Source organism: Plodia interpunctella, chromosome 14 (assembly GCF_027563975.2).
Source record: "Plodia interpunctella isolate USDA-ARS_2022_Savannah chromosome 14, ilPloInte3.2, whole genome shotgun sequence".
Classification (NCBI taxonomy): domain Eukaryota; kingdom Metazoa; phylum Arthropoda; class Insecta; order Lepidoptera; family Pyralidae; genus Plodia; species Plodia interpunctella.
This window is the reverse complement of record NC_071307.1, coordinates 3,764,874-3,832,388: the sequence shown is the minus strand read 5'-3', so window position 1 is coordinate 3,832,388 and position 67,515 is coordinate 3,764,874. Positions and strand designations below refer to the sequence as shown.

Genomic DNA, 67,515 nt, shown 5'->3' with positions numbered 1-67,515 from the left:
GTACTCAATTGAAGCTAGAAGAAGGAAAGGAAAGCCAACAAGGGCATTAATAGATAAAATATAATAGGTAAAATCTATGGCAGAGAACAGACTAGAATGGAAAATATTCCATCGACAAGAACCTCATTCTTAAATTTATTGACATTGATACGTATTATTATTGATATGTACTATTTGGCATTGGGCTAATACATTTTTTTTTCGTTTAGAACCGAAATCAGGAATCAAATCAAATTATCATGCTGACTAAAAAACTATAAAATCTTTGCAATTAATAGGAATTTCAAAACAGTTCATTGAAATAAATGTGATGAAAATAATGCTGCAATACGTTGTATAACGAACTCCGCAGACACCCTTCAAGCTCAACATCCGACTTCGAACTGTCAAAATTGGCGCGCTAACTTCCCGTACGACGCATGCGCGACACCCAAAGACGTAAGGTCTTCTCTCTCACTCCTTACGTCTGCGGGTCGCGGCTAACCCGCGGCGCGAGGTTTGCGGCGGGAAAAATGTGTGTTTCGGTGTGCCGTAGCGGAGCGCCGCAGCCCCGCCCAGCGCCGCGCCGCACCGCGCCCGCTAACGCGTCTTCAGCCACTTAGTCGATAAGACGACGCGCACACTGATGTATGGTGTTGTTTTCAGCGATTTCAAATTTTGATCGTTCCAGGTTCTAATATTCTGTTCTCGTTCATGGATCGAATCGAATTGAAATGTTATTAAGATAAGGGAATCTCTTCGATGGAATTTGCAGCATATTATTTTGATTTTCTTTAGTTTAATAAATTGACTGGGCAACAATTATAAGAACGAATTATAATGAAATTATTTCAGATATCAATCTATCATGTTTCTAAATTAGGAAAAGATAGATTCTTATGTATCTACCTATTCTAAATGTGTCATATTATTGCTGTATATTTTTTCGTAAGATAAAAGTTCATGCTACTTGACTGCGTAAGTGAAGAGCAGAATTCTTATATAAAAGATTAATTGAAAACTTAAGAATCAGTCTGTGAACACCGTCTTACCTTCCGGCCAGATATGGAGCCGCGAGCTGTCAAAATGGAGTGGGAAAAAAGGCGGGAATGTGGCCCGCTTTATGTGAAGCTCGTCATTGCGTTAGAGCGAGAAGGCGTGATGCCTTATCACACGTGGGAGTGGGACGTCGAACACAACGTGGTTTATAAGAAAACCCAAGACGTTGGGCGTGTTTGGCGGGTGGGCGTGTGGGTTTTGGTTTAGTAGTGGTGTGTGAGGTTGTGTGCGTGTGGTGGTCACGTGGCTATGCGGTTGCAGGTGTGTGTGTGCGGGTGTGGGCAGAGGTCGGAGTCTGGAGTACTCATCCTTTTGTCAACGATACGGCGCTATATCGGCTTGAGGCCTTACTTATTAAAGTACGCAGTTAAATTTTATGATGATATAAAATTTCAATTGTCGGGCGGCTCAAGGGTTTGAGGTCCTTATGCGAGTATTCTTGGCAATACTCGAGTTCTTATACTCTGACTCATTATGAATGTTTTACATGATTTTCTTTATTATTTGTTGACAACACTTCAGTTTTTTTATTCAGTTTCAAATTTTAAAATTTAAATTAAAGGTATAAATAATAAATAAGGATGCTTTAACTTTAACCCAGCAGTGGATAAAACCTCTTCTATATAAAATTACACACACAAATTTGGCTTACAATACTGAATTTGTATGTGAATAATCACATACAAATTCAGTCACTGCAATATAAAATATTTAAAAATAAGAAAAAAATTACGTACCTACGTTTTTTTAAATTGGTAATATTCGGTGAGTTTCTCACTTCTCAAACTCATCGCATTTCCTTCACAGAATTCTCAACGGAGCAATTTTCCCCAGCTTCTGACCGCAAGCGTCTGTGGCGACGACGACGTCCCAATTCTAAACTAACTTTTGAATTAAGAATTTATTTATGAATTTTAATTAATTCAATTTGTTTTTTGAAATCTTTACTCCTTTTTTTAAACTTTTCGTTCGTATTATTGAATGATTCTTGTCTTCTAGGTAAAAAAGTGGTGCTTATTTATTGAAACTGCTACAATATTTTGGCTTTTATCCAATTTTAGGTAGAAAATGGATATTTTTTTGTTAACTACTATTAACAGTATATGCGAAAGAATGTATGTTGGTTTGTTACCGCTTCATGCTTTATCTATTATAGTCATGAAATCTTCTTAAAATTTTGCAGTACGGAGAAGGATATAGAGTTTAATCCCGAAAAAATAAATGTTCCCGTAGGAAATTTCAAACAATTAAATATTTTATCTCTCTTTCTTTAATCCGTAGTACTGTTCTGAAACGACATTTGGTCTAAATGAGAGAAGATGATGTGAAACTCAATATGAAGGATAAGATCAAAAACGTTTTTATCGAGCGAGGTAATAAATACCGTGCTTGCAGTCATTGATACCGGTGTTAATTTATTATTATTATATTATATTATTATTTCCGAAGAAAAATTAGACATAAATAAGATCATAATATTGACTACGAACATAAATAATAATTTATTTATTCCTTATTTTTAAATTTAGTTTTGAAACTCAAAGCAGCTGAATTTACATTATTTGAAGAAGCCTTATATAAAGTTAGAAAGTGATCAGTTGGAAAAATAGCATACAAAAAGCATTTATATAATTTAATTTGCAAAATATTTATGAAAGTTAAACACCCTTTTAAAACTTTTTGAATTGACCTTTTAATTAACTTAGATAAAACTATATATTATTATATAATTAACTGTTTGTTATTATTTAAGTACACAAATTTATCTGAGTAATTATAATGTGCTTTACTGCCCAAATAAAAAAAAAATCCTCCAGAGGATTTTCATATTATCTTCAATATTATGAAATGTAGCGCTCCCTGAAGCTTTTTGAACTAAGAAATGATTGTGCGACATACGTATGGATGAGCGAGTATTCGCGACTTTTCCGTCACCAACTATCTCTTTTAATACTTATTCGTGTCGCGCACACACACAGCGACCTCTGCCCCCTGTGTCGTATCGTTGCAGCGTGTCCCTGTGTGGGTGAACTTCTTTCGGCGCGGCTGTGTGCGGGGAATTTCTTTCGAGACGTAATAAGGGGACCGTTTCTTTCCCGCTAAGGTTTTAATGTCGACCACGTTTCGGTGGCGGACGCGCGCCTTTCGCGGTTACTTGCAAACTTTTTTTTGTGTCGACTTTGTGTTTTAGTGTTGTGGATTTTTTTTTTGAGGTTAGTTTAAAAAGTTTCAAAGATTGATTGTTACAAGTGATTAATTGTATGACGAGGGAAGGTTGGAAATTGATTAGTTGAAAGTTCGTGTAAGTCCGCGAGTTGAGTGGGAAGGCGGTCGGGTCGGGTGTTGTTTTCCCGAAAACCGCAGGCTCATTAGCCCGCGCGCACACTGCCGCCGCGATTAAACTCAGAGATAACGCGCGTTTACTTTGATAACATCGGTTGGGACTTGTCACGTTGTAAGCCGCTTTATTTGTTACCAAGTAGTTCTGAACTTTCGGGTTGTAAATAGCTTGAGAGGTGACAAAATGTCAAATTACACTTTATATTTTTGATGAGTTATCCTACTATTAACAATCAATTATTCTGTTCCTTCAGCTTATAGTTAGATATAATTAAATAATGTATGAAAACAAAAAGGTTCAGTGCAATTATTACACGGTGAATTTTGCAGTATAAAGTTTTTATTTATTTCTTTCTTAATTTATGCACTAGATTTTCCTAACTATGCAAAATAAAAAACAACAACGGTGTTGGGTAACATCGAAACATAAATTAAAGTCGCTTAGCAGTAACGTTTGATATCTTATAAGAAATAAAAAATAGGTATAGCCAATATCTTTAAGTTTCCAAAAGTTAATACACATGATGAAAAGACTAGATAATAGTTAACAAGAAACGGAAACCGTTTATCCGCTAAACCCGTGTGCACATTAAAGCACACTCAAGAGAAACCTTGGCAACTCGTTAAAAAGTAGGCGCGAACTGCCATTAGTGGATGTGCCTTTACCCTCACCTGTAATTGTGTCGTGCGTGCGTACACCGTCTAATGTTCCTACCGATACTTGTAATTACGGCTGGGAAAGGACGGACGAAAAAGAAGTTATTCAACAATTTAATTAGAACATGATTATAACACATGTATTAATTGATCAAATCACAGACTTATAATGGGTTAAATACTGTTGCAGGCAATTTCTTTTAGATGCTTTTATAACTTAGACATCAAAAAACAGATCAGTTGATGTAAGATTATTTTATCGATTTGATATCCAATAGGTAACTACTATAACGTAGATTTTATTCAATTTCATAAAATAAATGACTAGTATATTTATGTTCGTTCACAATATACATAGGTATAGTACATTTTCAAGTCTGTATGCGTGATAATCCTTTGCTAGGAAAACTACATAAATCAAATGGGGAACGAAACACATTGTTCACGCGGTTTCATGCGTTTGAAATTCGAAGCATAGACTGTTCGAACTGTTACGAGCCGCGTGTCTTAAAGTGTAAATAATAAAAAAAAACAATATGAATACAGATATATACAGTATCATATCTAATCCTTTACGGGGTATACAGAGCCAAATATAGCGAAATTATATATAGCCATATGACTGGCTTATTAAAGGTGCATGCGCTTATGCATCGCTTATGATAAAAATGTGTGGAAAAAAGTAAATAAACATATAACTCTGCATGTTTAATAATATAATATTATAATATTATATTTATGGCGTTTATTATATATTAAAGAACAAGAATTCTACAAGAATAGTAATATTATATATTAAAGAACTTAATAAGAATCACAAATAGGTGAACTTAAGAGAATTTGTTTGATTAAAATGTTTCTTGTTTCATTGTACCTACCTACGTTTTTATATTGTAAAATTAAAATTAGTTGTGTACTATTAAGTACATAACTAACTTTTATTTTAGAATATAAAAATGTAGGTACAGCATACACTTTTATAATTATAAAAAATATATAAATGAAAAAAAAAACATCAGGCAATAACATACTCTGATTTTGTTTCGTCTATCGAGCGTCGGGTTTTTAATAAATGACGTGATGTAGGGCTGGAATTCCCGCCATCCTTATTTAACTGCTTGATTGTGCCCGATGTTGTTTATTGTCACCAATATTGCGAGGGACGACCCTCCCGCACTACGAATGTGTGCTTAGATTTTTTACTAAGTGAAAAATATATATTTTTCAAGCCATTTGAACCCCTACATTGATGCAATTAGCTGTCACAATATTAGAATTTTAGAGTTTATGTATCGTATTCGAAATTTTATGGCTCGAAATTGCTTGCACTAATAGAATAGAATTTTAAATGATGCTGTAACCTAAAGTGCCTCGCCAGCTGATATTCAACAGTAACATTCTCAAAGAGGGTTGACTGCTTATAAAATCACAGGCGAATCTACAACATTTTATAGTTTATTATTTACGTCGATTCCGAGTTTCGCGGTGTCAGAGCCCCGAATGCCTAAGAATACGTGAAGACGAGTGAGACATATATTTGTGAAGGAGAAGGAAGAATATAACTTATACAATATGAAGAACTATTTTATTTTTTATTATTTTTTATTAACGACTAGCCCAAAAAGATGTACCAAATAGTACTCAGACAGAATAAGCTACAGCGATGCTTATTAACCCCCGACCTGAGGGGTGTTATAATTATAAGGTTGACGGAGTCTGTGTATTAAAGTATATATATGTCTCTCTGTAGACACTCTACTCTCTCTCTCTCTCTACTGAATATACTACAGGAAATACTATGGCTTAGGCTTAGATACTGCAGCTTCAGGTGTTTTAATTATTTTCATTTGACAGTTATTTAATACTATCAAAACAATTCAATTATTTTTTTTTTCCATTGCAGAATATAGATTACAATTACAAACGTGAGGTTAATATATGAATTTATGGTTACAATAGGTAATATAACATGCTGAATTTTCAGATGCGAACTACTTCCATGATGTTTGGTTTATGAATAGAGCAATAAATACTGCACATGACTGTCCAGTCTAAAGACTGACATTAGCATGAAATTTGAAAGGACTTATCCGGACGGACTCCACAATCAGGGACGTCGGAATCCTTCGCCTTACTTTGAATTTGAATATCCAAGGTCCGACAAGGCGGATATTACATTTGCTAACCCATTTGTACCCGTCGGTAGCCGTGCGATCATTATCCGTGTCCGTGTCTCCAGGGACAGCCCTCAGGAATTTGTGTCCCTCGATATCGATTCCCGACGCGTTCGTTTAAAATTGGGATAATAGTTCCGGAGGTTTTGTCTATCGTGCGCGAATAATATAGAATTAAATTGCTATACATTTGAATAATTATACTAAGTATATTTGTCAATAAAACCATATTTTATTATTGTATGTATTTTCAAATATCAATATATTTCATGAAAAATATTAGTGTTTTCAGGAAATTAACCCGTACGTGATGGGTAGATATGAAATATGCTGCTCCCAAATTCCCGTATTCGTAGAACATTCTCTCTAAACTGATAATGTTCCGGGAACGAGAATTGCACATTACGAAGTATATAAATTATAATTATAAATTTCTGTTTATGAACAAAATATCATTCAATTACAAAATCAATTGAAGTGTAAAGATTTTATTGAAACAAAACGTCAGAATGCGAAAGGGCATGTATCTTTTACCCCATTTGGGTTCCTTTGTGGAAGGGTGCAGAGTAACGATTACCCACTTGTACGGAACCCCTACACGACCGTACATGCTTTATTATTTACGACCTTTATTATTTTATGACCTTTGCCCTTTATGTATGTTTTAAGCTAAGATTTTATTGCCATCGTATTCATGAGTTGAATCAGACGCGATCCCGGCCGGCTTCAGATGGTAATATTCCGTTTAATCGACTAAGCAGAGATTTCTTCCTTTTGAACCCTTGAGGTAAAACAGGGATGACAAAAGACAGGAGACCAATTATGTCGAAATTTTTAAAAAAAGCTTAGTTATTTGTTTCTATAACTGATTTAAATAATAAGAATTAATCAATTTCTATTTTTATTTATTAGGTAAGTACCTAATATTTTAACCTTATTTTGTAATGACTTTCTCCATTTCGAATTTATTATTATTAGAATGATATATGTTTTAGTTGTGTATCCTAAACCCCTTTTTACTCACAAATTGAAATTATTTAAGGCGTAGTGACGCGTGGAATCAAAGCAAACAGCAAAAGACATGTCGCCCCTTCGCGAATTAACCTAACATCAAATCGACATGTATCGAATGACGTTATTTGCAGGGGATCTTGTGATACAAAAGGGTATCGCTTTTACGGATGACGTGTATTCCCCGTAAGACAGTCATTTGTTAGCTGAAATAGACTGATAAGAAAAAATGAGTAATAAAAAACTGCTTGCTCTCATCAGCAAGAAAAGAACTGGCGGTTTCCGTGTGGAACTAACACCTGATTAAATGTAATTCAAATAACATAAAAACTATATCAAAATAGGTCCAGTCATTTGGGCGCTATTATGACACGGACAAACAAATACAGATGCACACGTTAAACTTTTAGCTCTCTTTCTGTATTCGGGAATTAAAAAGAATATGGCGTTCTGTATTTGTATTGTAGTATGTATTTACTATTATCGTATTCTATAAAACTAACTTTTCGATAGCATAACAGAACGCTTTTTCATACAGACACAGGCGTTTCCTGTAGCCCTTTATTGTGCTGAATATTATAACATATTGAAATTGACAGGCGCAAACCTAGACCAAACTGAATAGAAATATATTAGGTATATCAAGTATTAAAAAAAGCGTCTTTAAAAGGCGTATCTTCAAAGTAAAATTTCTCAAAAGAGTGCGTTGTGTAGTGGCAGAGTTCTGGGGAAGATCAAAGGTTGCCAGTAGACAGTGGGTGGCGTGCAACCAACCGTGCTTGGCGCGACTGGGTCGTCAACAGAACTACACACTTCATAATCGTAGTGAAAAATGACGTGTTAAACTATATTTTTTTTAATGTTCGAGTGTAATAGGAAAATTGTTATTTCGTAAACATATAATATAAATAATGTTATGTGTTAAATGATGAAAAAAGCTAACTGGAGATTGTAAGATAAAAAGATTGTAAAAAAAACAACCCCGCAAATTTTCTATGGGAATAGTTATTTTTCTGGGTTAAAAAGTACCTTATATCTTTCTCCATACTATAAACTACATCTATGCAAAATTTCAAGAAGATTGGTCCAGTAGATAGAGCGTGAAGAGGTAATAAACAAACTTACTTTCGCATTTATAATATTAGTTAGGATATTAACCGAAAAGTTTGACAATTTTTCACATCAAAAAGCGTAGTTGTATCAAAATAGTAAATAATATAAATATATTATTTACTATTTTGATAAACTTTCAACTGATCAATTTCTATCTTTGCCGCAGGAATAAGTATATTATAATAAGTCTTTTATTAATTAGCAAGTATTGTAAAGACTTTGAATATACATTATCACGAACAACTCCCAGTTACCAACAACGATGACGTCACTATTATCAGCGAGTCGAAGCATACAAGAATTACACTACATAGACGCAAGTTTACTTGACATAGTTATGTGACGGATATTATGAAGTGTTATTAGAGTGATAAAATACGATGCATCTATCGAGTGAAGTGAGTTCTACGACAAACGGCCTGGGCCACGAGGCTCCGTCGTCGAGTTATGGGCTGCCGAGTCAGCCCCTGACTGCTGAGCTACTCGCTGAAAGGACCCTGGAGGGGTTGCTGGCTGATCATCCTGGGGAACTGGTGAAGACTGGAAGTCCCCATGTTGTGAGTATCTGTTCAAATACAACAGTATGGCTGTGTTGTATCTTCCCATTGTAAATAATGAAGTGTATAAAAAAGCGCCTATATTTCTGAAATTCATGTCTGTCAAATGTATCTAAAATAGTCACTTATTTAAACTTAAGCTTAAGGCCTGGTTATTAGACCATGTGTTTTACAATTTGGATGAATACTATGAGTAGATATAACACTCGTACCTTACGAGAGTAAATAGGTATGTATTCCATAAATAATTATATCGTGTGCAGACAAATTACATATACGTTGATCAAAAAGTTTAATTTGTATGTAAGTACTGTACGTATCCATATATAGAACATAGTATGTATTATAAGTGTAACTTAATGCATGCCTTTTGAAACTATTAAAGGTACTGTATCTATACCTTGTACTACACAGTTACTGCGATAAAGATATTTGAGTTGGTATTAATTAGAAATCGAAGGTTGGAGAAGATTTCTGTTATGCGATTAGTCAACTTTCTTTTTTAAAAAGATTGTTTCGGATAGATATAAAACAAAAAGGAACTAATAATATACGTAGGTAGTTTCATAGTCCTCTTCATCGTCCTGTTTCGTTTATAACTACACTAACAAATATGGCGTCTGATATATGTTTTCTTTCAGGTATGTACAGTGCTGCCACCGCACTGGCGGTCGAACAAGACACTGCCGGTGGCGTTCAAAGTGGTGGCGCTGGGAGAAGTCGGGGACGGCACACTAGTCACCGTCAGAGCCGGCAATGATGAGAACTGCTCCGCTGAACTGAGGAACTGCACTGCTGTTATGAAGAACCAGGTGGCCAAGTTCAATGACCTTAGGTTCGTCGGGAGAAGTGGGAGAGGTAAGTAGAGTAGTGTTAATAAAATTTCATTTAAAAAAATACTTTATCTCATCTGAGAATGTTCCTGGTTAAATTCCTGGCTGTTATACCTCGAAGCTTTGTTTGAAGATTTTGTGGGCTGTATTACGTGAACCTCTTTGGGAATATTCTTGTTATAGTACTTGATCTACCACTGCAAGGTTTTGTATCTCTTATTTGCCTCGCACGATATACACGGAAAGACATGGAGTGGTCCTATTCTAGGGTGGGAACCATATGCCACATTTAAAAATAAGAAGCAATTCCATTAGACCCCGTCTCGTCCTTTTAAAAACAAGAGGATTTATTTTTGCACTTGAAAATACATATATGAAAAACATTCTGCCTTATTTATTTCAACTTAAAATATTAGTTTCGGACCAAAAAATACATACATATTTTTCTTTTCTTTTACTAAAAGTAAAAGAAAAACGAATTTTATAATTAATGTTAATACTTAATCAATAATTAGGTATATTATTATAATAGTATATTAAATTTGAATATTATATTTATAGATTCCAGTCATAATTGTAACAAGAGTATATAAAAGCATATTCGCCTCAATAATTTTAAATACCTCTGTTCTTGTACAGAAAGTCTCAGCTTTTGAAATATTTATCTCATGTATATCTTCCATCGGGCCTCAACAGATCAATTACCTCCATTGACTTAATATTCCGACAAAGAGAAAACCCTGTTGAAATATTCACAAGGCGAGACTTGGGCTTTGTTTTTGAGTGCTCGGGGGGTGATTTTTTATGATCTGATTTCTACATTATCGTAAACATATTCGCTGCTAAATTTGGCTCGATTTCTCGAATCTTAATGCGTATTTTGTGTATATGACTAAAATATAAATTGAAGAGCAACTTTTCTATTTACACTTAGATATAAATTTTAATTAGCTTCTTAACTTATTAACATTTTCTTAAATTTTACAATGAAAATACAGAAATTAGGGTTCACTATAGCTAACATATTAACTTAGTCGGTAGTCTGTGTACGATTACTATAAATTTTATGTAGTGTCTCAAAAACACTAGTCTCTCTTTCAAGACAAATAATGGCGTTCTCTTCGATGACAATCGTATCTGGTTCTCAGAGCGTTTCAACCGCTGGGGCCGCCTTCATTTCAATTTTTCACAAAGAGAATAATTAGTTTTACTAGGTATTTGTCTTTTAAATAATTATTCTTTACTGTGGTAATGTCAATATCATGAATGATTTTGGAAATGATTATTTCTTCAAGAAAATTGACGGATCGTAATAACAGCGCGGCCGCAGGTGTCTAACCGCTCTGAGAACCACCCATCTAAGTGATAACATCTCGCAATATTATTTGACATCTACAACAAGGCAGGATAAGCTACTTATCGGTCGATCGGTATTCCAAACGGTCAACTCCCTTTCACCGACGACTCGCCGCCGCCGGCACTTGAGGCGATTCTCTATAATCGCGATTAGTGGTAGTAGCAGTTATATCCATAAGGTCCATCCATCCATATACTGAACATTCTATTGTAGCATAGTAAACTAGAAGGTGTGATATTGGCCAATGAATTAGTTTTTTTATTTTAATGAATATAATATTTTTTCTATCTTACGTACAACATCTCTATGTTTCAGTTCAGAAAAATACAAAGTACGCCATTTTGTTTGAACGTAAGCACAGGTTAAAGTCAACTTTAAAGTTTACTGGTGCAAATTCACCCTTAGCTATAGCTATCACTTGACAATAAAGTACCACAAATTTTGTAGCAATTGCTGCTAAACCGAAACTAAGTAGAGCGGTCAGTCGGACGCACTTAAGGGGTTGCAGATCATATTCTGCAACCGATATGACCTAAGGGCATATCGTTTGCAGGGTTAAAACCCTTGTCGACTTCTTACACTTATAGTGGCGCCTCGATAGATTGTTGCACAAATGTTATACAAATGTAGAAGAATAAATAAGGCAAACCAATCCATACAATCATGGCTTTTTGTAATTTATTGAATAATGATTTCTGGCTTTTTGTATTCCAAAATTTTAGTCTTGGCATACAAAAAAATTAAAACATAATCATAAGGTAATTGCACTAACAAATTATATCAGTCAAAAATGAGTGTCACAAAATATCTCAGCTATTAGTTTCCACGCAACTTCGTCTCAAACATTGTTAAGGATAGGTTAAACGTTCAGCTACCGTGTTTGTTTGTCTGTATCGATCGAGAGCAACTTAAAGTTTAGGGTCGCAAACATCGGAAGAGCATCGGAACTGTAAACTTGCTCGCATCTCATATTCAAATAGTGCAGGGGCGAACTAACGAACCGATGGGAACTTTACTGTTGTGTTCCCTTTGCCACCTATTCCGGACAAGTATTATATATACATGCTATATTATCAGAAATAATAAACCGCATTATGCTAGTTGGAAATGGAAATGGTAAATTGTTTTACCATTTTCTATTCGCCATCATCTTTTCGTCGGATGTGGCAAAATGAGTCAAATAAATAAATAAAATAATTTTTCATAATTTGTTTTCGCCTTAAAAAAGGTTATGCAGACGCAGTGCTACGGTTGCTGACAACAACAATGAGGCCAATCTGTTACTGTTAGTTCGTCAAATTGTCGGGGGGCTTGTTATGCGGCGCAGACTGTACATGAAGGTTTTCTCTATATCTCAACACAATAAACAGCAGTGTGACACCTCTGGTGTTGCAAACGTGCATAGGAAATCTTTTCATTATGTGGGCCGAATGCCTATTTCCTATTAGTTGTAAAAATAGAAAGAATATCTTTAATTGAAAATGAACATATCGTAGGTGGTAAGTGGAGCATCGTGTAGTAAGTAGTAGTAAGAAAACTCGGGGGAGGGCGCCACTGTGTCACGCCGGTGGCTGTTGTTTACGCGGGCACGTGCCATGCTTCATGTAGCTTCATGTCATCTGAATATTAATAGACATATTTTGTGCTAGCACGTAGGGAAAATGTTAGGTTCATGGAATTAGGTAGTAGGTACTCCGTAGTACCTATAAAATCTATGGTTAGGGTCCATGTATAGCATTGCAGGTCAATAGTTAATAGTCCACTTTTCCTAGAGCAACGAAACTTACTATGTCTTAGTGGTCTTAAAGGACACCAAAAAATTATTCCTATATCAATGAAAAATGAAATTCAGACGAGTACTTAGAAGTACTTCATCCTCCGCAAATCCAAAGTTATATATTGAGTAATACATTGAGACAAAAACGTCGTTTAGACTCGCTCCCGCAAACAGAAGCGACCCTCATTAAAATTTCCTTAAACAAACAAAGGCTAGCGTGTACATGAAAAAAACCAATACCGCCCGAAGCGGCAGGAAGTGGAAAAGAAGTTAAGAGGTGTCTATTTGTCACGTTTCTTCCTGAATAACGCTCTGCTTTCCAATTAAGGGTAAGCGCTCTCTTTGTTTATCTTAAATTGCGAGAAAATCTCACTCAAATTATCGAGCTAAAAGACAAAGGGGAGATCGGGGCCGCACGGAACATAACTTTTCGTTCCAGATAAAAAGTTGCCTATCTAATGCGGAGGGACCGGCGGGAATTTTTAATAAGCGAAAAATTTAATGAGAGAACGACCACTTTTTTCTTTAGCCTCGTCAGCTAGAACGGATACCTATCACTTTGATTTTCAAAGAAAATCGCTGTTTTAGCAACCTATTTTTGAGTAAATTTAGTATGTAAGTTTTATATATACCTATTTCGTGACAGGTTTTTATTTTGGTTTTAATACTTTTGTCATAAAAGTATTAAACAATTGTATAAGTAATACTGAACTCCTTCGGCCGCGTAGGTAACTGATGGTTCGTAACCAGTTACGAACAGTACATAAATTATCTTTGAACGATACCAATTACGTAGGATATTATAAGGATCACAAATGTTTTCAGAAAAGCGCATCTTAGTTAAAAAATAACTATAAAATTAAGGCAACTATGTAAGCAAAGTAAAAATAAATAAGCCACTCTGAAATATTTTAAAATACGCCTTTAACTAGGAGCGATCTATCGTACCTTATTATACCCCTGAGCTGGTGTAAGAGGCCAATTTACCGCATCAGTAGTCAAGGAGCGACATCTGCTAATCGATTGATTGACCCCACCTTACATTCGATAAAAAATACTCCCTCGATCGTTTGTCCCCGACGTCCCCTGTACTATATTGGAAAGGTATTTATTTTCACTTGCCAATTTAATTAAAGAATGAAGTAGGTAATTGTTGGACTTGTAATAATAGTTTATAATGGTACTTTTCATATAAAATTGCGTTTTGTTCAATTTTTTATTTTTATCATGGTATGGGAAAGAAAAACAAATAAGCTAACAGCTTTTCCCGCGTAGATTAAAAGTTACCTAATGATGGAAATGGGTATAACCTGCAGATTCTACTTATAGACAATAGGCTACCAACCTTTTACTACAAAAGTAAAGTGGGCTTCTGTGGGGTATGTATATACGTCCTTAGAGTTACACAATTTAACTTCTTCAAATAAGTATTTTGAACTTCTATATAACACAAAAAATTTTTGAGACTGTGAGGTATCAGGTTTTTTTTATTATTATAACAATAGGAATAGGCTTGCGGCCCACCATCATTGTAAGTGGTCACCGTAGCCTATGATGGTTCTTTCATAAGATCTAAGTTATCACTAATTGTCATTAAAATTGGATCACATACGAACGAAGTACGATAACGAATAACGGATAACGAAGTACACAGTATAAAAATACGATACGTCAATGTCTAAATGGATTTAATATACATGTCACACATGCTTTTTAACTTATTTTTGAAAATAATAATGATATAAAAAAATTCTGGAATGGAGCGGATAGTTAATATCTACTTACATGCTATTTTGGTAGAACTCACCTACCCTTACGAGTATAAACCAACAAACAGGCAACACCGAGTCTATTTGTAGACAATTTGGTGCAGTGAAGTGCCACGGCTCGCAAAACAAAGCGGCTTCAGACGGCTGTAGTCAAACAGTCAGTGGAACAGACAATACGCCCTTCTGATGGTTCACCCGTTTCTGAATACAATACAGAGAATTCTAACTTAGCATTTTCGTAGAAAATATATGGCCGCTTTTTCCCGTGGCTTCGCCCGCGCTAATTACGGGAACATTTACTTTTCTCCGATGAAAGGTACCCAGTCTTTCTCCGTAGTACAAACTACGTATATGGAAATTTTCAGGAAGATTGGTGGAGCAGATAAAACGTGTAGAGGTAACAAACAAACTTTTGCATTTATAATATTAGTTAGGACAAAAATATGACACAAATGTTTGACTGTAAGAAATTGCTTACAGCAAGAAATTGAAAGTCATTATATTGTGATACAGTTTGTACTCATGTATACTATGTAACTAATTTGTGCAAAAAAGTATTATTATATTGACTAACTTTGTCCACGGCTTGGCCAGGGATTCATCTTATTTTAGAGGTTTCTCTCTATCCCCGTATCCGTAGGGCGGAATATAATCTCTTATGCTGTAGGATATTTTGTGGAGCATAAAATAGGCGATTAAATATTAGTAGCAGTATATCGATATTTTAACTATACATTCTGACAGTTCATATTTCAAATAAAAAAAAATACGCTGAGCTCTGTGTCACTTCTGTATTTCCTTTTATTTAACTTCGAAGGTGGAAAATTATTATTTTTGTATAGCTGGGGCGGAAAAGATACCGGTTTTACCTTTTCTTTATTAACTGCAGTCTCCCCTTTGATGTTGCGCGCTACCTTTAGCTAATTTTAGACTTAGGTATGTATTTTATTACTGAAAAAAGTGATCGTGCGTTACATATCAACATACTTAAAAATTGACAGAAAGTAATCAATCTGTAAAATAGTTCAAAAGTTAATGATTATTTACTGTTCAATTTATCATCTCACAGACAGACTGAACTACGAAAGTTAGTCAACAACAAAAGTATTTTTTGTGTTATTATTTATTATTATTAAACTCAAGTGTTATTTACAATCCAAACATTTTAATATCGACAAAAATTTTTAACAAGTCATATTTACGTAATAACTAACAATACCGCGGCCGCGGCTCGAGGCGGCATCCATTTGTATTTTTATTAATTTAAAGGAGAACTTGCCGGTCGGTGCAAAAAATTCATAAGCGAAATTGAAATGAGTGCTCGAGAGGAATGCAAGCATGCGGCTCGTAGATCAGAGAGGGAGATAGAGATATTGTCTTCACGGCCTCGCCCGTCTTTTTCAAGTTGTTCTCTTTTCCGTTTTTAATTATTGAACCACTCATTCCTAATTATTGTTATTAGCGCTGGGGAGAGTGGTGAAAATTGAGGGTCTCGCAGTAATATTGACCGTTCGGCTTGAGGTGCGTCTCGAGGGACGTTTTTAATTGTGCCCGCTTTGACTTTGCTCTTGTTCTTTTGAGACGCTTCAATAAACTTGGATTTTACGGTGTCTCGCTTGTATTAGGTACGTTTTATTGTTGAGGGGACGCGCTTATTGGCGTCAAATTTTTGCGCTACTTCTTTTGGAGAAAGCGTAAAAGGCCACTCGTTAAATGACGTTTACTATGGATGTTATAGGGTTGCGGGAGAGGGTGGATTGTAGGTACTCACGCATTCAATCCGCTAATGTCCCTAATGCGTATCGGCCGGCATAAGGTATTTTATATCCAAATTGCCGCTGTCGAGCTCAAATCCCCAGTAAGCCATGAAACCGAGATCAAAGGCAGCCATTACGATTGTGGCTCATTTTTTATTTAACCCGGAGAGGAGAGAACTCTTATCTTAACGCGACTCCCTGCTTTATGAGGTTATAAAGCTGATTTTTAATCTGACGTGTCGAGAATTGCCGGGAACGACTTGGCGTTACCTAACGCATTTTTTTTTCAATGCGTCGAAGTCTGAAAACTTATTAGTAATAAATTAAGTCTAGTGTGAGATGCAAAACTTTCACGAATTGCGTAATACGAAATGTTTAATTATTACTTTACAAAACTTCGTAACAAAGCGATATCATGTTCTTATCTAAAGATATACTACTAAATGACTTTGACATTTACGAAATACCATTGGATTTCGAACTGAAGATATCACAAATTTATTTATTTTCTTAGATAGCTATATTGATGTGTTTTCTTGTAGGTAGTGCTAATATTTGCGATTATCGGAAAAAAAGTACTTCTCTATATGTAACTCCACTACAAATACATATTACTACAGCTATGGAAATCGGTTTAGTAGTTCCGAAGATGCTCAAACTTTCCAAAGTTCTTCTATATTGTAAAAGTGTAGATTACTGTGGACGTATCTTGGACATGTCTAGAGCGAGATTATTTTTGTTTTTTGTAAACAAACGTGAATATAATAAGGCGAGTAAACAATACCATTTGCAATAAAAACCTCATTGGTATTCCACCTAACTACAAAACAATTGTGTACAGAATTTGCAATCGGCTCAAAAATTATATCATGTACTAGCTAATGTCCACAACTTTGTATATATGCTCTTCTATATTGTCCTAGGAACTTACACACCAAATTTCAGCTTTCTACGCCCAGTACTTTCGGTTGTGCGTTGTCTGTCAGTCAGTCACTCAGTAACGTAAGAGTTTTATATATTGATTGTAAAATTGTATTATATTTTGTTTTAGTTGGCGATAAAACTGTTATGTCAACTAACATCCACAATAACAATTTTATTGTAAAAAAATATGTGTGTCAGGTATCAGACGCGCTTTTTTATATTTTTCTGTTATCTTACTATATCTATAAACGCGAAAGTTTAAAATTTGTTGAGATCAAGATAGTCTTCTGCACCCTCGTCATTTGGATCCACCTCCCCATGTTTTGCAGCATATTTTTATGAACAATCAGTGCAGGATCGATATCAGTTTATGAAGTATGTCGCACGCGGCGCGCTCCTGTTGCAATATGTTCCCACTTGGGGCGCTTTTTATGAATAACTTAATGATTTATGAAGTGTGTGTTGAATGACTCTTTTCTTTGGGGCTCGAGTTGACGTGTTTTTGAGAGGTTTAGTTGTGGTGATTCTTTGAGTGTTTTATTTTGTTATGTTTTTTTTTAATGTAAGATGGCCAAAAGATGTCGGTAGGTATGTAGTCGTAAAAGTTATGCAATATGCATTTAGGCGACTGAATTATAACTGAAACTAGTATTGCAATAACATACTCTGAAAGATAGAAGAGTGTAAGATCAGATCAAATATTTGCAGAAATAACGACATGGAGTACTGATTTTCTTGTTATTCAATGATTCAATTACAGAAAATTAGTAATGGTGAATCACAAATAATTCAGTTGTTCCAAACAATTGACGATTCACAATATGAAACAAAAAGATTGTCGCATTTCTTTATATGGCAAACGTTGTTCATTTGGCTCTGGAAAACAATTTCTCGGTCTCTCGTAAGTCGGCGGCTTTATGCGGGTTTTATGAAAATAAGCGGGAGGCCGCTCATTTCGGGTCGCGGGGCGGGGGGTGTTTATGTCGTTTTCATGGCTCGAAGGACCACCGAGTTTTGGCGGGAAGCCAGACGCAATGGTGGCCTTTTGTTTCCCGACGGAGTGTTATCTCGGTTCCTTTCAGCTCCAGTCGTTATTCACACTGGAGCTGAAACTTTGAATTTTGAATAAAAATGTTGATACCTACATTAAGGTGGAAATTTACATGTTGCCATTAGTGTATGTACAACTACTCATTATGTGTATGTACTAATGGCATTCCACACGGGGGCTGCAGAAGAGCACATACGGCCCGGGATCGTCTGCAAGTTTAGCTTGCAAATGTATACGCACCATACCGTTCTACTTGCATGTGCATTTTCTTTAATATTGAAAATGTTATTCCAAACATAAATTTTAGCAATATCTTTGTAACTTCAAAAATTTGGTGCACGCAAGTTTTTCTACGCATTCCGTATGCGCTACGAAATGTGCTACGAGCTCAACGACTACTACGAATTTGCTACACTATGTAACAAAAATATTTATTACAATCCGTCTCAATTAATAACAGCTACTTGGTAATAACCCCGATATATCTGAATATAACCCTCATCCATTATAGAAGTAAATATGTGCAGTGCATATGCATGTTACAATAAAACACTTATCATCCATTCATTTGGCATTTGAAATTATTTGATAACTAAAGGCTAGTAACGCCGGAATGCCATAGCAACACAACGACCACATAGTGGCCGCAAACGCGGTGGCTAAAGATTAGGGTCACTGCACACTATAGCGATTTAGGTATTTTTAATACACAGGGAAAGTGTGAAGAGATAATTTAAATCAGAATTTAATAAAAACAATATTTATTACATTCTAAGTTGTCAATTTTAAACGCTGGATAATATAAACGCTAGAAAGTTTTAGAATAGGGTCGTGAGTTCAGATAGGTACAAGCTCCAGTATACTCAGAAGGAAGCACTGACGCCGCCCAAATCATTAAATATTATCTTCAGGGCGGCCCGTGACGAAGGGAATAGATGGCACGACACAACAACACACAACACACGAAACATTAATTGATAATACTGATTTATCATAAAAAAGTTACAGTTTTGTATTTCATTAAAAAACATATTTATTTGAAAATCGTTTGTCCATTTCTCGATGATAATTTTTAGAGATATATAAATTATGACGTCACTAAGAGTCATGTGTGCATGGCTCCTAAATAACGAGGTATCCACTGCGTTCGACACGAGACGCATACCGCGAATGCAATGCAAATTTCACAGGTCAGCCCTATTGGCATTATATACTCGAACCCTAGTTTATGACGACACTATATTACGTGAATGTTTTGATGCCAGTTAAATGTGTAACAATGTTTGTTACTCAGTTACGCAAATTTTCTTTTATTTATTTTTGATGAAAATTAGTACATGGATTATTTTTAGAATAGCTGTTAAAGTACTTTTTATACAAAATTTCTCACGAGAGTGAAGGTAGTTTCTACATAAAAATACATTGATACAATGCTTTTGGTTCTTTCTCGTTGTTTTAAAACACCTATATTAATTCCTCATATTGTTAGCTAGGTATGTTTTGATTACGAGATGGGTTTAGAATGGTTACAAATAACTCCGTTATCAGAACTGGTTACAAACAATGATGATAAAGTCTTCGATTTTATCTGGTTATGAAAAATAATTTCGAAGGAGGCTATATTACAACGAACTCAAAGTTGTTAGTATTTTTATTCAATACATATTATATCTTAAACTTTTCTTTGTAATATACGGTCGACGCGTCCCGGCTTCGCTCGGATAAAAACATAATAAATTATACACCTAATGCTTCCTCCAGAATGACATTAATATTAATCGTTTTTGAGTTTATCGGCCGACCTGCGTCTGTCTGTCTATACCGAATATAGACACAGCAGAGGACTTTGTCTTATAATACTTAAGGATACGGATGTCTATTAATTTTTGAACCGTGAACCGTGAACATGTAACAATGTATATCAACATTATTTCGTCGATTCTTGCTGTAACCAGAGAATAGAAAGGTGAAAAATAAACTCAAAATAACGGTTATATTTTAGCAAATGAAAATACAGAATAGGGTTAGCGTCGTGAAGGCACGCAGCGACCGAGATGCCACAAATCAGCCTTGCCGCGACGATTCGGGTATTCCCCACATTCCCAGCATTCCTCCATGCCCCGTCTCCGTGCTAGATGATGTTGAGACGTGCTCCGACGGTGTAGTGTAGTGTAGTATATTCTGTGAGTATATCAAGGAATACAAAATTTATAAAAAGTTGCCGATTTTTTTTTAATTTCAAATCAAGATCAAAATAGTTTCAAAATATAGGTTCAGAAAATAGGCAATGGTTAACGTCGAGATGGCTTGCGGCGACTGAGATGCCACAAATCAGCCTTGCCGCGATGATTCGGGAATTCCCGGCATTTCCAGCATTCCACCATGCTCCGTCTCCGTGTTAGATGTCGTTGAGACGTGTTCCGTCGCGTGTCGGCGCAGTTTTATCTCTCTCTCTCTCTCTCATCTCCGCGTTTTCTCAGTTGCGTTCGGGGTTAGCGTTAAAAACAACCTTAAAGTTTTAAAGATTCGGCTGATTGGACAATCCGCCACCTGCCTGACATTTACCCTCTCAGGGAATGCTATCGATGCCTATCAGTTTTTAAGGCTATTGTGTCTTTTAGTCGCCTCGTAGGATATCCACGGTGTGGTCCTATTCTTGGGTGGGACCACACGCCACATGAGGGTTACGGGAGAATGATGTTATTCTAGGGTTATGATTTGAGTATGTTAATTCAAATTAACAAATACCAAATTTTATATTTAAACAGATACATTAATTTTGTTAAACACAACATTTTACAATATACAAAAAATATATGAAAGTATTAATTTTTGTTTACCAGGTAAATCCTTCACGCTGACCATAATGCTGGCGACGTCCCCCCCTCAAGTGGCGACGTACCAGAAGGCGATCAAAGTCACAGTGGACGGCCCCCGGGAGCCAAGGTCGAAGACCCGCCACCACGGCTTCCATCCTTTCCACTTTGGACCCAGATTCGCACCTGACCCTCTCATGGGGTCATTGCCGTTTAAATTATCAGGTAATCTATTCATTCATTTATTTATTTAACAGTTTATATACACAGATATACAAGAAAGAGACAGATAGTATATTAGATAGTAGGTATAGGTAAGTAAGTACAAATGGACTGCTTTTTTCACATTTTGTTTTATAGTAATACTACTAGATGTATTGTATAATCTGTGTTTATAATATATTTCAATACAAATATAGTAAACAACTTTTGTAACATTTATTTCAACGCTATTGTAAGCTATCCCGGCTCTGTCCGCGGTTGTAGACGTGTCGGGTCACTAAACTATCTGTATCAAATTTCATCAAAAAGCCGTGAAAGCGGGACAGCCAGACAGACAGACTTCTGCATTTATAATATTATATCTATATCTAACATTATATCTAACATTTACATGCATGAATAAAAGTTTAGAAAACATGGATCTTTTGAAGTAGGTCCCTGTCGAAGTTTCCAGTGGCGCCCCCACGCGCCGCGCCGACGTTTCTATCCAGCAGATATTAAATTGTCAAGGACCGTTGTCACCGAGCGTCCGACACCTCCGAAGTGGATTTAATTTGGCCCAGAAGTTTGCCGAAACAATTAATTATCTCAGCCTCACCCTCTTTTTGATACCTGTAAAGAATATGCTACAAAATATTGTACGGAAAAATAGTTTTTGTTTACATACAAACGTAACTACATCTATTATATAGATTTGTTAAATACTTAGATAGACAAAATATAGTTTATTGGCGAATGTGTATTGTGTATGATGTTACATTTAATTCCACTTGCAAGTATTATTATTTTAAGCTATGAGCGGAAAACGTAGACACACCATGTGGGAAATACTTGGAAAATTTATATTATTCGTAGGGATGTACTTTTAACTCAAAATAATATAAAACATTGGCTACTAACACACTCAGATAGAAAAAATAAAGACACAAAACTTCGAATTTCGAATACACTCTTGGCAATTTCACCAGCATTATTGAGTTGAGAAGTCACACCTGGGGGCCCGTCGCGTCGCAACGCGTCGCTAGGCTGCGTCCCCTCTCGCCTAATAATACGACCATCATTCCAACCTAAAATCTTTGGGATAAAATTGCATTGGGTTATAATTTGAAAAGTTTTTCACTGGCAAGCTTGTTATAACTCAGGATATTGAGGTTGTTAAATGTATATGAAGAATAGTTACTGTCAAAGACTCTGGTGAAAACAAATATTATTTACCGAATTCAACTTCCGCATTTGTAATTATGACCTATTTCAATGATAGAATTTGGAATTTTATGGGGCGGAATTTTTTACTACTTACAATTACATGATTAATTTCAATATTCAAAATTAAATTAATTCTATATTTTACTGGAAATTAGTTATAAGATAAAAACATTTACACGACGATGATGATTACAACAGTCAGTTTTATTTTTAAACTGCTATATTTTTAAACTAAATAAAGTAAGAACTGTTAGTTAAAGATTTATGTATTCACATCAAAATAATTTAGGGTTGTCCCTTTGTATCGGAAGTTCAACTAGAGCTAAGTGTGAGGTGTACGCAAGTGGCACAAACCTCGTTAAGGCAGGCGTCAAAGGGCTGGCACTGTAACTCAATTACACACCTCTCGCTCTTGATTTAATGCATGTAGTTCAGCTTCTTGGGCGGGTTTGTTTAAAGGGAAAATTAAAGTGTAATAATAATACGTCACAATAATACGAAAGTTTTCCAGATCATTAAGTCATTACTCTGACATCGTATGTCAAAAGGAACATCCAACATTTTTTCAAAAAAGTACTTGTTCCATATCAGTGTACCAACTTATAAGTATTTTTATTTTGAATTAAAAATGATAGATGCTCCCCTCTTGCTTATGACGGCAGTACTGTCCATTTCTAGTCAGCATTTGGGAATAAGACATATTTTAGTAAACTATTCTCAGCACAGTTTACAAGATATGGGATATGTTTGTAAACACGACATTATGCGTTTCCCCAGATGATGGCAAAAAGTAAGATATTGCGTGAACATCCCCAGATTCCGTTATGTCTAGACTCTAACGCGGTTTTTAATTATGATGATCCTGCTGACACTAGAAATGGTGCTAAAATTAAAATAAGTAATATGAAAGTCGTATAAACTACTAGCCCATAACGCTTACATTTAAACAGTCGGCAACCTAATTCCAGGGATGTTCTCATTAGGAGGAATGCTCACACGATTGCGAAGTCTAAAGAAAGGCTCGGATTCGCTTTGTTCCGCTGAGAAACAATTTACAGCCACTTCAATATGTAAATTCCGCGAGTTGGCTGACGCATAAATAAGGATATTACAGAAGTTTTGTCGCTTGATTATGTACACAAAAGTCCATAATAGACCCATTTAATTCAAACCCGCACTTATTTATGATTTAACTTGAAGACAGCCTTTTCTTTAGACAAAAATATTGATCAATTTACTATGAAAAATGTTTGCGGTAATAAAAAAACATACAATGTACGTGGATTAACGTCGGAATCTGTCTGAGTGTAGCCGGCATAAAGTTTTATACCTTTGTTAATTTGTAGCTGGCTCGTCTCTGCTGCCCTCTCAGCCGGAGTACCAATAACCCTTGGAAATCATGATAAATTATCCACACTCACGTTTTGCTCACGCACGTGGGAATATTGTGGACGTGACGTTCGTGATAATAAATATATTCATGAAATTGAATGTACATCTTTGATCCATACTTACTAATATTAGAAATGCAAACGTCTGTATTTCTGTCATGCTTTCACGGCTAAACCACTGACCGATTTTGATTAAAGTTGAAATAGATATAGTTAATAACCCGGAGTAAAACATAGGCTACCTCGGGCAGAGCTGCGGGCAGCAGCTAGTTTAAAGTATGTCGAGACAAATTACATGATTGAGTTAACTTCAAAGTGAGTTTTAACTCTTGTGTTATGGGATACTAACTTAACGATATTACCTATATTTTATATTACAGATAATTTTTAACATGTTGCTCTCAAATACAGGATCGATATTGCAGTCTAGTATGATATTATTCATTTTTTATATCATAAAAATATTTTGTTTGTTTTATTTCTCTTTCCTGGTGAAAAGTGTAGGTATTTGATGCAGTTGCATCATTTAAAATTCTATATACTGGAAAAAACAATTGTAATCATAAAGAGTTTTAATAAAATTTTACTTTTAACAAAGACAAGACAATCCATCAATATCCAACCCTACATGTTTAGCACATCGCGGCTCTCGGCGCTCTACTTCGCTACTTAAAGTCGCAACCTTCGCATTATTAATGAGAGAGCCTTAGAGAAAATTAAATATAGCATTAGGGCCGGAAGCCTCGAATCGCGGGAGGAGAAAAGGGGGGTTTACAACCCTTTCGCGCGACAATGCGGGCGCATAATTACGCATTTGTAAATTTTAAATGTCCCACCCGACTCATATAATCTTTGTATGGCGTGATTCGCGCTTTTACATCGACTTTAAACGATCAGACGTGTTATGGGATGACGCAGTGCGAACGACTCTTAATAGTGACGATTTTCATAACTCTTTATTGTGTGGAAATTTGATACAAGGGGAAGCTTTATGATATTATTATTTCCGATTGCTCTAATTTCACTAAACATATTAATATTAATTCAGTAAATAGCGTAGGTAAATATTTTTTAAGTTTTGTGTCAAATTATAGCAAAATATTGAGGTTCTCATCTTAGTAATAATATTATGCTTTTTGAAATATAGCAGATTAAGCTAGCAGTAACTAATATATTTTTTTTCTAAATAACTTATTACTTTTTTTTAATTACTTGTAGTTCATGCTTCATTAGTAATTTTTAACATGTTTTTGTTAGTTTTTTCTCCTCAATAGGTATGTAACCTCAACTAGTATAAGTGTTTACCTGCATTGTATACACCTGGTTCAGTGTAGGAGAGGCTGGTAATCTGTCATACAGGTTTTCCTAGTACAGACACCAGTCTCTCACATAGATCATTATTTTGTAACTGCATGGTTCACCTTATTTCTCATTTATAAACTGTGTATTTCTATGTGAGAGAAGAAATAAAGATTTTTTTTTTTTATTTATTTATTTTTTATTTTACTTTACGCAATATTATTTTGTAAAAATCAAAGTACTAGGCAAGTACGAATTCCAGACAAAGAATGTCTAGAAAATATCTTCTTTATTTAGACATCTAAAACACAACAAAAAACCGGGTAAACATTTTCCTTTAACCTTCAACTGTCAGCTCCCTCTTGTCACAGCTACTTTTCTACACCAAAAGGTTAATTAAGCAAAACAAAAAGGGGTTAAACAAAATCAATAGACGCAAATTCATTAAGCGCTAAGCAGATTGAAATCCAACATGGCGGCCAAAGATGGCGGCGGGTTAAGGCGCGTTGACAAAGCGGCATCGTTAGTTTCAAGCCCTCTTATTAACCTTATGATGTATGGAGGGCATCAGTCTTGCTAACTCTGAGGTAAGAACCCTTGCAACTATCTACAAAATGTAGGACGAACGCAAATTGCGAACTTTCACTAGTTCAAATTGTTTCGAATAATTTTCATTTTGATATTTTACTCGTACCTGCGACAATCATCGAAGTTTTTTTAAGCGTTACATTATGAAATTCGACTTGAGTACTTTAAGGAAATCTGTCTTATTTAAAAAAAAACTATTCAGACATTAAGTCTGTACAGATAAACAAAAAGCTTTATGAAAGTCGCTACAGAATGCATATGAAAATGGAGTTTTATTCTACGTGAACTTTTTATCGTATATATTTTCAGTCACCAGTTTTGTGACAATAAGCATAAAGTTGGTGTCACTCTAGACGCCAAACACGAACGTATGAAAATTAATTTAACTTGGAAGAGCCGTGTATAACTAATTAAACGAACTTTCGTAACGAACTACTATCAACACACTATAGTTGTTTGTTGACGGGATACAGCAAATATGTGTCTGTATTTGTTTACGTTAGGTTTGTTTGTTTTGTATGTTGCTAGACTGATAAAACTAATCTGGGTTATCGTTTATGAGAAAACACGTATTATTATGGCGTTTCCATGAAATAAATTTCATATCCTTGATTGTAATGTAAATAAGATGAGACTTATTTAAAAAGCTACCTAATTATAAGTTCATATTTTCTTTAAATGAAATGTTTTCAATTGTTGACTGGTATCAGGCCCTAGAATAAGGTTTATGGAATTCATTTTATGAAATTTTTTGATTAAACAATAGATTACTATCATGGGTAGGCATGATTTAAACGATTATTCCAATTTCCCCTGTTGATTGATTCACAAAGTCACTTGCATCTGTGCTTGATATATTCTAGCATACAAAGAGGGGAGACCTCACACACGACCTAGCATTCAAACCAAAACAAAAGAAGGGTACAACGAAGTAGCATTCAAACAGAAGAAACGTTAAATAATTACTGCAAAGTGCTTTCACCAACCCTTTCGAACCTAATCGTCGAGGGTTCACAAAAAACCTAATCCCTCGACATTGAAATCACACTAAAAATGTAAAGACTTTTATCCGAGTAATCTGGATCGTCTTCGCGGATTAGCGATGTTCGGAGGAAGGAAAAATGCAAGACGCAATCTAGCAAATGGCATTAAAACGTTGGGTTCAACCCTCTCGCTGCGGCGCGATTTTTCAAAGTCGAAGAAAAAACCCCTTTCGTCCGGGGCAATGTAGCGGACTGGCACGTCTTCAGATGCGGCCAATCCGGCTCGCATACTACGACTACATTTCTTGATACTGCGATCATTTCTTTTTCCATTTGTTTTTTGATAAAACCTATAGTTTTAATTAACATTCAACTATATTATCCAATAGATTATTTATAATTTTAAAATCAAAAGGATAAAGGTGTCACGAAATTAATGTACTTTTGTAACTTTAGTGCTAAATTTATTGTTTAACTTATTTTCTATAAGTAAAACTTGTGTAACAATTAAAATGTGTATATTTAAATGCAAAAACCAGCGATAGTTTTACAAAATTAGAATTACTCAGTATCAAGAGTATGAGGTCATACTATATGGCGATTACACATAGTGCACACAACACAAAGAATTCCAACATTTTTAACGAATGCAAATCGTCTGAAGTTGCCCTTTCTTTTGTTACTTTCAACGCGGAATACAAAATGAAACAATACCCTTACATTTTTTATGACATTGATAAACGTACCAGCTTTTATTATGTGTTTTTGTTTACACAAGATTTTTGCTATTGCACAATTGTCTTTCCTTTTTCTAGACTAGGATTCAGACCTTATTCATGAGATTAAAATGAGTCCTATTTTGGTAATTTGATCTGTATATTTTCAAAACGTTTGAAGTAGGTACACGTATAGTGCATACAGGGTGGCTTTTTAAACACTAATACATTTTTAAAGCAGTATTTGGATGAGGGCATAGAAGGTAATCCAAGGATATCTACAGCACAAAACCAAACATATCGTTAAAATTTGGTTGGCGTTTAAAAGTGCATAGAAGAATATAAGTTAAATCAATACAAACATTTTATCCAGGATAAAACTATAAATAAATGTCTTGTGCACTTATTCTACGCATTAGTCTTTCAAGTAATTTCAGTGCAGTGTTTTCAATAAAATTTGAAGAAAACATTAACCCATCCATCACGAATCCAATATTTCAAATCGTAATCGTAAAGCTGGCTCTTGGAGCAGGATTAAACTGGTTCTAATCCTAAAAAGCAGCAATTCTCTAATTGCTGCAACTCATAAAGCACTACACCTATAAACGCTAAGCGGTCGGATTCAGAATAATGTGTTTAACATTTTCACAGCGACGGTATCTACGACATAAAACGGCCTGTAATTTATTCTATTGCTGAAAGGGTTGGGTAGCTCGGGGTGGGAATTACCCAAGGTGGGTGCTAAAGGGTTAAGCCGAACATACGGGGTCGCGCCGGCAAACTTTGTTAATTTATGCGCTTAAAAATGTCAACTGGAAATTATGACGCCAAAACACATTTCCTATATATTTTATTAATGGCATTGTAATATTTGTAAGTCATTTTTTTAGGTAAATAGGAAGTAGAGAAAATATACATTTTATCTTTTCCAGAATAATTTAATAAGTAGGTATTAATTTTTTTAAGAAGTGGTCAACTAAATATTCACGTAGGAATTATGATTTCTCTTTTGTTATCAAGTATATTTTTTACAATGAATTAAATTCCTCATATTTCAGAGTTCATAACAGAAGTTTCTCAGAAGGAGACAAGTAAATCAATGATCAAAACTACATTAAAATTTATTAATACCACCAAAATAATTATTTAAGTTTCTGTGATAATTGACCCCTACTGTCTGTTGACGCACTTAAAATCCATTTTACGGGCCTGTTGGTGACAGCGCTCTTACCTACATCGCACCTATAGAATCACTTAAGCCTTGAGAAGAGCCATCAAAACTCAATCAACAAAACAAAGGCAGATTTATCTCGCGGGCGCCCCACTACGCTAACTGGATGCTTAGCGCAGTCATTGGAATATTTAAATAATGAAACACCTCCCTTCTTTGGTGTGTGCCCATTGCGACCCATGTGAAGCAAAGAAATGTACATATTTTTACTCATTGTTTCAGTAATCCCGATAAGTATGCAAGATATTAGGGGTTTATTGTAGGGGTTGATCATCTAGTCTACACTTGATGATAGTGATGATGATAGGTGTTTTTTTTTTGAAATAATACCACCGTAGTTGAACTTTAAAATTGTTCTGTTTGTTTATTGAATTTGATTTGAGTAAAGTAAGTAATGAATGAAATGCTAAGTCGTCATTAATCTGACCTACATTCGTATAATACTGTTCGATAGATTGAACAACCTTGATTAGCGTATTCCTGCATAGAATAATCACATAAAATAATTCATTATGCTTGTATTTATTGTTACAAAAACGACATAACATTTTTATGTAGTATGTTTTAATATTATAAGATATATTTGACCAATAACAATATAATCATCGAATAGAACATGCGTGTTTTATAAAAAAAATAAAAACTTTTGAATATAGAAAAGGCTACACATAGTCAAAGGGTTTAAAACGAGAGCCAATGGGAAGCCACCGTCATCGTAGGCCTGTTTGCGCGTTATCTACGCCGTAGCACTCACAGCTACAGATCCGTAGGAGATGGGCGCCGGAGCGAAATGGTACACGAACACTCTTGATATATTTGTCAGGCATACAATTACTCATTATAGACTTTTCTATACACCGCGATGATGAATTATTATTATTTAGTAGCAATGTCGGTATTAAATATTTATATATAAGTCAAGGCATGGTATTTAGTTACGCAATTTAAGTGAAAGTTTAAGATCTTTTACTTTAAAGGGACCGCCCTTTAGATGACTCAAAAGGAAACCTTAATCACTACATAATCATTATAAAACACAGTCGCTCTGCTGTTACTAAGTTTCTTTTAAGCCATGCAACGGATTCTGATGCAGTTTTCACTATTATTTAGACAATTTACTTCTAGAGGTTTATACATACATAAATGATGTGAAGCCGGGCCAGGTCGTAGGAATAATATAATTACTAGTTATTGTGGTTTTAGCACATAACTATGACAACATAATTACATTTTTTATCGATTTGACAATAACTCCTAATTACCTATATGTATAAAAAAAATCCTTGTTATAGGAATAGCACATCAATTAGCAGGCCTTCCGGGTGGAGAATGGGGGGCCCTGGCGCGGCACTACCCCCCGCCATTGCTGCCCTCACATGCGCACTTCACGCCGCATGTCCTGCCGCCTGCGCATACGCATCCTACGCACGCCCCTTCTCTAACGCAGCAAGAGCCGGGTACATACAATCCTTATTTGAAAATTTTGAAGATTTTTATTAGATAGAAAAAAATCCGAATTCATAGTATCATTTTACATATGTCAATTTTGAAAGTAATAGAATATTGACGACAGGTTTTGTTTTATTTATCTATTATATTATAATTAATACTAACAAGCTAATATCAAAATTGGCCTTTTAAAATCAATATGCGCTATGCGCGCGTGTAGTTTTTCATGTGCCTTTATTTAAACACCACAAAATTCAAAATTGTTTAGCCATTCGTAAACAGATAATATAAGAAAAAAATCATAAATAATTTTCTTACAGACACTGCACCAGAAACCCCAACAACGATGCACGCGCACAGCACCACGAGTCCGGCGAACTCGCGGCCAAGCTCCCCTCAAGATGACGATATCTCCGTCACCGCTTCCACCAGCCCACCACCTGATGATCGCCCAGGAGCGTTCACCTCCGTTGCCAGAACGCGAAAACCTCTACAACCTTTACCAGCACCGTCCAGCTTATTCCACAGCGCTTTAGCAGCCCAATTATTCCTCAACTCCCCCCTTTTACCAACACCGCCAGCGTGGCTATACTCCCAATTATACGGAGGCTATGATTGGTGGTTGAGACCGCCTCCACCACAAGAAGACTCCAGCTCAAGTCCAGATAGAGAAGAGGAAGGCTCAACGACTTCTGGAACGGGAAAAAAGAGGTCTGCGTCTCCGGAATGGACCGACCCGATCAGAACACGTAGTAAATCCCTCATCACGGAGAAGAGACCCGTCGATGTATGGCGTCCGTATTAATCAGAACTAAAATGTGAGAATACAGGTTATTTTGTAAATAAGTGTTCGTCTCGATCCCCGTCCACAGTGAATACAGACTATTGTGAATGGACGTTTTACAATTAGCATTGTGTACAGCTAGGTCCACATAGCTTTGGTTGATTTTATGTACAACTTCTATTCTATTCCAGATTGCCTCGTGATTGAAAAGATAATAATATTTTAAATAAAAAGCATGACATTTTCAAATAAAATAACTTTGCATGGCCTTGGTCCTTGGCCTTATATGTTTTAAAACCTAAATGCCCCTAAAATTTGGTTCAAAAAATAAATATGGAGCTAAGTGGACTACGCTTTAGGTTCAATACGAATTCGGTAATTAGGTATAATTGTCGATGTTTTTACGTTAGATAAATAAATGTGGATCTCAAATTGTAATGTTTAACGAAATTGTTGACTGTATTATAAGATAATGCAAAGTGTAAATAAAGTTATCGAATTTTTATTTATTTTTATTATTGTATGCAAATTTTAGCGATATCCATAGGTGAGCGACAAGCGTGATTCAGTGTGTTAAACAAATGTATGGATGGTTGTATTGTAGCCTATGTAAGCTTATACGTATATTATGCCACACTAAATAATTTTTATAGAATTTCATAGTCACAACTCATAGTTGACTGAATGGAAAACTGTGGCCACATTGAAATCTTAGTCGATTGTGACCACATTGTTTTATAGAAAGGGACAAAGAGACTTAAGTAACGATTTATAGTAAAATTGTAACAAGAAAAACAAAGGGTAGGTAATAATTCATCCACCCATCGCGCCATATTATAGCGGAACATGCCGCAGCCACGCGCCGCGCCGCCCTGCCTTACGTTAATATATACCTAAAACGAGTAGATATCACTCCAAGAATTATATATTTAATAAATATTATAATAATGTAATTATCCTACTCATTTCATGCGATTAAAAAACTAGATGGTTTGAAATTAATACACCCACATTTTATTCAACATTTTGGCGAGTTGCCGCGCGTCGTTTGTTTAAATAATGTCCCTGTGTAATTTGCCTTTATTTGCGTACTTAAATGAAAAACGTGTGAGAGGAAAAAAATGTTTTATATTTTAAACAAAACATGATTGCGCCAAGTAGAATAATTCAAACATTTGAAATTAAATTAGTTTCAAAAATATATTATCAAGTTGTTTCGAAAATACAATATATTTGATTGTTAATGAATTAAATTTGATCTTGCTTTAGAATTTAATTCATAAGTACGGCATTTGATTTCCACAATTTGGAATTTTACTTATGTAGTACAAATCGAGCTACCGTACATATGATTATTCACAAAAAATGTAAAAATTCTATAAAATCCGCATTAGATTTAGAAAGTCAACCTATCCGTATTGATTAATATATTATTATAGATTGTCGGATTGCCGCAATATATTTATAAATAAATTTAATAATCGCAAATAGGTTTAAACGTAAAAAATCATTATCATTTAGGAGTGGGACACGAACAAGAAGACGACTGTGTGCTTCTCGACCGCGTATCTACAAACTCCATAAGTTTCAGAACGCCGCTCAGGACCTCAACTGCTGTGGCGACGATTTCTTCTTTGGGGAGTAGGAAGCGGTGTTTCTTGCCACGCAGCTCGATCATGTAGGAGTAGGGGATGTTGGCAACCGCGTAGCTCCAGTCTGTGCTGGTGCCCGCTGCGAAATACATCAGGTCTTTGGTGCTGCCCACTTTGTACGTGTGCCCGCTGGTCGCGTAGATTGCCTGCGCAAGAAAAATATTTTACGCCACGTATTTATGTGACCTACTGAACAATAAAGAGTTCATTAATATATTGTTTTACCTCTGAGTAGAAATGTTTACACGAAAAAATGTCTTATACGCTAATAATAGACTAAATATGTTTAATACGCTATTAAATACAATATTTACTTATTTGTAGCTGGACTGTAAATAAATAAATATATATTAGGACAAATCACACAGATTGAGCTAGCCCCAAAGTAAGTTCGAGACTTGTGTTATGGGATACTAACTCAACGATACTATATTTTATAACAAATACATATATAGATAAACATCCAAGACCCGGGCCAATCAGAAAAAGATCATTTTCCATCATGACTCGACCGGGGATCGAACCCGGGACCTCTCGGTTCAGTGGCAAGAACTTTACCACTTCGCCACCGAGGTCGTCAAATTTATGAATAATCTGTTCAGATTAAAATATCTGATCAGATGATGGTCTACAGGTTCCCGGGCCGCAAGAAAAAGTGAAGAAGTCTTAACATGATTTTTTTTCTTGAGACTCACCTTAGCCATAGCAGTGCCACCTTCGAGCAACTCCACATAATCCGGACAAGGGTCCCCGGTGTATCCCCAGGGGAAGATGATCACCTCGCCGTAGCTGTGGAACGACAGGAACACCTTGAACGTCGTGCCAGAGTCCACAATTGCTTTCTGTAATAATAAAAAATATAAATTCTAATAATTACAAGCTTTGACTCCAATAATAAGGTTTACCGGTATCATATCACGCCTTTTTTAGTACACGCCATTGCTTCCTATTCCATTTTTCTTTTGCGGAAAGAAATTTTATTATAAATAAGATGTACACCCTACTTTAGAGTTTGCTATTTGTATTTACACTGTTGTGTACACATAAGTAAAAAAAATAAAAATAGAAAAATCCCGACATTTAATCATGACTAAAAGTTAAGTCACTTTATAAACAGAAAAAATCTGTTACAGATCAAAATAGGCCCAAATAAAATGGTTTATTGTGGTAACACAGGTAAAAAATGGTCGTTTTCGATGCTTATAATACCTGCGGATACACAAACACCATCAAATCTATAAATCCTTTCCTTTTGCGTCGGCGTGTGATGTGCTAAGGCCAATGTGTGTGCACATAACTGATCACTTTGGGGGTATGATGGCTTTGATATTAAAAACATTAAAAAGTGAGTTATGTAAATACATACTCTAACTGCAACTGTTTCAGGTTCCGAAAAAGGTTCGGGTCCTCTGAAAAATATATTTCCAGGGTCTTCAGATGAACCTTCTTCTCCTTTTTCTCCCCAACCATAGCTGAAATGATAGAAAAGCTTATTAATTTATTTACTTCTGACAAAAGGAATTAGGCATCGCACGGGACAATGGATGGATTTCTGCGGTGATGCAACTTTTTATCATCGACAGAGATAGGTGGAAAAAGAACCGACCGAGTAGACAAGCGATAGTGGAGCCTTTTCTAAAATGGCCGGCCATTGGATGGGTGACCAAAATGTATTTCTTCGAGCCCTTCGGAAGGTCCCGGCTGCAGTCATTTCAAGCCGTTAATCATCATTGGTTCCGCGTGGTGGGTATATACTCCTTACGATTCTACTTATCAAATGTGTTATTACTATTCCTGGTGTCACATTTTATTCAAGTTACCTAAAGGCATCTGAAATGACTTTAAATACCTTATGAAACTGCCTGACAATGTAAGTAATGACGTTAGAGATGTCTCACCTGAAGTTTCTGTTAAGATCGACTCCTACGCACTCGCCGTACTTTGCTCGGTTCTTGCGCCACATTCGGTCATTTGTATGAGTGTATTCGTAACCGTCTGGGTTTATCACTGGGACTATAAACCTAAAATTAGAAGGACAACGCTTCATTAAGCACCGGCATCTAAAATAAATACTAAAAGAGGCCACATAGTGTTAATTTAATAATTTTTTAATACGGATATATGATATATGAGACAAAAATACTTTAGTCTGTAGTTTGAGGAGAAGGGACTCCCTTAGAGATTTTTTAAAGATATAAATATTGTAACTTTACCCTCATAATACATATTTGGCATATTGCAAGTCTGATGATTATGTGAACGACAATAATGTTTGGCCCAAGCATGGTGCAGTATCCTCATAACATATGTAATACATAATATAGTGTGTGACAATTTTCAATAATTTTATTGGAAACAACTTTTATTTTATTATATTTTATTTATTTTTCTTTATTCATTCAAATTTTGACATTTTTAATAATGATGTAAATTCGTCCTCCTAATTTTTAATATCACTTATATTTGTTAATTGACGTCCTTGGAGAAAAGGCTGCGGTGAAGTTTGTTGCGCCGCTTCTTCTTCACATGTGCTTTGGAAGCCGGCAGTAGACTTTGTTTAAGTAATTTTTTGACGTCAATAAGTGATGTATATCAATTTAAATCAATTTAAATCTAAATTGAATAAAGAATTTTGAATTTGAATTTGAGTTTAAAGTATGCTTCAACTTTTCTATGAATAACAGGGTTAGCCTATACCGTCGCAACGGCAGACTGACGGTGTCGCCTTAAACAAAACCACATACTCACCAATCTTTGTTGGTGACCGCTTCGGGCTGTTCGTTGTAGTTGCGCACGAGTCGATCCGCAATGTACGTCACCACAGCCGCACTGATCCACTCCCGCGCATGTATAGCTCCATCCATCCAAACGCCTGAGTTGTCTTTGTTGCCGTTTGACACTTTCAACATCTGCATATAATATGTTCTATTTAAACCGAGTCCATATCGCACTTAACCGGATAATAAAGCACATAATTAATTTACCATTTCTGCCTTAAAAATTTGTAAACAACTTGCTGTGTTTGTAACTTACATTAAAATACGTAATGAAAGTACCGCATGGTCAAGTATTAATTTGGTTTTCATTCAACTAGCTAAACTTAAAAATTTACCCGCGCTGTGTGGTTTCCGTTCCAAAATAGGATAGATTCATAAGAGGATAGAAAGTGATTCGTATCCTCTCGTGGATAATCTTCCTCTCGAGTCGACGAAGGGATAAAAAGAGTGAGAAAAAAATGTTGACGACGGGCATGCATCTAGTCGTAAAACGAATCGTCAAAAGGTTATTTTATAAGCGGACTGTCGAGCGGAAGCCGAGATGGAAATACGGGCATGAAGGAGAGAGTAAGGGATTAAACTTACCCGAATTTGTCTACCTTCACAAGTCTTTCCGATGACACTAACACTGCACAAATATGGATACTCAGCTGCCAGACTGTCCAAAAACGCGTAAATCACGTCTAGTCTATGGTAGCTCTTCCAATCCATAGAACGACCTGTCGACAAACCCATCTTGCCATAAACAATAGTTTACTGATAATAAAAACTGTTGCTTATATTTGTGTAGCTATCTATCCCTTCTACAACGCAAAGCTAATAATGAGTAACACCGAATCGATTAGTCATATAGTTAAATAGTTGGGACAATGCAATTCTCCTTAAAATTAGATCTATTGTCCTAATCAAAATTGTACTTATTTTTCTGCGGGAGAGGGTATTGTATTGCAATGTAATGAGTATTGTAATGAGTAATATTCATAACCATCTTTGTACATTAAGTTACATTTTACTTGCAAAAACTAAATGTGTCGTACTTAAATTAATAAACCAATCATTTAATTAAACACTGTACATTAAATTTACAATGATGATTACTTTTTCCGGTGTCAAAATGCAAGATAAGCTCGCTTAACTTTAAATTAATTACGACTAGCTGCCCGTCCCGGCTCCGTTCGGGTAAAAACATAATAAATTATAACCCTAAACCTTCCTCAGGAATCACTATCTATTGAAACCGCATGAAAATCCGTGCAGTAGTTTTTGAGTTTATCGCGAACAGACAGACGCGGTACAGGACTTTGTTTTATAATACGTAAGGATGAGAAAACAATTGGCTTTCGATAAATTAAAGTAGGTCTAGTAGAAAAATAAGAATTAGCAGAAGTTTTACAAACGTGGAGTGATTGAATTCCTCCTGAGGCATTTGCTGGAATGTCTGGACGGGCAGCTGGCCTGCTCCCTCTCCAGCAGTATGTTCAGATCACCCACAGCCACCGAATAAGGGATCTCTCTCTCGTGCAGCATCCCTGCGACCTGCGCAGCCCTAGGACTCTCCACCAGTATGTCCATGGTGCTGCGCTCTTCTTTCCATATGTTTATTGCTGAAATATTATTTATTAAACAGGTGCAAATATCTCGGCATGTAATTTGTATTTTATAATTACTTTGAAGTTTATACATGTATTCCTGAAATAAACGACTATTTTAATTGGTTGTTGTTATTAGGTAATCCGCAAGTTCTTTTGCCTACATATCACTTTATACACATAATCACAACTATCATATTTATCGATGATAGAATGACAAGTAATTTTAATGTTGTGATAAAAGTGGTGGATCTAGCGGCCATGCTTTATCAAGCATGAAAAGAAGTTGAAGTTGAACTCGTTGAAGTTATTCAAGTCACTTCGAAAATAACGTAACGTAAATCGAAACGCGCGAGATCGAAGGTGTCCTCTGTAGACTACTAATAACTAATACTTTATATAAATTACAACGACAATAAAGTTAAGTAAGCGAGCGAAAGCGATCAGTGCGCTAATGTTGTCAATGTAAAGTATGTTTTCAGTTGACGTACGAATGATTATTTTCCAATGAACACAATTTTGCCGGGTGGATGCGGTGTCCTTTACATCAGCTACGATTTATACTAAACTAGAACATACCGCCCACAGTATCCAGGGACTTTATGAAATACCTCTGTCCCTCCCTAATAAATTTAACTTCCCATACTTGAGGTTTTGGATCTGGAGGTGCCACTTTGACGGATATAAAAACATTTAAAAATAAAGATTACTTGTGTCTGTTAGTTTATCGGTAATGCACGATGCAAATTTATTGTGCGTTACATTATAACAGAAACCCGGAATTTTGAATACTTTTGTATACATCACACCGATGTCACCATGGTTGTCATTTCATAGCTGTCATAGAAACGAGAAAAAAGTTTTACCCATGGAGTAGATGAATTTTTAAAAAAATCTCTCTGTTGTTTTTTTTTCGGTGGAGGGTAGCTGTCGATAAAATCCATGAGGGCTTTCACGCTGTTTAGAATTTCGTTGGCAGTTTCCTGGATCTCTTCTTTGGGCAGCTTAAACTTGTGTTGTTTGCTCCTCAGCTCTATGAGGTAGCAGTAGGGGATGTTAGCCTCGCCGTAGCTCCAGTCGTTGCTTGTCCCAGCGGCGCCATTAGCATACATCACGTCTCGAGATATACCTACTTTGTATATGTTGCCATTGCAGTCGTAGATTGCCTAGAGAAGACATTGTTATATATTTATATATAGAAATAGGAATTAATAGCATAGTATGTATGGCACCGAAAATTTACAACAAAATTCCAAATCAATATAAAAGCTTAAATTTAAATCTATTTAAAAAGCACCTCAAGTCTTTATTAACTGATAAATGTTATTATACTTTAAATGATTTCTTTAATGATAGACTCGGATAGAATTTAGGGCTAGTATAGTACATTATAGTTCATTATAGTTTGTTTTGGATTTGTAGTGGATAGCATGCTCCTCTTTATTTAATTATATTTGCATACCTATATTCGGTAAAACGTGTAGGTCTAATTCATTTTGACCATTTGTACTCATGTTTTTGGCAAATAAATGTTTTCTTTCTTTCTTTCTTTCTTTCTTTCTTTCTTTCTTTCTTTCTTTCTTAATTTTTGCAACTGGCCACCTTAAAGCTTCGAATTTAGAGATAAATGTAAATACTATTCCAGATTATGTTCTACCCGTGTACGTATATTTCATCAAAATCAGTCTAGTAAATTTTGCGTGATTGAGGAACAAACTTTTGCATTTTCAATATTAGTTAGTTTAACAGATTATAATAACTATGAATATTAAAGAATTACAAGTATTTTGTTATATACTATACTGTTGTTACATATGTAAATGTCAATTCATGGTTAGATTTAGTGGACATCATTTCTATTTATGTGCAAACTATTGCACTAACACTATCCAGCTCTCCAACTATCTCCACGTCAAAATTGCCCCAACCCGCGTCGTAAAAGAAAGACAAACAAACGCGCTTTCACATTTATCTACATTTACCTTTGACATAACAGTGGCTCCTTCAAGCAAGCGAATATAGTCAGGACATAGCGTGTGGGTATAAGCGTACGGGAACAAAATGACCTGCCCATAGCTGTGTAGAGTTATGTACACTTTGAAGGCAACACCTGAGTGTTTGAGCATGTCCTGAAAAATATGAACTAATCGCATCGGTACATACTTTAACTGTCAATAAAGCATTAGTGGCGGTATAGAAAAGTATAAAGCGTATGGTGTGAGGTTTCGCCCTAAAATAGAAGTACTTTATATCCTCCCGAGGCGATTAAGAGCCATACTGCCTTGCCAGCTGATAAGCTACAACAGCGTTTCCAAGGATGGTTGATAGGACCCTGCCTATCAACCATCCTTGGAAATGGTTGGCTTGAAAAGAAGTTACTTTGCCGGTACCGGTTTGCTTACATTTTTTCAAGTTTGAGAGTGAGGGTTCAATAATTGGGTAATATTTTCAGGCCAGATATTTCAAAAACAGTCGTATGTATTTATTAAATGTAATGGAACGATATAAAATTAGCAGCGTAATTGAATAACAGCTAAATCCTGTTTGTCGTTTAATCTCCGCGTTCGTGGCCAACGACACGAATTTGGAGTTAACTACACATTATTGTTAAATAAACGATGGTTAAATAGCAGTTGTGTAAATTATCATAATGATTATCCTTAACTAATTGAAAAAGAAAAATTAATACCTATTAATTTTTCTAAGTACCTACTTAGAATATTTGTCTGATTTTTGAATCCGCTAAATCGATTAAATGTGACTGACGTGACTGTAGTTTTTTCTATAAATTAATGACACATTAATTAAGTAGTACTTTAAATCAACGAAAAATTATAAATTTGAAGACATAATCGTCAGTTTCGTTTGAAAAGAAATCACGGAACTTACATAACTAGTTATGTCACGGAAAATATTTATAATTAACTGGCGTATTTAAAACATAAATGTAGAAATAGATGGTGCTAAACCTAATTATTGTTTAATTACGAGTATCATTGTCTTTCTTAAAATATAACATTAACTTGTACTATTGTAAAGCAATATGATCGTTAGACGCAATATAGCAATGCTTAGTGTTGGTTGAAAGATGGAGTATAGATAACCAGTGAAGGGAAAAGCGAAGTGAAAGCTCCAATACTGTACTTACCCTGACTGCACAAGATTCTGGCTCCGAAAAGGCTTCGGGCCCTCTGAAAAACGCGTGGCTAGGAACATCTGATGAACCTGCTCCACCGTAACCCAAACTAAAATAAATAAATATTTTTTATAATACAAAAAAAACATTATTTAAAAAAATATTATGTGAGCAGTAGGTATATTTATCGATTTATTTTAATAATGATTTAATTTAAGGCACTTTCTACTTGCGCTCTAGTGCAACCTCAAGTTTTTATTAATTTATTTCATTTCTTAGCGAAAAAAGTCTACTGTGACCCCTTTTCATTATATAAAACCTAATACTTTACACTATTATATAAATACTTCTACTAATTTTAAAAATATATTTTGGCATAATCTGTCAAAATATTGTTTAAATTCTCGCTAAGAATTAAATGTGAGGTGGCGCTAGTTTGCAGGGACAAAGCACCTTAAACATTTTGCTTACAGGGTAATATTATTGGTTGGTCAAGATAATAGTTATATTAGCAAACAGTGCCCGAATGTTTCAGACTGACTTAATGGCAGCTAAAAAAGGGCTCATTCAAATAGATCACTTGGAGCAGGAATGTTATAGATTTTAGCTGACCCGTTTTCTTTTACTATCGAAACACAAAGAGAAAGTGCTGCGAGTTTTCAACTCGAACATGTGGCACGTGATAAAAGTGACAACAAAGCCGGAACGTGATTGGTTGGCTGTGGCTGACTGGGAAAAGAAAACGCAATCGAGTTAATTGAAATTTTAGATTAAGATTTATAACCTGAAATTTCTATTGAGATCGACTCCGACGCACTGTCCGCCGTGCCAAGCTCTGTTCTTGCGCCACATGCGATCTCTCGTGTGGGAATATTCGTAGCCGTCTGGGTTTACTACGGGAAGGAAATACCTGAAGACAAATAATTATGAGTGAGCTGTGAAGGAAATTGGCCATGCTTGCATGCAGCAATTAGCTATATCTGTCAAGATGAAAAAAATAAATTGTGAGTTCATAGCGCGATCCACTCCTAGCGTAGATCGTTAAATCGAGCCATATGTAGGCTTTGTCGGGTCATATATATATACTCGCCCTCACAGGGAATCATTCTCTATGTCGCTTCAGCTTGGTTAGGATAGAAGAAAAACACAGCTTGATTTCAAGTAGACATGCGTGCCATTAGTGTAACGACTAAAGATACCAAGACTGTGAGAATGGAATAAGAAAAAAATTGGAAAGCGGACTGCTTACCTACTATTTTCGACTCTTTCGACTCCGACACTTGATAGCTGAGAATGGTACTTAGAAACCATTCAGACGAGAGAGAGAAGAGAGAAAAATATCATATCACTATTCAGCCTCGTTATGCCAAAGCCCAGCCACGATCTAGGCATTGCCTGTATGGATCAGTTTGGGTATTATAATCACCAGTCTTTGTTAGTAATGCTGGATGGTAACGAGTTAAAGTTCCTCGCGATGTGGTCAGCTATGTAGGTGTTCACAGCCGGCGCGATCCACTCTCTTGCATGGATCCCTGCATCGATCCACACGCTAGCGTTAGTCGCGTCGCTGTTCGATATCTTTAGTATCTGAAAAAAAATGGTGGCATTATTATCTTATTCGTTTCAGGACATTTAGTTGAAAATTTTGAATCTTTAATAATATTTCCAGATTCAACCCCTATTATATGGTATAGTCATGGACGTATCGGAAATAAATAAAGGAATGAATATAAATAAATTTGTGTTCGCGAAAATCATTCGCTCACCATTGCGGAACTGAACTTAAGAGGAGAACATTGACGAACACGTCAAGGTGGAAATCATCATCATGAGGATCATTAGCAGCATACTTTATGTACAAACTCCATGCTATCTACTATAACAACCAATTCATATGCCAAAATGTATTATTGAGGCAAAATTTTTCACCCATTTTAGCCTTTTACCAGTTTGTAAAGGAGTATTAGAAAACGAAACCTTCAGATCTCTGCCTTCCAGCGATTTACCAATGACGCCAGTTGTGCAAATGGAAGGGTAATCATACTCCAGATCATCCAACAAAGAGTGAATCACATCCAAACGGTGGTAGTTGTTCCAGTTCATACGTTTGGGCGAACCTAGAACAAATGAACGCACCAAAAAAAGCATTTTAATTAAAGCATTTTATATGTAGATTTGAAACATACCACATACATGAAACATACACATTTAGAAATTATTTTTGAAATTAACGCACAACTTACCATATTTAAAACAGACTTGCTTTATAGGTTTTTCTGTTGAGGCTTCCTTTACCCTTTTCTCTGGTTCATGATCAATTTGGATGACACTTTTCTTCAAACACTCTTCCCCGTGGACGTGTTCTTTGATTGGATTGATAATTGGTTTGGGGGATTCACACTTTATTCTGGGGAATTCATTTTTATTCCTAATCTCACGAACGTAACAAGCTTCGTTCTCAACGCGAAGCACGTTGCAGATTGAATTTTTTTTATATTCTGTGATCGGACTGAATATGCTTTTCCGCCTTTTTATAGGTTTGTATGACGCCATGGTTGCGTGGATTTTTTTCGTTATTAACCTATTTATTCACAGAAATAGTCCCACTTTATTTACAAATTTTTCGAAGCTTTTTTACTTCTACATATAGAAAGGTAGCATTGGCTATTTTTCTATGTCTCTCTTTTCATCCATTTTCTTGTTAGCGTTTAATCAAAATCCAAAAAGTAATCGGAATAATTATATTTTTGTTTACTTTTTATAATAAACATGTTATGAATCTAGTGGGTTGACTTAACAGTATTTATCATTTGTCATCACAGAACAGTATGTTTGTCACGCGAAATATAAATCCTACAAATTACACTACCATAGTGTTACCCGTTCTACAATTAAAGGGTAAATTTTCAAAGAAGTTTTATGAGAAAATTAGGTATTTGTTATACCTCCACGGTGGAACTTAATAATGTTTTTACGGAAAATAAGGTTCGGATAGTTACAGCATACGTATTAAATAATATGCACAACAAACTACAAACACATTAAAAATACCATCTAGTTTAAGTGAAATAAAGAAACTTTCAAATTTAAATTATAATTTATAAAGACAAATACATACTAGCACATACGTGCTATATCATGATAATAAGCTTTCGGAAAATAAGAGGCATACCACGGAATATAAAAACATTACAGTGAGGCATACTTACCATGGTTTAATGAGAATATTGCAGACAGAGAATTATAAAAAAAATAAAAAGACCAGGTACAGACTTCCAAGGCGACGCTGCGGGTTAAGCGGGTCACCAGGAGAAGGGGACTATCATTGGTTCCCACCTCACCAGGCTACGCTCGTGAGTGGTTCATTAAATTGTTCACTTTACCATGGGGAGTTTTATGCTCGTGGTACACTATGGTTCACATGGGTGTACCCCACTACACCTGCGATGGGTTTGCCTAAAATGCTAACTTATTTATCGTATAGCTCTGCGAAACCTATCTCCGCATTATTGTACTAATACATTTTGTTAAATTATCTTCGTTGGGTATATAATATTCGATGGGTAAATGAAAAATCCACCAGGGAGTCCCGTAAGCTGAATTTTTAAAATATGCATTTTAATTTTTTTTATTCATTTTACTTCGTTCTTAAAACACGAACAATGTATGCTATAACTAAATATTTATTAAATTCTTAATAAGAAATACATGGTATAATAATAAATATTCAGGTAATTTTTATACTATACCCGTGCTGTGAATTTGAATCGACATTTCCAGTAGTACTGTTGTTTCATTACAGGGGAGTGCACCTCGAGAGCAGGGGATGAGGCGCGGGGGTAAGGGGAGCGCGTTAGCAGAAAATATCTGATTACATCTAATTATCTAATTTATTTATCGGAGCGGAGATGTTTAGCACCTAGCGACTCTTCCTGATTGCGTAACCTTTGTTTGTTTGTGTCTCACCGGTCTCAGAAATAGTTAATTATGTCAGTTTGTCACAGTCAAATTGCCACGTAAATTTTACAAAAATTGTTAAGTTCTACGCATAATCATATTAATTCTTCACATACCCACACAGTATATTTTTAAAGACGGATTGACTGTTATGACGAATCGAAACTCCCCGAGAGGAAAAAAAAGTTATTTACAGTTGAACCAATATCAAGTTCCCTACATTGAGCCGGTGGGCGCGGCGACGATGGGGGCGAATTTGCAATGAATTTGGATAGTTTGATTTGCTGTTAACTGTGCATACTAAATTTTATTTTACGTTTACAAAAACAAATTCATATCAAATTAATCGAAGATAAATGAGGGAAGAAGTGAATCTTTGACAACTTTAAAGATAATCACACAAATAGAGAGAGAGAGAAGAGAGATTAATAACATTACATTTTGTTCTTATATCTGTGGATAATCACATATTCACAAGCATTTATGATTTTTCATCAACAAGCCTCCTTAAAAAGATGACATAAACTAATAATAAAAAATCATTTAACGCCATGTGTCAACCTAATTAAAATGTCAGGAACACGTCAAAATTGCAGCGTAATAATTAATTTTAAAATATAAATAAATAAATATATTTTATCGCAAAATTATTTTAAAATTATCCAAAGTGGCACCGAAAGAAGCAAGATATCAAATATGGGACGTGAAATGTTTAAAAGAAGGTCAAAGAGTATTTTTAAGAAATTTAGACAACAAAGGCGGTAAGTGCAGAGTAAAAGGTTCTTCAATGACGTGATGTTTCATTGAAATTATTTACTCTAAAATTATAGGTATGAATGTAACTCTACAATGAAATGTATGTTGCGCATACAAAGAAAAATATTGAAATAGTATCAGTATGATACATTTTCAGGAATAAATTTTGTGATATCAGAAATTAATTCCGTTCATATTAGGTAAAAAAGAAGTTGAAAATAATGAAATTGCATAAAAAAAATATTCATACAGTGGCAAATTGTGACAATATGTGATGACCTCGGTGGCGCAGTGGTAAAGTGTTTGCCTCTGAACCGAGAGGTCCCGGGTTCGATCCCCGGTCGGGTCATGATGGTGAAACGGGAAATGATATTTTTCTGATTAGACCGGGTCTTTGATGTTTATCTATATATGTATTTGTTATAAAATATAGTATCGTTGAGTTAGTATCCCATAGCACAAGTCTCGAACTTACTTTGGGGCTAGCTCAATCTGTGTGATTTGTCCTAATATATATATTTATTTATTTAATTAGCTGCCCCATTTTTGTTGTGCTTCGCAGCGCGTCACTTATCTATACTTATTGTTTACTAGCTAATAACTTCAAACTTATGACTTGTAATAAATAAATCTGAAACAAACTTACACGAGCATTCACCGACCAGGAGGTCCGACAACCTGGCCAAGAAGCAAAACGCTGAATATAGGTCGACTTTCTGAATGCTGAAATTATGACAATAATAATTGAAATTCCAGCTATAAACATTTACAAAGAGCACGAAGGAAATATGGACGTGATGGTGGCATGTCAAAGACTCACATTGATGCATAAACTTCTACGGGAGAGAGACATCCCATACGCGGTGGTAGCCACTGATGCAGGCAATGTTAGCCCCACACGAAGCAAGAGTCCGTCGACTTACCTTTTGCCGAATAAGATGTCAGTTTGCAAAAGTGAGTATTCTTATTCTTCTTGTAGTGCCTCTCCATTACTGGAGGTTGGCCGTCAGTTTCGCAAACTTCTCCCTGTCCATCACCAGGCGAAACAGGTGTCTTCCAGTCCACTCCCTTATGTTTCTCAGCCATTATTTCTTACGTCTACCAGCACGTGTTTTGCCTTTTATTTTGACCATGATAATAAGTTGAAGCAGTTGATATCGGTCGTGCCCTAAAACATGTCCCAGATATGCGCTTTTTAACGGTTTGCAACAAAAGTCTAGACATTGCAACGTGCTGAAGAACTATTTCGTTGCTATCTTTGTAAAAGTGATATTGACGTGTTATTTGACAGTGACTAGCTAATATGTATTGTGAGATAGAATCAGAAATTAGTACAACTTTTTTACAAATACGAACTTGCTGCGAACTATATTATCATGTACCTTTATGCAAACTATAAGAATTTCGAAAGTAGCAGCCATTGAATAGTCCCTACTGGCAATTAAATTATAAAGTCTTGTTTTAAAAGATTTTTATTGTATCTTTCAATATAACCCCTAAAGTTAAGCATGTATTTCAGAACGTTGTATGGACTGGAACGACTACTATCCTTTGAATATTATTTACAATTTTTTGGACAGTCTCGAGATCGCATATCCTTCCATATGTACAGTCTCATCAATTGGAAAGTCAGTGGAAGGAAGGGAGATTAAGGTTAGAAACTTGCTATATTTTGCATCACTGACTTCGACTGTTACTGTGCGACTGTATATTATATTTGAGCTTCATCCTTATTTAAAAACCCAGTTGTTTTTAATTTTAACTAATTTGCAGATGCTAAAAATATCGAATAGTGATGCAAAAAACACAGGAGTCTGGTTGGATGCAGCGATCCACTCCAGAGAATGGATAAGCACGTCTGTAGTCACATACATCGCAGATTTTCTTGCAACTAATTTTAATGAATTGCCTAGCAGTATAACTAACAAAGATTGGTAAGTATGGAAAAGTAATATACACCATCCCTGGAATGTAAAAAAGAAACCTTTTAAGAATGCCCACATTTATTTTCATTACATATGTATCTTTATATTTAAATTATTGTCTTCAGGTATTTAGTACCCATAGTAAACCCAGATGGCTACCATCACACACATAACTTAGACCGAATGTGGAGAAAGAACAGAGCTCGAGTTGGGAATGCCATTACTGGAGTTGATCTAAATAGAAATTTTGGGTTTGTACTTGATTATTTAGGATGGTCTAAATATTAATTATCTAGTGAAATAAATAAAATAAAAATGATTGGAATAAAAAAAAAGAGAAATGGCAAGACGAAATAAATGAATCTTATGTAGATACTACTGCGACGCCAGCAAAGCTAACCTAAGAAAAGATTTTATTATCTATGCTTGCTTCGAGGCTCTCTATTCCGTCCTTTTTATTCAAGAATGTAATGCATTTTTTTTTTAATAATGAATTTTGCATCATCTCAAGTAGTTACACAAATTATGAAGCTGCTTTTCATTTCGTTTATGACTGGAGTTAAAGATTATTTTAATTTTAGGTATTATTGGGGTCGAGGAACGACCTGTGAAGCATCATCTAATGATCCAAATCATTTGAACTATCGTGGTCCAGAACCATTTTCTGAACCAGAAACATGTGCAGTCAAGGTGAACAAACCGTTTATAATCTTTTAGCAAAGCTATTAAAAATGTAGATTATTATGACAGATTTCTACTATCTTAGAATTTCGTATAATGAGAAGATAGATCTAATTAGGTTTAAGTGCAGGTCAGATGGAAGAGACAAGAAAAAGGCGATGAAAAGACATGATGTCATTCTTCGTCTGTCGTCCTTTCTGTTAGACTTGTACTTTTGAACGTCGAGTAAAGATACAAAATTTTTACAGGATTTACTTTTGTATTCAGGGACTCCGTTCAAGATCTTTTTGACATTCCATTCTTGCAGTGAAGTGATATCATTTCCTTGGTGCTATACAGCAGACCCTTGCCCTGACTACGTCAGTCTTCTAGAAGGAGGAACTGTTATGGCTAAGGTATATATTTATTTAGTAGTTTGAGTGTAAGTCTGTAGTGTCCAGTTTATCAAATGGCCAATTTCAAAAGGTCCACTTCTCAAATTGTTTTTCTTTTAAAAATAAAAGTTAAAATAGACCTTTCATCACAAAACAACCCAGCTCTATTTAAACATAGTCATTGTGTAATTAAAATAAGTATTTTGATTACTTTAAATTTTTGCAGGCAATCTTCGACACAACAGGGCGCATGTATAAAGTGGGTAATTTCAAAGACCTGATGTACTATGCGTGCGGGACAAGCATAGATTGGAGTTATGGTACTGCGCACATACCTTTCTCTTATCTCGTCGAGCTAAGGAGCAAAGAACACAGATTTGTCTTGCCTAAAAACGAAATTTTGGACTGTTGCAAGGAAGCCTTGAATGCTGTAAGGGCATTAGCCGATTTTGTGGATAAAAAGAAATGTTTGAATTGTACTGTTTTTGCTAAGAAGAACCGGTGAATTGGTTTTAAACTTTCAATGTGTAAGTCTATTGTGAAAATAAAAGGTTGTTGATGCGAGTAAAAGATTTATTTCAAATATTTACATTCACATAAACGCTAACACGATTGGTTTAATGACTCACTATTAGCTTGTACAAAACCGATGTATATCTCTTCTAACATTATTTGACATGATCGACATAATCCATAAGATTTTTGACTGCATTCCAAATTTCTACGCATGTGTCCATTATCATGTCTTTTGGGAGTTTAAACTTGTATTTCCTGCTTCGTAGTTCGACCATGTAGCAGAAGGGTATCTTGGCTATGCCGTAACACCAATCCGTGCTGGTTCCACAGGCGTAGTAGGTCATATCTTTAGTACTGCCAACCTTGTACGTCATTCCGGTGGTGTCATAAATCGCCTGAAATAATTATCTATAATGTTTCTAAAAGTTTTTAATTGTAAGTTGCGTTAGCATAATTACACTATGATATTGGGCTGGTGCGGTTCAGAAACGGTGGTGGTCCAGTGGTTAAATACCGTCAGTCTGTGAGCATCGAATAGTCCCTGGTTCGAATCCTACTCATGCCATATGAGTATGTATATCAATGTGACTCATGTTTAGTAGTTTTCATAGACCACCACTCGCATACGAGTACGATGAAGGAAAACCTCATGAAAAATCTACATTCTAGTTGATAAATTTCTCGCCTAGTGTGTGTAAATGTAAATATGTAATGTCAGACAAATCACACAGATTGAGTTGGCCCCAAAGTAAGTTCGAGACTTGTGATGGGTTACTAACTCAACGACACTATATTTTATAACATATACGTATATAGATTGTAAACATTCAAGACCCTGGTCAATCTGAAAAAGTTTTTTTTCCATCTTGACCTGACCTGATCGAACCCAGCAGTACCCTGATCGAAACCCCAGTGTAGCAGTCCGCAATGATGACCATTAGGCCACGGAGGTCGTCAAAAGGCCAAGTATGTGAAATGGAGAAGGCAATGACAAACCACTACATTAATACTGCTAAAGAGTCGTTGTGTGTATTTCATTTCATTTAATGACCACCAGCCATGAGGAATACGATTGTAAGGAGGATTTGCGTGGCTGGTAATGAAGATATAGTGTATATATGGATTCGGTGCTTAGTTTCTAGTTCTTGATTTTCCACAGCAGTTTTGAGCTAATATGTGTTAATTTGGATAAGTTTGTGTTACCCTGGCCATCACTGCAGCTCCCTCCAGCAACTTGATATAATCCGGACAAGCGTCCTTCTTATAGCCCCAGGGGAATATGATCATTTCGAAATAGCTATGAAATGACAGATACACCGTGAATGGCGTAGTTGCGCCGAGTATTGCATCCTAGAGAAAGAAAAGACTATATTAGGACTTAAAAGAATAATCTTTCGATTGATATTTTAATTAAGACACGTATAATCTGGAAATACGTTCGTATCAAACAAGTTTCCGAATGGTCATGTGTTATTAAAATGTTTATTTATTTATTGGAAAACAAAAGATAATGTTGGTAAAAAATCATCATCATCATCTACAGCCCTCCGTGACGCACTGCTGGGCATAGGCCTCCTTCCGTCTCCGCCAACAATTTCTGTCCTGAGCCATAACCATCCAGATGTTGCCGGCAATTCCCTTTATATTATCGACCCATCTAGGTGCCGGATAAAAAATAATAGCATGTTATTATATTAATATTAGTATACTGATGATGATAAGATACCTATATTAATATACTTAGTTCAACTAAGTTATAACCAAACAAAATAAAATAAAAATATCCAGAAATCACACACTTATAGTTTAGGAACTCACCCTAACTGCTACTGCTTCTGGTTCAGAGAATGGAACTGGTCCTCGATAGAAAATGTTATCGGGCTCTTCAGAAGACCCTTGTTCGCCGTTGTTGCCCCAACCACAACTGAAACGTACAGGAATGTTGATACTTATGTCGTGGTAGCACTCGTTACCTAGTAAGATCTAGGTACGGCTGCAAACATTTTTTATTTATTTATTTACTTACCACTTTTACAACTTATATATGATATCTTCAAAATATTAAGCATTTCTTTCCATCCTGCAGATTAGTTTTACATAATCGTAATAAATCGTAATAAGTCGACGCTTATCACCATCAATGTCATAATTTCGAAGGTTGTGCATTCACCTGAAGTTCCTATTGAGATCAACTCCCGTGCCACCTTCGTAGACCCCTCTGTTTTTTCTCCACATGCGATCTTTCGTGTGTGAGTATTCATAACCATCGGGATTTATCACTGGAACTATATGCCTAGAAATTTGAAAGTTTAGATTCTAGATGGATATTAAAACAAGTTTCTTATAGAAGATAAAGCGTAATATTAATAAAGCAGTAGTTTGGTTGTTAGTCTGGTTGACCGAACTAGGGCAATTTTGGGTACTACTTCTCTTTCTCTCTCTCATGAGCGTATTCCTTGATCTTGGCTGTGATGCTCCAAAGTTTAGGAACCACTAAAAATAAACTGTTGGTTTGATTTTAATTAAAAATTTTAAAGATCCTCTATTCTATGACTTGATTAGCCCAGACTACGATGTTCAATTCTTTTAGGAAATACTGTTTCTAGCAATCCTGGACTTTTTATGCTCTTGTACTTCGTACTACATCTATGGATATGAAGTATCCTAAGGTGGAATCCACACGCCCCAATGACTTCCTTTAATTTTGATATTAACGTGCGTCGACGTACGTTGAATCACCGTACAAGTGTTTTGTTGTCTGTAGACGGACATCAAAACAACGGAGGACGATAAAGCAATTGTGCCGCGGCCTTACCAGTCTTTATTTCTGATAGAAGGTGATAATTTTTGGAAGTTTTTCGCGAGCACATCAGCTATGTAGGTGACGACTGCAGTACTGATCCACTCTCGGGAATGTATGGATGCGTCTAACCACACTGCTGAGTTACTTGCATCACTGTTTGATATTTTCAGCATCTAAAATATTTCAATTCAATTCACCACATCAACACATTATACACAAATTTGATGACGGATTGACACCTATGGCAAATCGACTATAATCCCATATAAAATCCTATATTTACTGCAAACATACGATATGTCGTTAGAATGGTCGTAGGAACTTAGTCAATAAGATCGATCACTCATGATAATGTATTATTTACTAGTTTTTTTTTATTTTAAAATACTATACAAAGCTAGTAATAGGTAAAATGTTACTAGTTACTTTAATATCCCGTCCTTCCACAGATTTGCCGATGACACTAACTGTACAAATTGCTGGAAAATCTCTTTCCAGTTCGTCTAAAAAAGCGTAAATTACATTCAGTCTGTGATACCTCTTCCAGTCCATCAATTTTACTGTAAATAACAATTATATTATTAATTTGTATGTTTCTATAATATACAATATACACTTTGGTGTTCCGCAACAGCACATCAGGTTACCCTGCATGAAGCTCTATTAAGCGATAATATAGCGGCGAGTTTGCAATGAATTTGAGTAGGTTGACGTGCTGTTGACTGTACATTAGAGTACATTCTGATATACGCAATTATTAATAATTATTCGTACAGTTAGGGGCAAATACCGCGGATTTTTATCAACACAACTTTACTGTAATATCGGCAGACAGTTTACCGAACTTTGACGTAAATTGCTGTTTTCTTGCGGTAAAAAATATCAGATGCAAACTACGCAATGCACATTCATTCACGTCGGCATCAGTTTGGAGTTCAACGATAGTGTCTGTGTAACTGTAACTATCTGTCATTATCGATGCCAATTATTATTGCAATAATAAAATAATACTGATGTTATATACTTACTTTTCCGTTTTTTCGGTTTGTGTGTAGGTATTATGATTGAAGTCATTGTTCTGTTTCCTGAAAAGTTGAAATATTTAATTTCATGTTCATTCATTCATTCTTTTTCGTATTAGTATATGACGATTGCCGGAAATGCGGCGGGGTCAATGTGGAGGTATGCACACACGACTCTAAAGAAAATTCATAGGTACTACATGGATTATCTGTATGGATGTGAAAAGGTGTTTATTTGTCCGACTTTCACGTCAAAACGGATTATTGAATTGTAGTGGTTTTGAGTATGGAGGCAACTGCTGGTAAGTGACACAGGTATATATGCTATAGAACAAAATATATTCTTACCTTTCTTCTTATTACCAGATTTAGTTTGTGTGCAATTGTCGGTTTTACCATTCAACGTATCATCTTCGTATTCATCTTCGCTTTCTGACAAATAGCTTTTTGGTGAAGATTCTCTTATACTTGAACTTTTAGATGAACCGAATAACTTTAGTTTAAGCTGTGTCTCATTCTGATTGACTGTAACTTGCTTGGTCATGTTGCCCGTGCTGAAAAAGTTGTCTAAGAAAATTTAGTCTGTAATTATAATGGTTTTTTAACCCCCGACGCGACAGAAAGGGAGTTACGTATAAATTTATAAATTACCGCATATAACGCGATAAAAATCTCACACAAAACCAATGCGTTTCGTTGATTCAAATCCGTCTGTGTGCCGATAGTGTATTTCTAGCATAGTATTTCTAGCTTAGTTTATAAAGTAATTAATAATATATGAATACCACGTCCCACCTTGGTATTTTTGGTATTAAACAACTATCACCGTGCGCGCTCATTGGTCGATCCCAGTGGTCAACTTATTTCCACAGCTTGCAGCGGTGTGACAAGGAGATTTGTTCCTGAAATTTCGTTATGATTCTTTGATACTAACAGGCTTCCTTTCAGCAATATGTTCTAATCTAAATTACTATTTTATGATAGATCTGGAAAGAAGAAAGTGTATTATTTAAGATTACTAAATAAAAGGAATGAATATTACCGCAAATTGTAATAATTATGAAATTATTGATTGGTTACCTTCTTGATTTTTTATGTGGTGAATTATTTTAATTCTTTAAAATGTTAAAATAATAAATTCAAATCCACCCATTTGAATTTATTATTTTTTGCCACAAAATTTAAATAACAAACTATAGTTGGTAGAAAATTTCTGTATGTTTGCCAACGTTATATGATACTGTTAATTTAATCAAAATTGCTAAATGTGTTTCCCAAAAAATTTTGACAGAAATTAGGTACACTCAATATTTTAGGTTATATTGTCATTTCATTGTCCAATATGAACTTGTTACGAAAACACAAATGACCTCATTTAATCTAGTTGAACCAAGGAATTAGTAGGTACCACACCACCTACTAATTCCATGAACAAATCACTTGGTGTCATGGATTTAGTAGGTCAGAGTACCTACTAATTCCATGCTCGCTGTATTGAAAAATTCAATAATGTATATATTAAAAACTATGGGTAAAAATTTACTTTCACATACTTTTCACATAAATGAAGAATGAATATCTAAAGATAGTTAAATTTTAAAAAGAGAAAAATAAATTTAACAAAATAAAGTACTAAAAATCATTTTATTTTCGCAAAAAGTAATACTTAAATGCAATAATTTGATCTCACTTTCTTTATCATTTCCCTTGAGCAATGAGCTTAGAAAATGAATAGTCATTAAACTATCAAACACAATTTGCAATTTAAATGACTTCGCTTTAAAAGTGAAACTATCTGTCAGAACATTGCAGTTGGAGTTCAGATTAGAAAACCACGCGCAGAAAGCTCAGTGAGCGCGCGGTGGCACTGCGTTTGCATTGTGGTCGCGGCAGCCAATCAGCGGACGCCGCGTCATGCCTCAGCGAAAATTCTGGAACAATCGCTTGCTTAAAAAATTAAATATTTAGATAAAATTACCTATAATCATCACGAACTTCATACGGTTCTTCATCTTCGTTTGTGTTATTACATACTAATTATTTCTTTAATTTACATTGAGTACACAATGTTTTTATATCTGAGAATGAGTATCACTAATTATTTGGACTTAAGGTGTCATAGCATAGATGAACATGAAATAAGTAGTAGCTACCTTTCCTATATGTGTTATATTTACATTGTTTTGTTGTTGATTAAATCGAGAAATAAATAAAAGTAAGGTGCAATAAATCCCTAAACAATAAACACTTTTCTTAGGCACATTTACTTAGAAAAAAATAGCACTGATGTGGATTATTAATTTAATTTTAGAGCATCGGTCAGAGCAACACAAAGGCGGCTTGCTAAGTTCTATATGAAATTTATGGACGCATATATGTTGATCTATGTGGAACTTTACTATTCCAAGAATCTGAAGTAGTTTGAAAAATTTCAGTGTTTATATTTACATTTCTTAAAATATATATATTTTTTTAAATAGAATAAGGCTCCTCTCTAACTTTTCCTGCAAAACTTTTATCCGTCGCTCAACTACGCAAATGGCAGCACATTCGCTAATTGCAAACAAATGAGATTGATTGAAACGGACAGTTTTGTTCTACCGGCTTTTTACTAGTCGCACTCTTTGCGTTCTAAAGCTAAAAATAATTTAAACATAGAAATTTAATAATAAAATAGGTTTAAATCTAGATAAATAACGTGAAATTTTTATACTAACTAAATCAGCCTCGAATTATCCTACATAAAAATATTAAAAGGTTAGGTTTTTAATATACAAAGTCTTGCTCTTGGCGTAATGATAATTTTTTATTGAAATTGTATGTATTGTTTTGAGTTTTCTGGACATATACAAGTATTTTTATTTAACTCGGTGATAAGCTAAATTCCAGTTTCTATCTAAACGCAATCTTTCTTTACGGTTTTGATAAGGTAAGTGCAATTTTCTTGGCAGTCATAAAGAGCAGTTCGGAAGTTAATCTAGTTATGGCGGGGTGTTCAGTACGGTTAAGGCGGGTGTTCGGTTCGGTTCCGGCGGCGGGCGATAATTAACGTGATTACGGAGATAGTGGCAGTGTCGTCGCGGGGATAATTGAAATATATTATACTGCGCATTTGCTGAATGGCTTTGACAAGCTGCGTTGACAAGTTTCGTGTTAGTACAGTCGACAGCACGTCAAATGCGTGCGGCGTATAGTTTCCGTCTTAGTATAGAACCACTTTGTATTCTCTTATACGAGATTTTGATTTACGCTGTTAGAAAACAGCATTCCCATAAGGGGTTCACGTCAAAGTCAGAACATCATGACTGATATTATAAAAGCGAAAGTTTGTTTGTTGCCTCTTCACGCTCTATTCACTCTACCAATCTTCTTTAAAATTTGCTTACATGTAGTTTGAAGTGTGGACAAGGACATAGGGTACCTTAAACCCGGATAAATAACGCGGGCAAAAGCTAGTTTATCCATAAATTAGAACTTCACAGGTACTTCTTCTTCTCTCCTATATGCTCAACTCTAACTTCTACCCATGTGTTCGATTATGTAGGCAACACGAAAGAGAATATATGTATAATTTATGCTCAACCATGTAATGTCTTCATATATTTACTTTTATTGGATATAAAAGTTAATACTTCGTCTGATGAGCGTCACACGGATCCTCTTTAATCCTTAGTTCAAACAACACTTCATAAATTAAAGATAGTAGGTACAAATTTGTAACAAAAAATTAATGGCTATTTTAAACAAAATTTTGAAAAAAAAAACTGTTTATCCTGCAGTTATAATGTCCTGGGCACGGATCACCAAGCTAGATTAAAAAACTTCATCAGAAACACAGAATAAAGTGGAAATATTTCGGCGTATGAAGCTCGCTAAAATAGAAGTAACAGATCCTGCAGAAGGTATATCTATATAACTATAGGTATATCAAATCCATATAACATAAAAAGTTATACCTACTCTTATGCAAGTTCAATCCCATCGGTCGGAAGGTCTGTTTGGCAGGAAAATGCGATATTACATTTCTGTTCTTTGTGTGTTTGATCTTCATCAATTAATTGGCTGTGCTACGCACACGATCAGTAGCACTTCGTTTGTTAGGTGACATGACTTTCACTTCACTGCATTTACAAAACATTTGTCTGGTGATTGCTCAAAGAGGAACCTGAATATATCAATATTAGTGGTGTTTGTGTTCATCTATAATACTACCTACTACGTTTTCAACTTTATGTTTTAAGTACTATTGAGATATAATCCATATTAGAAGAACTATATTTAACAGCACACATTATATCTTTTTGAATAGAATATTAAACCAAAAAGCCATCTATTTGTCAATCACAACAGTAGCTTAGAGCCCTATAATACCATAAAGTGATAGCGATACCGGGCTGATCCAGGATCGTGTAAACAGCTTCGGTATCTTCCCGCGGGCTATGAGGGGAAACGGAGCGTTTTTTCCTCAATAAACCTACTTAGTTCGGCTAAATTGCTCGCCAGAAGACTATACTTTTGACATGTAATTTGTTAATAGTTGTACAAGGATTAGGTAGGTCGTTGTTTATAATTTTTTTAATGAAGACGTTAATTTTCAAAGACTTTTTATATTCGTGTGAATTTAGAGGTTAATTTTTGAATAAAAAAGTTGCCTATATTAGTTATAATATACCTAGGCTACTTTTTATCAAAATTAGATTTTCGCATTTATAATATTAATTAGGTTAATTGTTTAGTATATAGTTATAGATATGAGATCTCTTCTTCGCTTTGTATATATTTATGGTAAATATTTGAATGGTCCTAATCTTGAGTGTGAATAATACTTAAGTGTAATAGTAATATTGTAGTGTGCTTCTCTCTAAACTAGAAGGAAAGTTATCAGTATGTTTCTCTTATAAAATAGATATATAAGGACAAATCACTTCCTTTACTTAATTGTAGTGAAAACTAAACATTTGAAAACTTATGAACTGAATTCATCTAAAACCTTAGTGTAGACCCCGAAGCGGGAGGGGAAGGAATCAAAAATTGCGTTCGCAATAAAGGACATCATTAATTTTCGCCGTGGATTGCCTGCATCACGGCGCCTGAGAAAAATAACCGATCAATAGCAGACTGTGCGGTCTGTCTGTGATTCCATTGGCTTTTGCACGTAATATTCTCCTTTTAGTGACCATTGTTATTTTACAGTCTTTCTAAGTAATAGCGCTAGGCTTTTACATAAGTGTAGGGAATAAATGAAAGGTTCCAATACTACTTAAGCCAACTTTGTATACCAATCTGATTCACGTATTGTAGTTTTTATCGACCACCACTTGCTTCCAGTGTAGGAAAACATCGTGTGGAAACATTCTGGTTCGTGTGTGTAAAATGGAGAAGGCAATGGCAAACCTCTTCATTAATAGTGCCAAGAAAGTCGTGTGTGTTTCATTCCACGTAATAACCACGACCTTCAGGCATAAGAAATATCATTATGAAGAAGAAGAAGGGAATAAATATACTCACATACATCCCGTCGATCGTGCAGAATCGAAATACAATAGATAAGCAAATATTTGACCGGCGCATTCATAATTAATAATAAAAATAAAGTATAGTTTCCAAGCATTCAATATGATTCTTACACAATCAAACAGTTTGTGTACATTGATATAATACATATTTTCCAAAAAATATAAATACACAAATTTATAAGCACCCATTTGACCAAGCAAATGTAAACACCGTCCGAATTCCACCGCTATGTAAACATCCGATCTAAAGAATGCAATCTAGACGAGTGCCAACGGAAGCAAGGAAAATGCGCAACCTTCCAAATAAATCAAATCTGTATTGACCGAATGCAAATAATTCCCTGTTATCCGGTGTTTAAACAGTGCTCCGGGCACCGGCCGCCCCCGCTCCTAATCAAAAAATTGAACTTTCAATAAAGGGAATCATTAATTCTTCTTAGGGAGGGATCCCGTAAGAGCCTAACGAACTCCGCAAGAATTCCGCCATGTTTTTCTCGGATAATTATTTGAAAGAAATACTTATGTACCTGGGGGACTTCACGGGAATCGCGTTTGATGGACTTTGAAATATTAAGTCTTACCCGTGTTTTGGCTGTGAATACAAAGTTTTATAAGTACTTTTCTTTATTAGCTGAGCACGTTGAAGACGAGCATGTCAAAAGTATTTTCAACGAAAAAAAATAAAATAATGAATTTTATAAGCAGGCCAAGGACGTCTGGGCTAGTTCAAATAAATGTTATGTAGAGAATACTTGGAAGAGCTACCATGAGGTTCCTGAATTTCGTCGGTGTATTCGTGGAAATTCACGTTCGAATTCGCTTTCACGAAGAAAATACTTTTAAGCATTATTGGATAGATCGGATATTGAAATTGAAAGAAATGTGGATTCTAGGTAACGTGAGCGAGATTTGGTTTACCTTATAGTTTGTTGCCCGTGGTCCGATTACGTTGTTCGACTGGTTGATCTAAGGGGAGCTCATAAATAGCTGGCACTGTAGACATATAAAAATTGAGCATAGGTAATGGTTTAGCCGAAATATATATGTATATTACGGCTAAACCACGAAGTATGGTTAGATCTAGGTGCAGCTTAACTACTCTAGTAACTATAGGTAACATAAGTTCACAAACACACAAAAGATCATTTATTTGTTGGTAGGAAATTCAAGAATCGCGCCCCGGACCGTAATCTGTCGGCTGCGAGACGTCGGGCCGGCGGAATCTAATTTAGTTCGGTAGCCGTTGCTCATTTGTTCGCATTACGCCCGCGCGCCCCGCCGCGCTTGCGTTGGGGACAAGAAAGTGGTTGCGGAATAATGACAATGTAGTTTGTATAATCATTGTTATTTTCAGTTTTAAAGCTTATGTGGTCTATATTGTTTTCACTCGTGACGCGTCTCAAACTGTATAAGTACATAAGTTACGGCTTGGGATGCGTTAAAGCCTTTATTAGTCTTTATAATCTGATTTGGTTCGGTTGTTTATTTCTTCTTATTACGCCCCTGCTTGTCACACGAAAGTGGTTGTGAAAATGGCATTGTAGTTTTTCTAATCACTGTTATTTTAAGTTTTTACACCTATGTGGTATATGTGGGAGAAGGATATGTTCGATTTATGATCTGCTACTCAAAAACTACTATACAAAAGCAAAAACCGTTACATAAAATCGTTCATAAGGTTTAATTACAAGTGGAATATCAGATGTTATTTATATACTTTCATTCTGCAATGAAATTCTAAACTCGTATATAATATCTATTTCAGATCGTTTCACTTACAGGACTTACTATATGTAAGTATACATATTTAACACAATAATAATAGACGTCAAGTTAACAGGCAGATGATTTAATTGGAGCTGCGACTCAAATCTAAGGTATAGTGTTGGCTTGTGCACACTGATTGGCTTGCCTAATGAATGCTATAGCAACAGTGTAGCCTTAGCTTAGCACAAGCAAACATCATGTAAATTGCTTAGCCCTTTGGAGACCATTTATTGGTGCATGTTAGGTTGACTATTATATATTTAAGGACTAAGATATATTTAGGGTGATAGGCTGGTATAGGCTGCAAATCACGACTATAATATTTAATTACACTTAAAAAAGAATGCGTAATTTTGTATGAAGGGTGGTCCAACTGGTGTAGCATTATGCTTTACTAGCATTTACGCGCGGCTTCGCCCGCGTTCCGCCCAATTTCCCATTGCAACAGTTTTTTTTTTCGAGATTAATGGTACCATATATACTCTTATCTATATGTATGCAAACTTTCAAACAAGTGCTTAAGTAAACAGAGCGAAGAGTCAATCTAATTTGTTTCTGCATTTATAATATTAGTTACAATCTCTTGCCTGAGACGGAAATGCATAAAAACACTTCGAAAACTAGTAGATAATGCCGACTAGCCTTGCCTCCGTTCCGGTGATTGGACTCCGTAATGAGCGCCGTCGGTGTCTGTCGTTAAGGTAACAATGCGGTTGGGGATGGCACTATGTATACCTACGTACAGCTACATATAATTGATATCTTATCGAGGTTGCCGTCACCGATTATTATGAATCTATGTGATCGGAACAAACAAGGTACTTTTATGTAACAAAGTAATTTTATTTTGAAACTAAAGTATGTTGCGTACCATAAAACATGATTTGCGCAGTTAATTGTTAGGAAGGCACACACAGAGAAGTTACTAATCAATATGGCGCGCTCCAACATCAATATTTGACTGATACAGCTCGTCTTATTACGGGCTAACGAGGGCAAACATTAAAATTCTACAAGATTAACAACGTCGACTGATAAGTTTTGATCGTTGTGTCGCCAATAACATTATTATACATTGTAAATATTTGTTTCAAAGCTTCGCATCTCACGACTTTTGACTCTTCTTATCCTGTAGGGTATTTTAAGACATGATACTGCTGTCAATTATTTTTATTATCCTGCTGACTAGCTCAGCACTAGTTTACACTTAGAACACACCCAAATTGCAGGCGAATTTCGGGTTCCTATTTGTACGGCACGACTTTGAATTTACACAATTTTATCTAGATCGATTCGGAAAATTGGCATGAAAGAGCAATAAAGATCCATCTAAAATCCTATGTAACATGTTGTGTGATGATGATAATAAAGATAAAGTAACTCCTTTGTGCAGTACAGTCTGTCAAAAAAGAGAACGTACAAATTTAATTTTTTTACCATTGCAATGCTAAAAAAATATAGACGACAGCGTCAGCTGATTCGAATTATATTTCAAATGATATAATTGTGTGAGTTAAACGAAATAGTTGTTTTTCAATCAAAAAATATAATAAAAAGAATGGTAAAGATTGGTTGATAAGCACCAGCCGACCACCCAGAGACAGCGCCCTCATTTAATTTCTTCACCTTCATCTTGTGCTAAAGTATCAAATCACATGGTCGCAGTATTTTTGAAGTGGTCGAGGCATAACTCTCTGGGGTCGGAATGCTGATTGACTTATTTTATCATATTTTTTTTTTATACTTCAAATATTATTTTAAGGTTCATTAGCTCCAACGAACTTTTTAAACCTCCTCCAAATATCTTTCATTTCGGTAATAATTTACGAAGATAGGAGTAAATTTTATAAAAATGATAGATGTTGTCTTTTGTTTTAGTAATATACTAATTTTGATGTATCGAGGCTGTGGCAAATTATTTGAAAAGATTTCGTCATATATTTGCTATTTTTCATAATATATTTTCGACTTTACGATTCGCTATACAATTTTGTTAGCTTACCGTGGAAATACAGTTTCAAATTATGTAGAACATATAGTTAAAACTTAATGCCTGTTTCTATCCTATAAAATTTACGTAACTCTATCAGACCTAAACGACTGTCGCAATAGTTCCACTTTTCATAGTTATCTACGAAGTTCGCCGATATCCGGACTAACATAACAAGATGTGTTCTACCGACCAGGAAGGAAGACCTTTTGGCCGAAGGAAGCCCGTTGGTTTCTTTATAAAACTAGTTCAGTAATAGGCAGTTAGTGGAAGATGAGAGGTCAGGTATTTATGGTCGGCGGATATAACAATGAAGCTATAGATACTGGAGCCAGTAGGTACTCCTAAGAACTTTTTGATGCAAAGTACATATATTGTCATCTCTTTCATCGGTAGCCCGACCTCTCTTTCTTATGAATTACAAGGTATATATATAGGATAACATGGGCGCTATAGAAAATGGCCGAGGAAGCAACCGGCGAACGTTCCGATGAGAGAGATACATAGGTGTAACGTGTAGTCACCTTATAGTTATACTTTTCAGCGTGCAAGAATGAGAGGTTGGGCTACAGATGAAAGGGATAGCAAAACGTAGTTTGGATCAAAAAGTTCTTGGAAATACTGGCTCCAGTCTACACGGCTATAACAGTGGTAATGCGTTGGGGTGTGTTTTTGCTTTATGTCGCGTGAAATTTTATTGTCGCGAGCGGCGCCGATGGCCCGTTGGTAACCGTGCTGTCGCATTATTCTGTAAATGACGAGATTCGATGCCTATCTACGAGATCTCTCAAGTGTCCTATATTGCCGTTCCATTCTGTGTGTAAGGATAATTTTGTTTGGGTAGTAGGTACATCGTTTTAGCATGCATCAGGAATAATTTACATTTGTAAACAAGATTTTATTGTAAATCAAGATCTGGTAATTTCGGCTGGAAATGACACATGCTTTATTTATTATACGTTGATTTTGAGTGTCATGCAAATTTAAATAAACTCTATAAATAACTCCATTTATTTAATATAATAATGTCTCTATTTATTTAATATAATAACTATAATATAATAATGTGCGGACAGAAAGGTCCGATTCTGATTTCATAATTTTCATGAACGCAAAAGGTCTTTTATAATAATAATAAATTTTTATTCAGACTTTTGTCCATTTGTTGTTAGTAGTACATTTACCTCAACCTACTGTTAATAACATATTTTAAAACAATACAATACAAAATAATATTTAATGTATCATCCCATGTGAGATAGCACAACAGTGGTTAACATATATGCAGTCTAGTCTGCTGGCCACCATTTTTATGAAATATTGAACGGGATTTTCACCTCCGAAGCCCTCCGTGAAACCTAACACTTGTTCCGAGGGACAACATTAACTTTTAACGTCATATGAATTTTAAAGACAACACGGGGTCAGTGCATAAAGCTGTGTTTGCTGAGTATTATCCAAATGAGATGGGATCCACTCTGCTGGTTTATTTTCGTTACTTCTATTCGATTGGCCCCCGTGGAAAAATTGTTGAAATACTATTTATCGTAATGTTTAATTGAAGTATTATTATTTTTCTCGAAAGTAATAATAGCTTGATGGACAAACTCTAAGTCTAATCGGGCTTCATTTATCCCAAAAAGCAAATGTTCCCAATAGATTAAACAAGACAATTGAAATAAATAGCCATAACGGCTCAAAAAGAAGAAGAAGAAAATGAAACTAATTATAAGTTATATATACAATAAAAATATACTCTGTAACGTTACCATGCATCCCTTTATGCGCAACGGTAATATCGGCGAATTTGCAATGATTGTGGACAAGTCGTTGTGTACAAAGTGGAGTCCACCATGTCGGACGTCGTAACTCTGTAATGAGCGCGGCGGCAAACAGCGGCCCGCAAACACTGGAGCCTCCCGAACCTCGCCACTTGGTCCGTGGATAAACAATCGAATTGAGTCTGGGTGTTCATTGTTTTCCATGTTCTTAGACTCACACTTTTACTTTGGCTCAACGGTGCATAAAAACCTAAGTTGTTTGTGTTGTTTTTAATAATTACGCGGGTAACATCGCGGGGTGCAGCTAGTCTATACAAATATTATAAGTGCGAAATTCTGTCTGTCTGTTCCGCTTTCACGGTTAAACCGTTAGACCGAATTTAGTATGCATAGTGAATGACCGCCGATAGGGTACTAAAATAACCGACCCTTACCCGCTGTCAAAGTCGCGAATAAACAGCTAGTATAGATAAAGTAAAAATGTTTAGTGGCCGAGAAAATTGATATTTTATCCTGTTCTCTGAGCAAACGTACAATAACGTCTTTAAACATCCTATGTTATACAGGAGTATTAAAATTCTAACATTTCGTGTTGGAATAAGTTTTTTGTTGTTTTAGTTAAATAAATAAATAAATATTTTTTCAGGAAAAAGTGCAAAACATAATTAATAATTTAATTTTCCCTAATTTTGCACCGAATATAATATGGAAGTTTTATTTTCGTCAGCAACTTTGGCAAACGTACACATTTTTTTAACCAAATTACCGTATATCGAAATTCATAACCCGTAATTTATCACATAAAATTACGTAATAACTTACTAATGTAAAAATATATAACATAAACAATTTTAGAAAGGAATCTAACCTAGTCCATTTTATTCTAGCATTAGTCAGTAACACGGGAACATTTTTTTCCTGAAGTAATGCACAAAAGTGTATGTATGACTCGAGGAAAAGCTCTTATCAACTAAAGCCAATTCAAATTCTAAGCCGTGCTAAGATTAAAAACGTTAGTTGGCATTTCAGTTGTAAACGATCAGGGCCCCAGGGCCGCTCCATCACAGCTGTCGTGGATGGATGAGGCCCCGCTCTTTGTCAGTGGAATTACACCTTTTGTTGGTGTAACTGGGTTAGAGTGACGGGCTGAACTGATTTAGATTACAGGATTGATTTCTGTGGAAAAGTGCATAGGTGTGATGAGTCTAAGTTAAACTATTTCTTAGGCTAATAGCGTTAGATTTATTTAGTTGATTTTGTCCGAATCATGTATTTTTATTGACTTGAAAGATGTTTGTTAATATTAAAGGATGGAAGAAAAAAATCTATACAATATAATAGAACTGTGAGTGGGCTATTTTGTTCGCGCATCACGTAAAAACTACAAGATAGAATTTTATGCGGTTTTTACATTTGCATAGCGGATGCGGTTTAAATTAAAATCTGGTATAAGTTTCATCACGATACGTTGCTTGGAATCCCATAGATAGATATTGATAATTAATAATAAGTTATTAGCGGACGCACGAATTAAGGCGGGCGAAGCCGCAAAAGCTAGTATATAATAAAGTAAGTATGACATTTTTAAGTATCTATCTACACTGTAGATAGGTACTTAAAATTCTCATACTTACTTACTCGGAACACTGGAAATTGATGGTATTGAAAATATATATAAGTATGTAAAGTATATGTAACTTTATGTAAAAAACGCGTAAAACGATAACAATAAATAAAACACTAAATGCTTTTGGATTTTGAGTCGCGAAGACATTGAAATCGTATAAATTAGACGACTTTACATTTCCCCAAATGGCATCCACTATCTTGTCAACACTAATCGCAAGGGCCCTTTGGAACTTGGTAACTTGTTCAAGTTCTCTCGGATATATCGGGAATATAAATTTCCTGGCCAGCCCTTTCGCCACTTAAGACATCCGCACGACCCTCCCATTGAGAGATGTCTGTTCCGAGGTACAAGTGTGTCCCGTGGGAATCTCGCATGTGTATGTGAACACGGGCTGTGATGGACATTTCAAGTTTAAAAAAATTTGAATATTTATTCTTTTATTAAAGGGTACGTTTATGGCTCTTAGACTAGTTTAGTGTTTAATTGTACTGCACTCTAAGAACTGGCCGAGCGATGAAAGTTCCCAAAGAAACAAATTGTTAGGGTAGAAACCCTCTAAATCATTTTACCCTTAAAAACAATAAAAAAGTTCTGTGAAAAAACATACGACTACGATACACTGGACTACAATCCTTACATATTATAGAAGACTTCTGCCACACTTTAATAATTAATATATTTTTATCGCCTCGTACGAAAACCGCTATATGAAGTGATCATATTTTAGGGCGGAACCACGCGCCTAAACAACACATTTAATATAATGATCGCCTGTTACAACCAGTAACCAAAAGTAAGTAGGTAATTAAAGTCTTTTATTGCCCAAAATATATTTTTTGTTCTTTTAATGATAATTTATCTGGTTGACAAAGACAAATTAAAATTAAAACAAATTGTGCACACTTGTGAGTTATTTAAATAAAATTACTACTATTTAACTAAGTATTTATAGAGAAAACCATTGCTTATCAAATACCTAGTATCTGTAAATTGGTAATAATTGCGTAAATTTTCACAATCTTATTATCAAAATTGTTGGTAACGCCTATTTAAGTAGTCAATAGACTACAAGAGTAATAAACTCAATTAGCAAAAATAGTCACCTAAATGTAACATATTATATCATAATCCAAAATATAGTTATATACCCAAAGCTTTCTTGTTTTTGCGTCATTGCATTGTGTAGAGATGGATATTAATTCTTTTATTCCTTTAGCCTCGCTATTTATTGTCCAGAGACCAGACAAGCATTTAATTCAATAAGGGTCATGGAGCTACTAATGTAATTGGAGGTATTAAGTAAAGTACGCAGCTGCATTCTATAGTAATAGGAATATAATGTTTTATTTTTTAACTATCACGAATGAAAATTACAATAATATCACTTTCGATTACTACGCTTTGGAACAGCAATGCTAGCTGTATGAATAAAAAAATTAAAAAAATAAAGAAACTGAACCATGGAGTTAGTAGGTACTCCCGAAGTACTTACTAAATTCATGCTATGAAATTATGTCCTTGTCAAACTGTCATATCATGACGCTTCTAAATGGGTCGTCGAACTTTATCACTTTTCCGAGTAGGTATGTATTTAGTACCAATAATGAACGTCGACCTACCTGACTGTGAATGCATTCTCGAAACTTTCTAGCATGCACATAAATGGTCAGGAAACATTCTCGGAAATTCCCTAGAATTCTATTTGGATTATTCACGTGAAATTTTTGATGAGAATATCTCGCGGGAATTATCATGGGTGTAGTACTTGTATTACTAGTAATTTTGCCTGTCCAGTGATTTTGAAATGTGGTCGGTTAACGATAACTTGTAAATTTTAGACAAAGACTTCTTATAGTTTTGGTCGTTTTCAGATGTAGTCATTCCAGCGATTGTGAACTTATGGACTTAGTCATGATAATACTAACCAAAATTTCCGAGAACAGAGCTTTTCTCAGCTATCGCTCGTCCACGCTCTGACATATATTAAGCACTGAACAATAGCACCAATATTTTTATCAAAATAGTGCCGCATCCATACTGGCACAATTACGGTTCTCTTAATCCGGCCGGAATCGCTACTTACGCTGATTGAACAAGTTTTTCCCATAACTCGAGGGTCGGTGGCGCGCTCTTGTGTGAAATTAGCGAACTGACGGCCCAAGACTTGACGACTAATCCGCGATATTGCTATTTGTCTGCATACGGCATTTACGTTACTAATATAATTATTCTTATTAATATTACTTCGTCTACGGTAAGTGTAATTTTTATATGTTTGTTTCCTCGTAGGTTTTTTGAGGACATACGAATATCTGGTATTACGAAGCCATACATTCTAACATTATCTGGATGACACGGATGACGTGTTTGTTGATGTGCGTTTTTCTCAAATGCGGTAATCTTATTAGGTATACTATTGTTGAGGTACAATATCGCGTGGAACGAAATGAACTGGCAAGCATTATCCGGATTTGACAAACAAAATACTGAGTGGTATTTAGTTTGTCAAATTACAAGATTTTGACGAGTGAGTCAAGTACAGTAGTTTATTTGTCTATCTCATCTGAGTGTGCTCCTAGTATTCTTGGCTGTAAAGCCCC

General features: G+C 35.4%; 4 protein-coding genes across 5 annotated transcripts; 2 read left to right on the top strand and 2 right to left on the bottom strand.

The window, feature by feature from the left end:
• Nucleotides 1-8,503: 8,503 nt before the first annotated feature.
• Nucleotides 8,504-31,513, top strand: RunxB (Runt related B). The gene is made up of 5 exons (XM_053754582.2): nt 8,504-8,890; nt 9,532-9,748; nt 21,202-21,399; nt 30,103-30,267; nt 30,580-31,513. Exons 1-5 carry the CDS (start codon nt 8,714-8,716, stop codon nt 31,062-31,064), a joined length of 1,242 nt encoding a protein of 413 aa, XP_053610557.1. The 5' UTR covers nt 8,504-8,713; the 3' UTR covers nt 31,065-31,513.
• Nucleotides 31,514-32,151: 638 nt separating this feature from the next.
• Nucleotides 32,152-43,017, bottom strand: LOC128675620 (uncharacterized). The gene is made up of 15 exons (XM_053755141.1): nt 42,441-43,017; nt 42,175-42,314; nt 41,624-41,784; nt 40,982-41,107; nt 40,210-40,306; nt 39,044-39,190; nt 37,928-38,227; nt 37,673-37,733; nt 36,870-37,076; nt 36,058-36,191; nt 35,444-35,604; nt 34,594-34,716; nt 34,062-34,167; nt 33,391-33,537; nt 32,152-32,841 (listed from the first exon to the last, which is right to left on the bottom strand). Exons 1-15 carry the CDS (start codon nt 42,748-42,750, stop codon nt 32,557-32,559), a joined length of 2,505 nt encoding a protein of 834 aa, XP_053611116.1. The 5' UTR covers nt 42,751-43,017; the 3' UTR covers nt 32,152-32,556.
• A 1,685-nt stretch (nt 43,018-44,702) lies between these two features.
• Nucleotides 44,703-48,460, top strand: LOC128675488 (carboxypeptidase B-like). The gene is made up of 8 exons (XM_053754930.2): nt 44,703-44,915; nt 45,667-45,864; nt 46,430-46,563; nt 46,684-46,844; nt 46,961-47,086; nt 47,417-47,525; nt 47,765-47,911; nt 48,117-48,460. Exons 2-8 carry the CDS (start codon nt 45,699-45,701, stop codon nt 48,393-48,395), a joined length of 1,122 nt encoding a protein of 373 aa, XP_053610905.1. The 5' UTR covers nt 44,703-44,915; nt 45,667-45,698; the 3' UTR covers nt 48,396-48,460.
• LOC128675487 (carboxypeptidase B-like) lies at nt 48,450-53,539 on the bottom strand. 2 transcript variants are annotated; one of them, XM_053754928.1, is made up of 10 exons: nt 53,312-53,539; nt 53,027-53,217; nt 52,580-52,785; nt 52,238-52,294; nt 51,636-51,769; nt 51,222-51,382; nt 50,577-50,699; nt 50,225-50,330; nt 49,610-49,756; nt 48,450-48,801 (listed from the first exon to the last, which is right to left on the bottom strand). In XM_053754928.1, exons 2-10 carry the CDS (start codon nt 53,068-53,070, stop codon nt 48,559-48,561), a joined length of 1,221 nt encoding a protein of 406 aa, XP_053610903.1. In that variant the 5' UTR covers nt 53,071-53,217; nt 53,312-53,539; the 3' UTR covers nt 48,450-48,558. The 2 variants fall into 2 exon arrangements, with proteins under 2 accessions (XP_053610903.1, XP_053610904.1); XM_053754929.1 differs by having other exon boundaries at nt 51,636-51,712.
• Nucleotides 53,540-67,515: the final 13,976 nt, after the last annotated feature.

Bases quoted from the DNA above. Each gene is read 5' to 3' on its own strand.
- RunxB (XM_053754582.2), top strand. From the start codon at position 8,714: ATGCATCTATCGAGTGAAGTGAGTTCTACGACAAACGGCCTGGGCCAC. The intron at 9,749-21,201 runs GTAAGTAGAGTA...TTTGTTTACCAG, and splicing joins CGTCGGGAGAAGTGGGAGAG to GTAAATCCTTCACGCTGACC. The intron at 30,268-30,579 runs GTACATACAATC...ATTTTCTTACAG, and splicing joins TCTAACGCAGCAAGAGCCGG to ACACTGCACCAGAAACCCCA.
- LOC128675620 (XM_053755141.1), bottom strand. From the start codon at position 42,750: ATGGCGTCATACAAACCTATAAAAAGGCGGAAAAGCATATTCAGTCCG. The intron at 40,307-40,981 runs GTTATAAATCTT...TATTTATTTTAG, and splicing joins GATCTCAATAGAAATTTCAG to TTTGGGTTACGGTGGAGCAG. The intron at 37,077-37,672 runs GTATTTCATAAA...ATAATATTTCAG, and splicing joins TTTATTAGGGAGGGACAGAG to CAATAAACATATGGAAAGAA.
- LOC128675488 (XM_053754930.2), top strand. From the start codon at position 45,699: ATGGACGTGATGGTGGCATGTCAAAGACTCACATTGATGCATAAACTT. The intron at 46,564-46,683 runs GTTAGAAACTTG...ACTAATTTGCAG, and splicing joins TGGAAGGAAGGGAGATTAAG to ATGCTAAAAATATCGAATAG. The intron at 47,912-48,116 runs GTATATATTTAT...AAATTTTTGCAG, and splicing joins GAGGAACTGTTATGGCTAAG to GCAATCTTCGACACAACAGG.
- LOC128675487 (XM_053754928.1), bottom strand. From the start codon at position 53,070: ATGAGCGCGCACGGTGATAGTTGTTTAATACCAAAAATACCAAG. The intron at 50,331-50,576 runs GTGAATGCACAA...TGTACGTTTCAG, and splicing joins GATCTCAATAGGAACTTCAG to TTGTGGTTGGGGCAACAACG. The intron at 48,802-49,609 runs GTAACACAAACT...TAATTATTTCAG, and splicing joins GAGCTGCAGTGATGGCCAGG to GCGATTTATGACACCACCGG.